Source organism: Sinohyriopsis cumingii, chromosome 3 (assembly GCF_028554795.1).
Source record: "Sinohyriopsis cumingii isolate HCF-2022 chromosome 3, ASM2855479v2, whole genome shotgun sequence".
Lineage (NCBI taxonomy): Eukaryota > Metazoa > Mollusca > Bivalvia > Unionida > Unionidae > Sinohyriopsis > Sinohyriopsis cumingii.
The window spans coordinates 71,290,730-71,362,818 of NC_142963.1; the positions used below are offsets into that span (position 1 = coordinate 71,290,730).

The following is a 72,089-nucleotide window of genomic DNA, read 5'->3' on the forward strand; positions in this document are numbered from 1 at the left end:
AACAATAGTCTGATGCACCAAGATGTTTGAATGCAATGTTCTGATGTACCACAATTACGCAATCCAAAATATCTTTGAATGACTTCGCAAACTAATTATGTTGGAATTGTATATAACTCAATTACAAACTCTGATCTTAGATTCAAAAGGACTAGTATGAAACAGGAATGAATATATTTTTTAAACCCAACCTCTGTACACACATATACCTATTGTTCGGGAAAACAAAAGATTACAATATCTCTTCGACTCAACATCTTCTTTACTATTCAAACTTGACAAAAGTCAGGTAGGTAAACTCCATTCACATCCCTCATTCACAAGCATGGCAAAAGTCAGGTAGGCAATACTTAACACACACTATCAATTAAAAGAAATTACAAATTTCAATGACAACATCAATGCCACGTCAATGTTCTCAGTCTGTTCTGCCTCCGATGTCAGTCATATTTTCAGTCATTTAGTATAGTGTTAGTTTGATAGTTATAGGTTACTGCATTTGTATGGGAAAATATGAACGAGTTTTCGGATGGATGCTGCACGAACTTGTGAGTGCAGTATATCCTTCCGACAAAACGAGTTCATATTTTCCCATACAAATGCAGTAACCTTTTTATTATATGCTCATTTTTTTAATTCTACCTAAGGTTTAAATATATAAACAAAATACACTACAAGAAACAACGTAAATGAATGAATGCCGTATTCCAAACTAAATACACAAACGCAGATTTGACATTACAAAATGACATCATTATTAATGCTCACAAAGCTCCGCCCAGATAAATTTGAACTTGGTCGGGCGGTCGACATAACTTTCGAAAGAAAATGGCGTGTCTAGTTAAAATTGAAATTTGTAGTCATATTGTGAATGAATGCGCATTGCAACGACTTTTCCATTTGATCTGGAGTGAATATAATTTGGCATTTTGTTTCGATTCGACGAAAGTTTGTGATTTTTGACTGGATTCATCTGTGCAAATTATACATGAAATGCATCGGATTGAAGTGGCGCGGGAGAAGCGTGTTTACGTCTGCAAATGTGTTTCTGTTTCTGTTATTGAATGTTTGAAATCATAACGTGGGAAAAATATGAAGTCTTTCAATTGCAATTTTCTAAAAGACGCTATGGAATTTAATGTGTATTTCATTTTGAGTGCAGTAAGGAGGATGCAATTGCACTTATCATCGAAATTACAGCACACTTTCGAAATGTGTAATCCAGATTGAAAACCTATGACATGGCTCATGTAATTCGGATTTGCAGAATTAAGAAAAAACATTTTGAGGAAATTCAGGATATAAAACTGTAAGTATATTTTATTTTGCCATTCTTATCACAAGATAAAGAAGACGGTATATGCCTTGTCACTTGTATGTTATTTGTAAGGACATAATCGTCCGTCTTTTATATAATGTAGCTAGCCTAAATCCGTAACATTGTATCAACGCGGAATGTGCCAAAACAGCTGGGGTTTTTTTTGCAGTCCACGAAACATGTTTTAGTTCATTCAGAAACAAATTTAAATAACCACAACGTAAAGAGCCTCTTACGCGAGTGTATATGATTTGTTTACAAATCAAAAGTGCTGGTGTCTGCGTCATTGTTTGTTTACAATAGAAAGTAGTTCCTTCATTCATGTGAATGCTATATGTGTATTGTCGCGCACGTTCAGTATCGTGGAATATTAAACGATTCGGACAATGTAAAGTTAACGGGGAAAAAATGACATATAATAAAAACCAGTTCTCGAATTCTTTGGTGAAAGTTTAACTAAGTAGTAATATTATTCATATTTGACAGTATTTTACATTTGCAACCACATACACAAACAATATAGAGAAAGCTACCCTGAAGCTTTCCATCAACAGATGTTAACAGTCAGTAGAGATTAAATCAGTTTGCTGATGAAGTCCTTAGCGTGAAAACGAAAGCTTCAGGTTAGCTTTGTCTATATTGTTTGTGTCTGTGTTTGAAAAGTTAAAAATGCTGTCAGATATGAACAATTCTCGAATTGTTTGAAATGATGATTCTTTTCAAATATGGTTTGGTGTCATTAAGAAATTAATACGAATACCGATTGTTGCTACCCTAAACACTATAATGGACGTTTTAGCTGAACGAATATGTTCCGTGTTATGATGAGTCTGATTAAATTATGGCTTTTTTATATTATTCATGCGGTGTGGTGCAATTTTTGCCAGTTGTTCGAGTATTATAAAATATAAGTATAGAAGTGTTCAGATACGGAGAGAAAAAAATATAGAAATATGATTTGTATTTATTGCAGTGGATTGTTCTTTTTTAGCAAAACAAAATCACTTAGCACAATTGTTCTCATTATATTTAGCCAAAACAGAATAACTTTCTATGGCATTTTAACTTATAATCTACATGTATTTTAATTTTCTATTACTGTTAATTTCAATAACATAGAACGATATCTTGGCTTTGTCATATTCAACAAATGTTTGTTTTACAATAATCAGCAAATAGGATTCTCTACTTGGCAAATGAACAAAAAGTAACTTATATTTTGTTTCAAGTTAAAATTTAAAAATAAAATCTCAATATTATATTGATATTCTCTTTATCCTGTATCATACTCTGATACAAACGAGTGACATACAGGGAGGTATCTACTAACACATATTAGAGAACGCACGGGATTTTATGATTTTCTTTTCGGGTTAACAGTTTATGTCAGTCAACTTTGCGGATGATAATTTTGATTTTTATTTCAGTATCGGAAAGGTGTTCTAAATTGACATCTTATATCTACACGAGAGACCTCATGCGGAACATTATGCTGAACTAGTGGGCTTGTAATGTTTTGTTTTCACTTTATTGTTTTGTATCCGGACACGAAAGTTTCGATGCAAAAATATACACATCACTAGGTGTTCGTATGCAAACACTCGTAACCAAAATATTTATCCATTTTAAACGCAAATCAGAATGATCGTACAATCCAAGAAGTTACCGACAGAACACATGGGGCTATGACACTCGTCATGTAACTGATAATTCAACAGTGAATTATTTTAAGGAATTCACAGAATGAAGAATTCCTTTTTTTAATGTAAAAACCAGAAATGTCCAAGGCCTATGTAAACAATAAAGTACTACGAAGCAAATAAAGCCCAGAAAAGCGAGCACAGAATCATTCACATGTCTTGGCTCAATATATTAACACATGGCGTCTATTAATTTGGCACTACAAAATATAGTGGAGGACGATGCGTTTCACCAGCAAGATGGTTCTCCGCCGCTTTTTTTTTTCCTTCTGACGTTTAGTGATCGTGGCTGGAGGCAACCGTGTAGCAGCAACTCTTACATTGATGTACAAAAGGAAGCATTTATATATTAAAAATAGCATTTATATATTAAAATCACAAACGATCATGGCTGACTACTTGACGTGATTGACTGAAAGTACAGAATGTGAACGAAACTATACTCCACTGCACGGTAATTTTTAAAATCTATTTAGTACGCACAAAAGAACATAAATCGAATTAAGTCCTAGTGGAGATTTTCTTAGTGTTTACAACACCCAATTTTGTCCATATTCCACAACTAATATCAGGTTGACGATTTTCTTTCAAAGCACACATCATGCAAAATCTATACATGGAAATACGCGTTTACAAGAGGGCTCGGGTATTACTTGCTTTGGACGCAATAGACTGAACATGACCATAAACCACAATGCAGTCTTGGTAAACTTTCAGTCAGTAAGATAATATTTACTCTTTGAACATCTATCCAAATTCATACTTACATCAAAAGTAGTGAATGGGGTCACCCTACGGACAATGGGAATTAGCATTAAAAACACCCCTGGGTCACTCTACGGACAAGGGAAATTTAACATGGAGAAAAATCGTGGGTCACTCTACGGACAAGGGGAATTTAACATGGCAATAAATCGTGGGTCACTCTACGGACAAGGGGAATTTAACATGGCAATAAATCGTGGGTCACTCTACGGACAAGGGGAATTTAACATGGGATTTTTTTTTTAAAAAAATAAAAAAAGGGGTAGGCAATTCAAAGACTATCTCTTTTCGAGAAATATGGCTGGCCCTGAAAAGGGCCTTTGGGTTTATGTTAATGTATTCATAAACATAAATGGCACCACATTGGTCTTCTTCTTCTCCTTAGGCTGCGTCTCACTGTTGGTCCGTACATCAGCACTCTTTTCAGGCATCCTTGCCTCTCCACGTAGATCCTACGTATCCACAGGCTGGTGTTGGTCCTGTGGACAACGGTCCACTTGGATCGGACATACATGAGCAAGTCTGTCCGAAACATCATGGAAGACACAAGGGTGGATGACTCAACTGTAGTCCACATCTTGAAGCGACGAGAACAGGTGAATCAATGCATTGAACGGCGCTTATTTATAGGGACAGGAAGGATTGAAACGGATTGAGTTCATTCACCAATCCGAACACGCGTTACAGAATTCAGTCAGCCCGCATCCAATCCGAAGAGAGCAGTCTGTGACGTCACGTAGTCAATATAGATTCGCTAGCGCTTGTGTGCAGTCAATCTATGCGACAGTGATTCAACATGACGGAAACTCAGAAAACGATCCATTGGGGTGCACCAGCAGGGGAGACTGCCCAAGGGAACTCGGACTTACTTTCAGAAGAAGTGAATTGGGATTTTGTGGATTTTCTCTCCTCGCAAGAATTTGTTCCGGAACCTTCGTTACCTTCTTCATTACCGCAAGTGGAGAATTTTAGACAGAGACAGAAAGAAGAATTGGAGAAATTTATGCAACGACAAAAGGAAGCGGAACAGGCTTTTCTCCTACAGCAACAGCAACAAGAAGAAGAAGTAAGAAAAAAACAACAGCAGCAACAGCAAGAAGAAGTAGCAGCAAAGAAACAAGAGGGTGAAAATCAAACGGCTACGGTACTGTTGGACATTTTAGCGGAGTTAAGAAGTCTTAAACAAATGTATCAGACTTCTTTATCACGACCGAAGAGAATACGACCTTCCCGAGCTAAACACGTCAACCCTGTGACTAAGCCTACCGTACCACCCTTAGTCATTTCAACCCAATCATCATCAACATTACGCAGTCCAGAAGTAGGCCTTGGCCGTGGCAAAGGCATAAGGCAGTTAAAGTTGATTGCTTAAACTCACCCCTGCACCATAAAGAAAAAAAGGCCCTTTTCAGGGCCACCCACATTTCTCGAAAAGAAATACAATTTCAATTTGCCAATAACTCAAAAAAACTCACCCATGTTACCCTTATAGTACGTGTCTGTGTATGAGTGCGTGAGTGTACGTTCTTATTTTAAAATCACAACTCAAAGACACTTACCTTATATCATTCATTTATTCTTTTCTCCATTTTTTACAATCCAATTCACAATTCACAACACAACACTTTAATGAAAAGTTCATTGACTTCTTCTTTCTCCTTGTTTAGTCTCTCTGTTTCTTGAATTTCTTCACTGTCTTTTCCTCATTTTCTTCCCTTCTTCTTTTCTTCTTCTCCTCTTTCTTTGCCTCTTGTAAATAGAATTGTCTTTTTTCTTCCTCTAAAGAATCCCTCTCTTCTTCTGAAGAATCCCTCTTTTCTTCTGACTCCTCTTGTTTCTTTTTTGGGCAATCTGGAGACCAATGTCCTTTTTCTTGACAATAATAACAGGTATCTTGACTTTTGTCTTTTTTAGTCCCTGTTTTTGTTCTTTTTTCACGGTCTGGACACTCTGAAGACCAATGCCCTTTCTTCTGACAGATATAGCAAGTATCTTGACTTTTATCTCTAAAGGAAGGAGAGTAGTCCGTAGGCTGGTCTGAAGAGAATTTTCTAATGACCCCTCGCAAAGCTCTGACGAAACGTTCCATCTGGTTAGTCTCTTCCATCGTTGTGCTCGGCTTGAGAGTGAAATGAATAGTGAAAGGACAAGACACACACCCTTTTATATACGCTGGTCTGCCATGACTATAAAGTAGTTTATGGTGTTTGAACTTGAGTCATTTGACTTTTTGCTTTCAAGATGAAACGATCCCATTCATTCGAGAAGAAAGAAGAAGAAGAAGAAGAAAGAAGTAAGAGGCAGAAACGTGATCTATCGCCTCGTACCAGGGCTGAAATCTTGGCACAAATTCATGCCAGTGATTTTGAAGAGGACATGAGTGAACCAGAATCCGAACCCTCTAAACCAAGTTCACCACCCTTAGTCAACCCTGAAAAGTACTATTCCATTCGAGAGACGGAAAAGCGCTCCTCTAGAAAATTTAGAACCACAGCCTACAAATACACGGTGAAGTTTAAAGATTTCAAGGCTGAAGTGCCGTTAGAGAAAGCAGAAGTGTTCATCACCGAGGTGTGGGATTCTTTGCTCACTGCACTCAAGCGACAATGTCAACCCAAAGAAGACGATCGCTTGAGACTTTCCATACAACACGACGGTTTGAAATCCCCTGTTTGGATCGAGTTTAGCACCCCTGCAGAATTGACTGCTTCCAAAGTCATGGACAAGATTCAACACGTGCAACAATCTAATGACCAGTTTGACATCACCGATGGTAAAGCCACGCTGGATATGACCCACGTCTCTCCTCCTCAAGGGACTGGACGCAAAAAGATGTTATTGGTGGACGACCTTCGCAACACCAAAACAAGTCTCGTCCGAATTAACAACCCTCATGACCAGATGTGTTTAGCCCGTGCCATCGTGGTGGGACGAACCTATGCCAACAAGAACGACACGGTAGAATGGAAAAGAACCTGGGACACTATTCAACGTTCCGACCGAGCCAAACAACGAAACGAAGCAGAACTCCTGTTACAACAAGCCGGACTGTCCAAAGACACACCCTGTGGCATTCCTGAGATGCAAAAATTGCAAGATGCCCTAGCTCCACGCTACACCTTGAAAGTGCACCCTCAAGAAGTGCGCGGACCTCTGTTGTTTCGAGGCCAACATTTTAAGGACGGAAAATACATTCACCTTTATCATCACGATGACCATTTCGATACCATTACCAGTATCACTGGATTCCTGAGATATGTTTATTATTGTGAGAAATGTGACTATGGTTATAATAATCGAGAGCAACACAAACATTGTGGATGGAAATGCTCAGGATGTTTGGCCTCTCCACCCTGTCTGAGCGAAGAACCAGTGCCTTGTTCCACTTGTCTGCGTACGTTTGTCAGCCCTACCTGTTACCAACAACATCTGAAAACGCAAGGTTCACAGAAGAAATGTGCTTGTCAACTGCTGAGATTGTGCCCTACGTGTGGACAAGGCATACGTACCAATAGTGTCAAGGCACACGTATGTTCAGGAAAAAAGAAATGTCACATTTGTCATCACATCGTGGACTTGGAACACCAATGTTACGTGCAAAAATACCAACCCCCACCAGAGAAAGAGGACGGTCACAAGAAGAAAGGCAATTTCATCTTTTTCGATTTCGAATGCATGCAAGAAACCGGCATTCACATTCCTAATTTCTGCGTGGCTCATCGAGCGTGCGAGAAGTGCATTCAAGAACCTATCTTCAGTCATTGCCCTCACTGCAGCAAGATACCCGGAGGGCGTGAAAAAATCTTTCGGGGACCAAACACGTTAGCCGATTTTGCCCAATGGGTCTTAGACCCCGTCGACAAGACGTGGAGCCAAGAGGACATCGAACGTTACGGAGATTGTCATCGTCATGCCACAGTGATGGCTCACAATTTCTCCGGATACGATGGACAGTTTCTTTTGAGGTACTATACGGAACATGGCACCGAACGTCCTAAAGTCACTTTGAACGGAGCCAAAATCATCTTCATGCAAGTGGGACAAGTGCAGTTTAAAGATTCGATGAGTTACTTGGCCATGCCTTTGAGTCGAATGCCTAAAACGTTTGGAATGACAGAAATGGCTAAAGGGTACTTTCCACACTTTTTCAATACGGAAGCCAATCAACACGCCGTTCTACCCCATTTACCTGAGGCTCACTATTACGACCCCGACAACATGCGCACCGAACAACGAGAAGCTTTCTACGCTTGGTACCAGATTCACGCCTCGGACCCTTTCGACTTTCAGGAAGAAATGCTAAAGTATTGTCGTTCCGACGTGGACATTTTACGGCGTTGCTGTGGAAAATTTCGAGAACTGTTCATGGAACACGGAGGGGTGGATCCTTTGAAAGAAGCTTGCACCATTGCCAAAGCGTGTTCCTTAGTGTATCGACAACGATTCATGCCTGAAAACACCGTGGCTGTCATCAGCCCTCAAACGACCCACTTTGTCAAGCGTCAATACTCGGTCAAAGCCCTACGTTGGTTACATTACTTGTGCGACAAGGAAGACAAGTGGATTCAGCATGCCCGCAACGGAGGGGGCGAAAAGACCATCGGAACGTATTCGGTCGATGGCTGGGACTTAGAAAACCCCAAGATCGTGTACGAGTTTAACGGTTGCTTATTTCACGGATGTCCCGTCTGTTACCCTGACCGTGGCACAAAAAATCAGTTTTTACAACGAACCATGGAAGACTTGTACCAGGACACTTGTCAGCGACGCCTAAAGTTAGAACAGGAAGGATACCAAGTGGTGGAAATGTGGGAACACGAGTACGATCACCGTATGAAAACCGATCCCGAGTTTAAACGCCTCGTGGAAAGTTACCAGTTCATGGACCCGCTGAACCCGAGGGATAGTTTGTACGGAGGAAGGACCAATGCCACCTGTTTGCTGTACCAAGCCGACGAAGAGAAAGGAGAAGAAATCAAATACTTGGACGTGTGTTCGCTGTATCCCTACGTGTGCAAATATTGTCGCTTTCCTGTAGGGCACCCGCAATTGCTGACGGAACACATCGACCTGAAAAACATTCGACAATACGAAGGCTTGATCAAGTGTAAAGTTTTGCCTCCCACGAACCTATACCATCCCGTGTTACCTCACCATTGTCAAGGCAAACTGATGTTTCCCTTGTGCCGTACTTGTGCCGAAACGTGCAACCAAGACCAACCTTGTCAGCACAGCCAGGAAGAACGGGTCTTGACGGGAACCTGGGTCAACGTAGAATTGTTCAAAGCTCTGGACATGGGATACCAACTGTTAGAAGTGTACGAAATTTGCCACTTTCCCAAGACACAACAATACCGCAAGGGTGATCCCAGTCAGAAAGGCATTTTCGCAGACTACGTGGATGCCTTTTTGAAACTGAAGCAAGAAGCCAGCGGCTATCCTTCCTGGTGTCACACTCCCGAAGACCAAATACAATTCAAAGAGAAATACTACGAACAAGAAGGCATCTCTTTAGACCACATCGAGAAAAACGAAGGCAGGCGATCGTTTGCCAAAGTGATGTTAAATTGCTTGTGGGGTAAAATGGCACAACGACCGTGTTTACCCAAGACGGAATATTTGACAGAACCTTCCCGCTACTTCCAGATGATTCACGACAAAACCAAATACATGAAACACGTGGACGTCGTTCGAGAGAATTTGATCTTGGTCAATTACGAAGAAGATCTGGACTTTGTACAAGACGACCCTTTTGGAAATGTCATCATTGCGGCTTACGTGACAGCTCATGCTCGCTTAAAATTGTACGAAGCTTTAGAACTGTTAGGGGAACGCGTCCTGTACTTTGACACGGACAGCTGCATTTACATCCATCACCCGATTCAACATCACCCTAACATCGAAGGAGACCGTTTAGGAGCCTGGACAGACGAGCATCCCGACGACAAGATTCTAAGTTTCGTCAGTGGAGGTCCCAAAAATTACGGTTACGAATACCGGGACAAACAAGGAGAAGTGCACACGACGTGCAAAGTGAAAGGACTGACTTTGAATTATCGTACCAGTCGAGTGGTCAACTTTGGGGTATTGAAAGAAGCCTTGCAATCGGGAGAGGATGGAAACTTTAAAGTGACCACCTACCAACCGAACAAAATTGTACGTTTACCCACTCACCACATCGTCAGTCGACCCTTGGAAAAAGTCTATCAAATCGTGTACCAGAAGCGAGTGCGACTTCCCAATCATTTCACCTTACCGTATGGACACGTTGGTATAAAACATTGGTTGTAAGAGGATAGCCACCCACCAGAAAGATGACTTCGCCACAGCAAGAATCGAGTGAGAAACCCGATGAGAACTCCAAGTTCAAACCCTACCATTTTCCAGTTTTCTTACCTAACTATTGTGATTGTGCCCGTCGATTGAACACGTTTCAGAAATGGCCTACGGATAGGGAAGGATTACCTTCTTCGCATGTTTTAGCTAGAACAGGATTTGTCTACTTGGGACCTGAGTCAGGATTGGGATACGAGGTACAGTGTTTCGCTTGCGGACTGAAGTTACGAATGGATCTATGTATCTATAAAGATTCAGCTATTCTGGAACATACTCGATGGTCTCCGCACTGCCCTTACCTTTCTATGGCCTATCCACCCATCACACTACGGTACAATGTTGACGGTACTTTAGAGACGGTACCTTCCAAAACAAGTCATAAAAAACGTAAAAAAGGAAAGATGTACAAGCTGGAGACTGCATTGCGACTAGTATAAAAAGGGGGCTATGGTCAAGATCGATAGTTCATTGTGACTACCAAGACCGAGCGAACAAGATGAATACTTTGAAAAAGACATCGTTCCAGTTTGGGGATTGTAAAAAAGTTTTATCTTCCTCTAGTGTGACTAATATTGGATGGATAAGACCCATGCATTGCGACGGAAAATGTCCGGAAGGAAACTGCGATTGTCCATGTGGTTACCATTGTAATTGCGTAACGGAGTTTGCAGACGAGTGCGATTGTGAGCCTTGCGATGGGACCGATGCTGTACGTTGTGACCTGAGCGATGCCGTAAAGCATCATGGGAACTTTAGTGCCCCTACCCCTATCATGGAAAGTGATGCTGTGCGTGTCAAACCTGTGGGATGCGAAAGTGATGCCTCTCGTCCTCTTGGACATTTTACTGGGTTTCGTTTTAAAGGGGAATGTTCACCTTCACGTCTACCCCCCTACGGATGTCATCCAGCCCTGAGCAAACTCCTACCCATGTCACTCAACCCTCATCGAAACGAACCTGTGAAAAACGAATATTCGTTTCCTGTGCGTTTGTCGGAATACTGCGACTTTGAAAATCGTCTTCAATCGTTCAAAGGAAAATGGCCTAAGTATCTGGGAGGACCGACCCCCGAAGAATTAGCCAGAGCCGGATTTTTCTACTTGGGCGAAGGAGATAAAGTCAAGTGCTTCAGTTGCGGTGTGTCACTTCACCACTGGGAACCGCAAGATTCGGCCTACGTAGAACATGCTCGATGGTCACCGAATTGTCATTACTTACCTTTAGTGGGACCGAGACATTGAAGTAACTTTTTACCATAATCATCTGTTCATGGATACTTTACAAGAGAACATTCGTGCTTTGCCTGTGGAGTTGAGAGAACGCATTTATCGAGAACTGGTCAAAATACAAGTGAAACGTAAAGAACAATTGCATCCGATACGTCACCGGTGTTTGAACCACTGGTACCTGAAGGCTATACAAGGATTGATTCAATTGAAAGTGTTCCATCGGACAGACATTGATCAACGATCCTCTAGTTTTAAAAAGGATTGGTTTGGTATGGACGATTGTAGTTACATCATTGTAAACGTACTGCATCGAATTCCAGAGGAAGAGTTAACGAATTACCAACATCTTGAACACAATGTCAACTTGGTGAAAGAGGAAACTTCTGAACGAATTGTAATGTGTAGATTAGTGACTCAACGATTTAAATTCGATACTGAAGTGAAACCATGTTTGTGCAAAGAGTACATTTCTTGTGTCAGACCAAAGAGGATTTAGTATGACCTATTCATGGATACTTTGCTAGAGAACATTCGTGCTTTGCCTGTGGAGTTGAGAGAACGCATTTACCGAGAGCTGGTGAAAATACAAGTCAAACGTAAAGAACAATTGCATCCGTTACGTCACCAGATCTTTAACCACTGGTACCTGAATGGTATAAGAGAACTGATTCGTCAGAAATTGTTTCAGTGGTCAGACCTTGTTCAACACTTTGAGTTAGTGAATGATCGAAACGTTCATTATTTTGGTTACTTCGAGATTCACCTACAGCAATACATTGAGGAAGACAAGTTAAAGGATTATCAACATATTTTACGTGGAATCTACTTAGAGGAAGAGGAAACTTCTAAACGAACTCTGAAGTTTCGGTTACAGTATGCAAGATTTAGATTCCCTACTGGAGAACGAAGATCTCTGGCTAGAAAGTACGTGTATTGTTTCCGAAACAAAGAGACTATAAAAACAGGCTGCCATGCCACGACTTATGTCACATGTCATCCAACAGATTCCGTGGAAGGAACTCAATGACCATATTCAAACCGTGGATCATTACCATCGATTATTACAAGAACTGTATCCATTCAATTTGGGACGACAAGTGGTGTGTGTCTTAGTGACTTGTTTTTTGGGATTTCGTTTACCAGCCGATTCTTTGTGGACTCTTTACGATCAGTACTTACCACCTCCATGGCCTTAAATGGTCACGAAAAACTCCTTTTGCTCAAAGCCTTGCGGTTTCATCTGGATACTTCTCGACCTCAACAGGAAAAAAAGATTCGTCAACTTTTAGCTACCCAAGACGTGTATGACGATGTGTGTGTAGCTTGTGACTTACACCCTCATTGGACAGATGTTCGTGACTGGAAAAAGGGGGGTTTTGAGGCTTGGACCCAAGAAGTGGCCCAGTATGCACAAGAGTTGTTCAAGGAAAAAAGTTACTTTTCAACCTGTGTTAGTGACGGTGCCAGAAGAACCCGTCACCGAGAACAACCACTCGCTTCAGGACAGAACTGTCATGGACAGGTCTGAAAGGTCATTCCGGGAGGACACTTGTGTGACAATACCTCATGTAGAGACTGTAAGAACATTACACACTGTCCCTAGGACATCTTGGTTAACCAAAACATGTTGTACAGACACTTGTTTATATTCCACTTTGATCGCTTTGCTGTGTTTTATATTCCTGTACATCACTATTTGGGTTGTATGTATTTTTGTCTTTCGTGTTCATATTTGAAACATTCAATAAACGTGTTCTGAAAAAGTATATAAACTCTTGTCTTGTTTGTTTTTCGTGTCACAAGTGACATTTCTCACACCATGGCTACCTCTGCTCTCTCTGCTCCCTCTTCCTCTACTGTCAAAGTCATCGACGAACACTTAGATCGTGCCAGTTGGGAGGCTTTGTATCTTCGCCATCCCTTTAATATGCTCATTGCTGGACCTAGCGGTTCAGGCAAAACCGAATTCGTCAAACGTTTGATCGAACATAAACATCATTTGATCGATCGGCCCCCTCAACGGATCGTGTGGTGTTACAAAGAGTGGCAATCGGCGTAGAGCCTCTTGCGTGAAAGTCAAGGCGATTCCATCGTGTTTGTGGAAGGCATTCCTAAAGAAGACGACAGCATCGTCTCTGACTCCCGTCTAACCCATTTGGTCATTTTCGACGACATGTTAGGAGAAGACGAAGAAGAAATTAAATTGTGGTTTACGCGCAAAGGGCATCACCGTAATGCCAGTGTCGTTTACATCACCCAAAATTTGTTTCAACAAAGTAAAGCCCATCGCACCATCAGTCTCAATGCGCATTACGTGGTCTTGTTTAAAAGCCCTCGAGATAAATCGCAAGTGCAAGTCTTAGCCAAACAGTTAGGAACGCCTTGGCTGACTCAGGCGTACGACGATGCCACTCAAACGCCACACGCCTATTTACTCGTCGATTTGAAACCTACGACCCCCGAGGATTTGCGATTTCGTACCCACTTGTTTCACCACTGGTGCCAAGACGGAGGGCCTGTCCTGTACACGTCTCCGTCCTCGACTTCATTTCACTCCTCCCATGAAAAAAATCTATAAAAACCTCAGACCCTTTTTCGTCTGTCTCACACAGTGTGAACATGACGTCCCTTCAGTCGCATCTTCCCGTCAAATTGATTCGTGCCTTGTATGGCATCAGTCGAGAAAAAGATCCACAAACACGAGCCCGTGTCTTAGAAGCTAGTCTCAAAGAAGTCTTACGATGGTTCACGGTGACGGCACGTCAATTACTCCAAGGAATCATTCAGATTCCTCATCAAACCCAACGCTTTTTCGATCGAAACAAAGTCGCTTTGGTCCAACTGGCCGATCCCCGCATCGACACTCAAACCAAAAAACAAATCATTTTGAAACCTGGAGGGAGCGGTACTCTAGGAGGGGTCATCATTCGCTCACTCTTAAGATGGGATCCAAATGCCCCCAAAGTTATCCCCAAGACAAAAGTCCAACGAAGCCCCAAGAAGAAAAAGAAAAAGACCAGGTCCCCAAGAAGAATAACTTCTCCAGTGGCAGGACCCTCCTCTTACCAGACACCACCACCATCACCCCGGAAAAAGAAAAGAAGCCCCCAGAAAAAGAAACAGAGAAAAAGTCCCCAGAAAAAGAAAAGTCCACAGAAGAAGAAGAAAACTAGTCGCAAGAGAGGCACTTCGGCCAGGACGCAACCTTACACTCGCAAGCCACGACCTGCCACAGCGTCTCCGGCAGCCTCACGTTTGTCCACTTCTCCGTTGATGTCACCAGGAACTGAAGAGTACTTGGAGACGTTGATCACACCAAGAACTTCTCCGTTGATGACCCCCAAAAGAACTTCCCCAGTGGCAGGACCTTCCAATTTAGCGGCAGTGGCTGCTGCTCACAAAGTACCTTCTCCCAAAATCAAAGTCCATGAAAGATCGGGCATGTTACAAAGTTTACTGGATTTGTCCAAGCAAGAACTGGCTCGATTTAGTCCGTTACGTACCCCTGCACGACGTGTCATGCCTGTCCTCAAACTGATAAAACGTAAAGACAATCAGTGGCGACGAGTTCCAGTATAAAAAGACCTGTGACCAAGTCGGGGGTATCAGTGAACTTGTAAAAGATGTCACCTCCAAGAAGCCACAAAAGAAAGAGACAAAGGCAGACGCGTCATCCGACAAAACGCTTAGCCAAGCATCGACGTTACCCTAAAAAAAGACACATTCGTTCCAAGAAAAAGAGGCGTCAACAAAGGGGAGGATTCCTTGGCGATTTTCGGAAAAACATTGTCACCTTTATGACAAAGCGATAGTCCCAGAAAAAAAAGATAAAAGGGTGTGCGTTAAGTCATCGACGTTAGTGTCTGTTCGGTGAATGTCCCGGAACCCACAAGCAAAAATGTCACCCTCCAGAAAACCCCAAGGAAAAAAAAGGAAAGGACTGCCACCACGTTTAGCCAAACATGGGGACCTGTTATCTGTCCTGTCCAAAGCTTCTCCACCCCTACGAAAAAAACTCATTCAAACGGCCTCCAAAGAGGTCATCGATACCGTGTGCGAATGTTGTTTGAACGTTTTGAAAGGCACGATCCCTTTGTCCAAACACCAGAAACAATGCTTAGGCAAACATCGTCACGTTCTTCGGAAAATGGTTCAAAAGAATATTCCCATTCGTCAAAAAAAGAAGATGTTGGTCCAACGTGGAGGCATTTTACCTCTCTTGTTAGGCCCCATACTAAAAGGAGTCTTGGGAACCATGTTGGGAGGACTGATGGGAGCAAGATAAAAAGGCCTTCGGAAGTCCCAAGATCTCAGAATTCATCCCTGACAACCCCATGGAAGGACGAAAACTAGCTTTAGTGCCTTACAAACGATGGATGGAATACCATCGGTGGCAAGAACAACGCACCCCGCATTTACCTCCCAATCCCAATTTGAGCGAAATGTCCCAGTTACAACACGAATTGCAGTCCTTGATGGATCACCAAGATTTGTCCGAAACAGAAAAATCGCAAAAGTACGGTCAACTCTTGCAACGATTGCAACTCTTTCACCAGAAAGCTTTAGACGAAACAGCTCTACCCACTCTGAAAGATTTTAAGACCTTGATGAAAAGTCCAGCACCATCACCAGTACCAGTACCAGTACCAGTGGTCAAGACAGAAAAAGGAGAAGAAGAAGAGGAAGGGTTTCTAACTCCACCAGAAAAAGTACGCAAGTTAACAACACCACCTACCTCCAGAATTGGATGGATTAAAAAGATGATGGCCACCCCTTCTTCATCACAAGAGAAAAAGAAAGTGAAGACAGAAGTGAAACAAGAACAGATATCCCCTGCACAGACATCCTCCTCCTCTTCGACACCTATTGCTGGTCGCACACGCAAAGCCTTGCAATCCAAGAAAATACCCCAAGAGAAAAAGAGTAGCCTCTTCCAAGAGTGGGTGCCTTATTAACACATCAACCAACACAAAAAATGGAAAAAGTCTTAGCCAGCATTTACTACGATCCCTCCCATCCTGCAGGTTACGCAGGAGTTCAAAAATTGTATCGTGCTGCCAAAACTCGACTGAAAAGTCTCCGTTTACCTCAAGTGCAACGATGGTTACAAGAACAAGCTACCTACACTTTACACAAACCCATTCGACGCAAGTTTGCCAGAAGTCGCACCCGAGTGGAAGGCATCGATCATCAATGGCAAGCCGATTTAGCCGATGTCTCTCATTTGGCCAGCTACAATCGCGGCTACAAATATTTGTTTTGTGTCATCGACGTCTTTTCCAAATTTGCCTGGGTCGTGCCCTTGACTTCCAAATCGAGCAGCGAGTTAGTGCGAGCCCTGCAACGGGTGTTGAAACAAAGCGGTCGTCACCCTCTTCGATGGCAAACGGACAAAGGCACCGAATTTCTGAACCAAGCTTTCCAAAAAGAATTAAAGAAACGTGACATTCATTTTTTTACCACCGAGAATCCCGAAACCAAAGCCAGCATCGTGGAACGTTTTCAACGCACTTTGAAAGAACGCATGTGGAAATATTTTACGCATCACCACACTCTGAAGTACATCGACATCTTACCGCACCTGGTGCAAGCGTACAACCAATCTTACCATCGAAGCATCGGACGTGCCCCGCAAGACGTGACTCCCGACAACGAAGTGCTGGTGTTCGAGCGCCTGTTCGGTACGTCCCCGACGAGGGCTGTCCCCAAGAAAAGTGGAGAGTTGGCCGTAGGAGATTGGGTGCGCATTGGCAAAACCAAACGCACTTTCGACAAAGGTTACTTACCTAACTGGACGACCGAATTGTTTCGCGTCACTGGACGAGTGCATGGCCGTCATCCTGCCGTCTATAAATTGGAAGACATGAACGGAGAAGTACTCAAAGGAACGTTTTATTTGCCCGAGTTACAACGTGTCACCAAAAAAGAAGACGACGTGTACGACATCGAAAGCATTCTCGAACGCAGAACCCGTAAAGTGGGCAAACGACGTGTCAAAGAAGTCAAAGTACGTTGGAAAGGATATCCACCCAGTTTCGATTCTTGGATCGACGCTTCGCAAGTCATCGACTATAAAAAGAAGAAGTGACCATCATGCCCTTTCACACAGCAGCAGACGCAGCTACGTCGACCACTCCTTCTTCCCCTAGTTCTTCTGTGCAAGATTTACAAAAACAACCCTTGTGGGTGTGGTGTGGAGAACGTGTGCCTAAAACGCAAATCGTCTTTTTCTGCCAAATCTTCGTGGTGTATTGTGTCATCGGGGCAGCCATCGCCAATTTGAGTTTGCAACAAGGAGACAAACAATTGTGGACCATTTTATTGAGCAGTTGCATCGGTTACCTGCTTCCCAATCCCTCCCTGAAATTCTCCTCGAACGGGAACGTTGTGTCCAGTGCCAGTGCCAGTCACCACTCCAACAACAACCACAACCAGAACCCCATTTTGGGCGGAGACACGCCTCTGACATCCACTAACCCCTCGGACAGCCACAGAACTCTGGAATTATGAGTCACCAAAACCAATTTTACTTAACTTTACCCAGTGACAGTTCCATGGAGGTGTTTCCCAACAACACGTTGTGCTGTTACACGGCCAAATTACCTCAAGCCATCCCCTTAGATCACGAAGCCCATTGGGAAGTGGCTTTAGTAGAAATGATTCACCCGACCCAAGTCCTCAATGTCGTTGCCAATCAAAATAAATTTGATGTGGAAGTTTATGACGAACAAATACAACAGTGGATGGATATCCATAGCAAATATAAGCATAAAACCCCTGGCACAAAAAATCGACATTACACCACCTATCACTTGTTCATTCCCCCAGGGTATTATTTTAGTGGTCAACATTTGGTCAACACCATAGCCACCAGGTTTAATGGCGTGTTTGGGGAAGCTTTTAAGAATGTCAAGAACAAAACTGTCACCCTGGAATACCACAAAACAGCTCGTCGCTTCCTGATAAAATTTCCTGAGGATAAAATCATGGGTTTCTATTTTTGTGATGAATTTTTGACATGTTGGGCGGTGACATGGAGATGAGGAAGAGAGTAGAACATCAAAAAAAAAACCCCGAATTATCCATCATTTACGACAACGAGACTTTTGGCCAGTATTTCGTACCCCGGTAGAACTGAACCAAGGACTGAATTTGATGTTTGTGTATTCCGATGTGGTGGAATACAACGTGGTGGGACACACCTCCGTGCCGTTACTGCGTGTCATTCCTTTCAAAGTGGATTCTGCCGCAAACGCTGACGAGGAAGGTGGAAACACTTACCACGTCCACCGAGAATTTGTCCATCCTCACTATTTGCCGGTCAGCAAGTCGTATTTGGACACGGTCAACATTACTATAAAAGGAGATCTGGGACAAAATATTCCATTCACCAAAGGAAAAGTCACGGTGAAACTCCATTTTCGAAAACGGTTCTCTCACGACTCGTAAGCAAGTCATGTATCCAGTGTACCGAGGGGTGGCTCGACAGCGAGGACACGGTTTAGGAGATATGTTAAAATCGGCCTTTCGTTCGGTGGCCCCGGTGTTGAAACCGATGGTGACACGCGGATTGCACGCCTTGAAAGATGCGGCACTGACGCAAGGCAAAGAATTTCTCCAAAATGTCATCATCGACAAACAAAACCCTAAAGAAGCCTTGATGAGGGCAGGCAAAAATGTCTTGCTGCAAACGGGTAAAGACATTTTAGGCCGACGAGACACACCTATAAATGCCCTGCACGCTACCGAATCAGGCATTCAGCAAGGACAAGGCAGAAAGAGACGACGAAGAAAACACCCTTTCACCAGACTTCAAGCGAGAAAGGCCAAGAAAAGAAGAACCGTTCGAGACTTAGACGTTTTCGATTATTGAGACACAGAACAAAAAAATGATGCACCGAGAGTCATGTGCTTGTTCCAAGACGGAACTGGATCTGTTTGCCATGCCCCCCACCATGATGACGATGCAAGAATCTCAGTGGGTGGAATTTCACCCCGTCTCCTCATTGACCGATTCCGCTCCCATCGAGTTTGAAATCAAAGGACAGCCCGAAGATTACATCGATCTGAATAGCAGTTACTTGTACCTGAAAGTCAAAGTTGTAGATAAGACAGGAGGTGATATAGACACTGAAGCAGTAGCTCCCGTCAACAATTTCATGCATTCCTTGTTCAGTGGAGTGGACTTGTACTTGAACAACAAACTGGTCAGCAGCAGCATGGATACTTACCCTTATCGGGCCTACCTGGAAAATCTCTTGACGTACGGAATAGATGCCAAGAACACTCATCTCAATGCCTGTGTGGTATGGGAAGCTGACGATGAAAAGCAGTTTGAATTATTAGAAATTGATACAACCAAAGAACACAATGCGGGATTTGTAGAACGAAGAGACAGAATCAAAGGAAACGAAAAAAGTTTAGAACTGATGGATCGTTTACATTTGGACATGTGGTTGCAAGAGAAATATTTGCTAAACGGAGTGAATGTTCGCCTGAGACTGAATCGGAGCAGTACCGCTTTCCATTTGATGGCTGATAGTGACGGTTACAAAACCAAAATCCAAGAAGCCAAACTCTACGTACGCCGCGTGGAAGTGTTACCCAAAGTAGGTAACGACATCAGTCAAACGTTGAGCAGAACGAGCGCCAAGTATCCCATACGACGCGTGGAAGTGAAAACCTTCACCATTCCCGTTGGACATCATTCCATGATCGAAGATCATCTGTTTCAAGGACAGTTACCGAAACGTTTGATCCTTGGTATGGTCTGGAATGAAGCCTTCAACGGAGCCTTCGATAAAAATCCTTTCAACTTTCAACACTTCAAGGTGAAGAAAATCGAAGTCAGTCGTGATGGCAAGACCTTGTGTACCCGACCTTTCGAACCTGACTTTGCCCAGAAGAATTACTTGAGATCGTACTTGTCCCTGTACGAAGCCACCGGACAGTTAGGAACCAACACCAGTCACGGCATTACGTACGAGGATTATGCAGGAGGTTATGCTTTGTGGGCTTTCGATTTCACTCCAGACCAAGGCAGCGACGAGGGACATTTCCACCCTATAAAATCCGGCCAAATTCGTGTGGAACTTCAGTTTGCAGATAAACTGACAGAGACAGTGAACGTCATCCTGTATGCAGAATTCGATAATACCATAGAAATCAACAGTTTGAGAGAAGTCATTCTAGATTACTAGAAGCCATGGAAGACTGTTATCCCTCTTTACCTAGTGAAGAAACTTTGGACATGGAATGTGAGGAGACCGTGGAAGGAGAATCCCAAGACAAAGACGAAGAAATTGTCATGATGAAGTCGAGATGGCCAGAACAAGAAGCCCATTTAGTCTCCTGTTTTGCCAAACACTTGGTCGACAAAATGACGGAATTGATCAAGAAAAATTGCTATGGATGTCAAAACGATCATCCCAGTCAAATTCAACACGATAAATGCCTGATGTTGAGTCAAGAAGAAAAATTGGACGAGTATCTGGACGAAGCTTGGAGTCTCATCTCAAACAAAGACGTGTTGCACCAGTGGTATAAAGACTTGCGTGAACATTCTTGTCCACCATTAACCACTCAAGAGATCCATCGTATCGAAGCTCTCCTGAATCAGAGTGAGGAAACAGAACGAATAACCGTTTATTCGTCAGACATTTTCAAGCAAAAAGTCAGGATCGAATTGACGACTTATTATTACCTGTGAAGAAGAAGAAAAAAACAACACAGAAAACAATGGATACCTGGGAACTTTATTACCTTTTGAACCACAGTTCTTATACAGCTTCTTGGAATCCTGTCGTCTGTGCTAAAGATGAACTCCCTCATCGCAAACCTAAAGACCATCAAGCTTACGTGATCAACACGGACGAGAGTCATCTCCCAGGAACCCACTGGGTAGCCGTCTACTTTCCTCAAGAAGGATGTGTGGAATATTTCGATTCGTACGGATTGCCCCCTTTGGAAGACGATATCATCGACTTTATGAGAAGAAATGCTCAAACCACCCGATTCAATAACGTGAAATTACAAGGCACAGATTCCTTGGTGTGTGGACAGTACTGTGTGTATTTTCTGCATCATCGCAGCCTGGGCTATTCCTTAGAACATTTAGTGACTCATTTCGATCCTCGTTCTTCTGCTAGAAACGATGTGAAAGTAGATCGATGGTTTTGTGACCAGTATGCTTATCTTTTGTCTCAAGCTAGGAAACGTAGTGTCCATCAATGGCCTAATGATTTCCAACAGTGGAAATCACAATTTCATTCACAACGTTGTCAGCCTTGTTTAAAGTAGATTGTATTTGAAGAAAAGAATGTTAGTGATTTGAAAAAAATTGTTTGATGTTATAATGTTAGATTATTGTTAAAAATGTTGTTCTTTAGTGTTAAGTGATTTTTTGAATAAAAAATGTTGTGTTTTGAAAAAAATGCCTTTGTGGTTTGTTTAGCTATAAGAATGTTGGATTGATGCTCTTTCATTTCTTACTATCCCTCTCATGAACGTTGCGGCTCGAAAACCGTGTGGGGATGTTTTCCTTCACGTCCGCGCTTTGACTTTAAGAACCGGGTTGTTCCCAGTCTAGCCATCCATTGTCGACTCATCCTCCTAAGAAGATGTGCTCCAAACTAGCTAAGCTCAACGAAGCCTACGTGAATTTGCATAGGGTCAGACACAGTCTGATACCGAAACCAGAAGAAATAGAGAATGTGAGAATGTTAAAAATCACTGAAGACCTGATAGAAGAGCTCTTCAGAGAAGAAATGAACAGGGAAAAAGAAGAATGGACAGAGAAGTACAGACTTCAGAGACAGCAGCAACAGCAGCAACAGCAGCAGCATCAGCAGCAGCAGCAACCTGAAGCTGACAGAGGCTTTGTCGATTGTCGTATCGACACCAAAGAGTTCTTCTTCTCTTTCCGAAGAAGCAGACCTATCGCCAGAAAGTCTATCCTCAGAGGACATCGCATTCTTAGAAACTAAAAAAGAATGCCATAGCAAACAAAAAAAACAGCCCTTTTCAGGGCTACCCAATACTCTAGAAAAGAAATAACGATAGATTTGCCAATGTGTGTAGATAGAGTAGTGTGAAAATAAACACTAACTCTTTTTCAAAATATGTGAGGGTATGTGTTTGTGTATAGGATTGTGTGTTTGTGTGTTTGTAAGTGATAATGTAGGTTGGTGTGGATAGTAGATTAAAATGATGTTTGTTTTTTTTGGCTGTTAGAGGTGTATATTTGGAGTTAGATTGGATTGCTTTGCGTATGTGAATAGTCTATTGAAGTGATTTATAAAAAATTTTACAATAGTGATGGGTAGCATAAAAAAGTGAGTGAGTGTTTCTTTTAGGTCCGCGCGTTGCTGTTTTTTTGGGTCACGATCTAGGTAAGATCAATTTTATGTTATTAGGGGATGTTTTCCTTCACGTCCGCGCTTTCAGTATAAATTGAAACTCGTTCGGCAGTCCAGCTACCCTTGTTGATTGATCAACACCAAAAATGAACACGAGACTGGAGAAACTGTTGGAACTTCATGTGCATCTGGAATATGCCAGGCGCATAATAAATGAACTGGCCGCGGAAGCCATTGTCGAGGAGGGAAGGATAAGAGAGGAGGAAAGAAGAAACAAAGAAGAAGAAGAAAGAAGATATAAAGAGGAAAGAAGAAACAAAGAAGAGGAGGAGGAAAAGGAGAGAAGAAATTTCAAAATCCCAGAGAGTGAAAATTGGGATTCTGAAGCGACATATCCTGCCTCTGCTCTCTCCCCCAAAAAGGTAAAAAGTAACTGGGGGATAAGATGTGTATGTGGCACCAGGCCTGGAAGGTGCCACCATTAACCAGGTGCCCATGAAGTTCCAAACAAAACAGCCCTTTTCAGGGCTACCCAATACTCTAGAAAAGAAATAACTATCGATTTGCCAATGTGTGTAGGTAGAGTAGTGTGAAAATAAACACTAACTCTTTATTAATAGTGGAAGTGTATGTGTTTGTGAGTTTGTGTTTGTAAATGATGAAGTAGGTTGGTGTGAATAGTAGATTATGGGTTTCTTTATTGTTTCTTAGAGTATGTGGAGAGTATAGTTTGGGTTTGATTATATGAAATGAGAAAAGTGGGGATGTTTTCCTTCACGTCCACGCGATGTTAGGTTATGATCTAGGTAAGATCCATTTTATGTTTTAGGGGATGTTTTCCATCACGTCCGCGCTTTTTGTATAAGAACCCACAGTATTCGTGGTTCAAACCATTCTGCAAAGAATAAAAAAGAAGATGGCTTCAAACCACCTTAACAAAATGGAAAAATTGCAAAACGTCATGGACAATTTAGGAATGTTTGAGCAAATGTTGGTTAACCTAAACGAGGATCACTACTCATATAGTCCCCATAGAGTGAAGATGGAGATAAACAATTTACGAAAAATGAAGGTAATCATCAGTGATCTGTTAAAAGAAATAAAGGAGGAAAAGGAGGATGAAGAGGAAAGGATAAGGATGAGAGAATGGAATGAAAAAATTGAAAAAGAAGAAGAAAATGAAAAGAGGAAGAAAGAAGAGGAGGAAGAGAAGAAGAAAGAAGAGGAGGAGAAGAAAAAAAAGAAAGAGAAGAAGAGTGTAGGAGATAAAATAAGAACTTGGTGGAGGAAAAGAAGAAATTAGAAGAAGAAGAAGAAAACCCAAAGGCCCTTTTCAGGGCCAGCCATATTTCTCGAAAAGAGATAGTCTTTGAATTGCCTACCCCTTTTTTTATTTTTTTAAAAAAAAAATCCCATGTTAAATTCCCCTTGTCCGTAGAGTGACCCACGATTTATTGCCATGTTAAATTCCCCTTGTCCGTAGAGTGACCCACGATTTATTGCCATGTTAAATTCCCCTTGTCCGTAGAGTGACCCACGATTTTTCTCCATGTTAAATTTCCCTTGTCCGTAGAGTGACCCAGGGGTGTTTTTAATGCTAATTCCCATTGTCCGTAGGGTGACCCCATTCACTACTATCAAAGATGATTTATGTGTAAATAATACAAATACTTGTTCTATCTTCTTGTTTAGGTTCATTAAGGAATTGTTTTGTTACGTAAGGCAATATTAGATATGTTTGGTTGAAAGGAAGTTTCTGTTACAAGGTGGTCAATACGACTAGTTTGCAGAAATGGCAGTTTTATATGTTTGTTTTCCGTCTGGATGCAGTAACGGAGAGGGGATAAATATAATAATGTCGATATTGGAAGTATTTACGACCCTGAATCATGGGCAATATACAACCTATAGCACATAAATTTTCTTTTCTGATTAACGGACGTCATAAAAGCTAAACATATAAAAGAGAAATATGCCTTTGTGTAATGACATAATTGGGTGGCTGCAGATCATGTATTGTTTATTTTATTCCAATGACATTTGCAGACATCTGCTAATTCGGTCTCTAATAGGGAACTTGAGATAAATATAAAATTACGGTCAAATATAAAATGAAGCGAGATAAAATCTTTGTCTTAATAATAATAATAATAATAATAATAATAATAATAATGATAATAATAATAATAATTTTATTTTCATTATTATTAGTAGTAGTAGTATTAACTAGGGATGAAAAAGATTGCAGTTTAATTTTCACACAGGTGGGTAACTGATGAAACTTCGCTTGATACATTTACGGTACAACGAAAAAAGCATGTTTATGTCAATAGCTAAAGAAAAATGAATTATATCCTGGTAAATCTAAAATAAGGAAAATACGAACTTGAATTGATGCACAAGTACATTTCGTGGCTATCATGAAAATGAATAAAATTGTGGTTTATTGCTATAAAAACACAGGTAGTATACATGTACAGAAAATGATTATGACTTCGCACGGATATGCAAAAAAAATGCAAGAGATCAACAATTTCACAAAATAATATTTCAGGTGATAAAAACGTTAAAAAGAATTCTTTTTGGGAGCGCTTAATGCACCAAATTGACTATATACCGCGGGGTACCAGTTGTAATGGATTTCATGGTTGATACAACCCAAGAATGTTAAGGTTCTAGGACCAAAGATCCTTCTGTGGAAGCAATGGAACTACCTTCCGTAGTCAGCGAATTTAAGGTTCATATAAACAATAATCCTTCTTTGGAAGCAATGTCAGACCCACACCCGGTCAACGAAATTAAGGGTCATAGGAACAACGATGCATCTGTGGAAGCTATGGGACTCCCTTCCGAAGTCAGCCATTTCAAAGGTTCTAGTAACAATGATCCATCTACGGAAGCAACGAGACTCCCTTCCGCGGTCAACGAATTTAAAGGTCCTAGGAACAATGATCCTTATATTGAAGCAAACGGACTCCCTTTCCAAGTCAATGAATACAGAAAAAGCGTAATATCTTTATCAAATAAAATAAGATCATTAAGGAAATATTATCATCACAAATTGGGCTAAATAATTGAAAAGCCTTTGAAGAAATACTTGTATTAAGTTTTGAAAAGTATATAGTTTTATTTTCAGTGGAAGTAAAGAACAAATAGTATGTGACTTAAACGCTAACCAAAGACTACCAAGAAGTCGGTTAGAATCCAAATATGGGTCTCCTACATTTCATTATTTCAAACCCGACAAGAGCCAGCATAGATTATCGGTTTTTCTGATGCAGCGAATGGTCTATTTCTCTCCCTAATCATTAAGTAATATAGGTGCTCCCCCATTTTAACACGTTTTCTATTTAAGCATACAAATTTCTAAGGCTCCCAACGGATTGTTGAATATGGTGCCCCGCTGTATTTCAGATAATTTATTATAGAATGCTGGGTTCAAATGGGCTACAGACGGAAGTGATGTACAATGAGAAAATGTTAGACATGATCAGAATGTAGCTGTTACGATTCTGTGGTCACAAACTTACGTAATAGAAAAGAAGCGAAACTAACAAGTTTTGATAAACATAACAAACAATTTTATTAAAGTGATAAATGAACAATGAGTGAGGAACATACAGTACACTGAAGTGAATACAAATTAGTCCTTATAAAGGTCAATGAAAATTCTAAAAGAATGAAAAGTAACTTATAATTTTCAATACCGGATATATACTGGTCCTCCAAGAACCGTGACGCTAGCAAGATGGCATTGTCCAGAATTCTTTTAATAATTTAGCAACAGTTTCAGAACAATATTATAATCCAAAGAAGGAGCACGTTCTATTTCCACTAAACAGTCCACACAAATGTTTTGCTCTTAAAGAATATCTAAGTACAATATAAAATACGTATGCAGAATATAAACTGAACGCTTAAATTGCTCTTTATATACACCGTATGTAGAGATTTAATTTCGCAATATACCCCACGTGAATTTTGACGAACTAAGTATATTCACGGGACCTCCTGCAACCATATCCCATCAGTCACTGAAAAAATACTCCACATGCGACATTTTAAGTATTATTATTAAGATTATTATTACTAATTGTCAACAAGCCCGTAACATCTAATTATAGATTCTACACAATCTGCGTTCTTAACATATTCAAATCACGTAGACAATTTATAACAAAAATATTCTGTACAGTTTACCACCATAAATAGAAGTTACGAAGATTAAAAAAATCATGTATCAGGAGTTGCAACCCACCCACCCCCCCAACAAAATAACCCTCCACACGTAACAGTAGCCTCCTCCAGCGCCCCACCCCTCGCATCAAGTCTGTTTTCCCTTGTTTTGTATATACATTGTAATCATTATGAAATATACATAGCCCCTCCCGCGATACGAAAACTGAAACTGACTACACGAGGAACTAGATTATTTGAAGTCAGTATGTTTATAAACAATCTACTGGGTAACTGGAAGTTAGAATAATTTAGGTTGTATTTTTATGTATTAAAATGTTTTGGATAATTCATGTTGGTACATCTGCACAACATATCTCGGATAATCAATGTTCTGAAAATCGAGTTTCTACGGTAAGACAACCACTTCAATAATGTCCTGTGTTAAAAAAGAAAGAGATGTCTCATTGAGAAGGCACTATGAGAATTCAGAAGGTAGAGATTTAGAAGCTCACAATTTTAGTATGTTATCCCCATGTAGAGTTGTATACATCATTCGCTCTTTTGCCTGTCAGAACATTCAGTTTCCTTTTTAAGAATAGCCTGTTATTTCCTTTGTAATCAAGACCTAATTTTTTCGACATAACAGTGCTCGTGTTTTTGAACTTCCTCGTCTAGTTATTATTCTAAAGAGGAAATATGATCCCCCTCCCAAGTGTTATTTAGTATAGGTCTCACGATACTAATTCAGTTCCCATAGTAAACCTATGCAAACACCGTGATATTAAAAATTAAATAACTTAAACTTTTTGAGTGCTCATGATCAAACCTATATTTGTTAGTATAGGTGAAACCTGGATGTCAGCTTCTGTGTTGAGGAGACGATATGAGCCGCGGCAGTTTCTGGACCTGCATGTGTTTGAAACACGTGCTTTCAATTCCGCACCAAAGAGTCATGTGCTAAATTTAGTAATGAGTGTTCCTAACTCAAGACTATTAAAGGAGTGAAATTCCATCAATAAAACAATGTCTCTATTTTTGTCACTTACAACTAGGATAAGCTCTCAAAAGATTCTTTGTCCTAAAATATAACTTACATTATTAACCAATCCTGGTCAGCCAAACCCATATATACTCTATGTTCACCCATTTCCAGGATGGTTCCCATTTTTTTATATCATTAGTACCGTGTGTCCTATAGGCACTTTGTCAATATAAAAGTGTATGATACACTAATCAGCAGTCCCATATTTCATAGAAATTCTCCTTAAATAATGTTCATCCGGTATGTTACATTACCCAGCATCAAGTTTCCTTTCATAGATTCTCTACCTCGAGTGTCATCCCAACGCTCTCCCTGTTAGCAGAGCACGTACAGTGAGCAGAACATTCTTTCCTGATACAACTGGTTTTGGTTGTAGATTCTTTTCTTCGAAGGAGTAAATTACCAAACAAGACACCAGTTTCGTTTAATTAGCAATCAGTTTAAAGGGCATAAATTATATCGTACAAACGATATCAATCACAATTAGCATCAAAATAGATTACACTGATATGCAGTAGTGAAACTCAGACATACCTCTTGTCTGTCGCTGGATAGCGCAAACATAATATAACAATTTCACAAATGTTCTCTGTTATGAAAAAGTGCTTATGCGCATAACAAAATAAAAACACTAACTTACAAAAATTACAGCGAACCCACATGCACATTATATAAAACTGTATCTAATGAGGAATTTATGGGTCCTGTTGCATTCATTAATGTTAATTACCGTGTCTTATATTTAGTGTTATTGTGTTGAAGCTGTTACACAAAGGCAATACGAGATCTCGGTTATGATGGTATGAGCTTATCACGTATCATATAGAATGTACCTTTTCGTTTTAAACAAAATTGTCTTGCACGTCTAAGAGTTTATACTATTGTAGAATGAATTGCAAAACATTCCAGATATTGAAGATATGATCCTTTGTAGAAATGTACTATTAATTCATATATATATATATATATATATATATATATATATATATATATATATATATATATATATATATATATATCCTGAACGATCAGGCAGTCTAAGACACAGAAAAATACAACAATTTCTTCAAATTTCCCGGTGGTCAGATGAATTTGATCTGTAAAACAAAGCAAATAAAAAATAAAGGAATTTTACACCCCACCCCCCACAAAAATGCAAGCTTTTAAAGTTGAGTTCTATGATTATATTACATTCAAATTCAATATAGTCACTAAACAATTTACAACATGGACAAGTCAATGACTTTTGGGTTTCGTCTCCTTTGCAATCTGCATCTCTGTTTGCAGCTGCATGTTTTACAGGTCATTCTTGATAGTACTTGAACGAATGACATGGAATGAATACTCTTTATTACAATTTCTACAGCATATATCACATTCTTTACACCAGAGGTTGCACCAGTCGATGACTAAATCCGGTGCATACTTTCTCCAAACCCGACCGGTAAAACCTGCACATACGAATCGGAAAGACAGAACTACCAAAACAAAGACAGACACTAAACCAATGACAATAGAGATGATTTCCCACGATCCAATCAATTCAGGTTCCGCATATTCTCCTTTGTCGATATTTAACGTACTCATTTTTTTAGCAGTATCAAGCAAAACAGAATCTTTTGGAATCATGTCCTTAAACGGATCATCCAATATTTTCTTCTTGAGCTCCACTGCATCTTCGTGTAAAACTGCAACGGAAAGCTTGTTGGCCACGTCAGTTCTTCCAATTTGCCTCAGACGAAGGTCAAGGTCTTCGAATGTCCTTCCTTTTCCGTCAGTTCTATCCCACATCAAAAGAAGGTAGATGCAAGTTTTGTTTGGTTCATGTGACCCCGTGATATTGTTCATCAGGAGGAATTCTTTCTGACGCAAGGCTTCTGATAGTTTTCTACATTCTGCCACAGAAAGGTGGTCGGCAACCATTTGAAGCTTACGAATGTTCAAATCCACAGTAGCTATTGTCTGGTGGAAACAAATCGCCAGCGCAAAGATGCAGATATTATGAAACATAGCTCATTTCTAACACTTCCGTTTGTGACAACACTTGCTTGAAAACCAGGTACAATGACGTCACCATCTGAAGCACAACAATGACGTCATGATTCCTAGCCATTGTTCACACACCAGTAGATGAAAGAGTCGCTTATAGCTTGGATCAAAGGAGGGGAGAAAGTCTGAAGAATTGGTAGCAAGTGATACGTTTTACGAAGAAAAGCAATAGTTTATATTGTAATAAGAAAATAATTAACAACAGAAGTGGTGGTAATGACAGTAACAGTAGTTTGAGAGGTAAAAGTAACTAGAATTATTACGATTGTTAGGACGTAGGAATATTTTACAACTTGTTTTGATTTGACCCAATTGCATAGGTGGCTAACACATTATTTACATTTTTTATTGTCCATTACTACAACTAGACTAAATTTGACTATGTACGGACTGACTTTCTTGGGAGTGCACAACATCCATGGCTGGCTTGCCGAGTTCCTTGCTCTCTTGCCTCTCTCGGACATCGTATAACGACGGAGATGCGGAACAATTTCCACCCGTCTAAAGCTAGGTGTCCCGATGTGACGTCATCGTTGCGACCAATCGCAACGGGCGTTTTATACTGCTTGGGTCGACACCTAGTACAGAAAATACGGGCTGAAATCAATTCATTGTTAACATGAGTGTGGGTTGGGCCCATTCCCACTTATGAAAGCCCTTCATTCAGGTCGTTAGAGATATATAGTCCTACGACCTGACGGCTAAATTAGCAGTGCTCCTTGAGCACGTAAACGCCTGGGGGATGTGGCACTAATTCCTTCCCCCAGGAACATTTAGCATCCCGCTGTGGGGCAATAAACCCGTCGCACATGCCCTTCTGGGCGTACGCGATGTAAATCCAATCAATAAATCAATCAGTAACAGAATAAGTAGTTGCCCGAGTAATTAGCTAATTGCTAGGGGCAAACGTAACAGAGTGCAGTGTTGATGAGGTTTAATGATGGCATGGTTTAGTTTCGTAGATGAATTCAGGTCTGAGCCGGACAAGTCGGCATGCAGACAGATAATCCAAAAACTAAAAAGTATTTAATTTCCACATATGCAAATCTCACACATTATTAATGATATTAATAATCTATATTATTATTATTATTATTATTATTATTATTATTATTATTATTATTGGTAGTAGTAGTAGTAGTAGATCCATACTTTCGGATATATTTTGATATGTCTGACCGTCCATCATTTCTTCCGAATGTCCGAGAAACTGTCGGCCTTCACTTGGTTCTTTTTATAACTTGAACTCTGCATCGACTGAGGAAGAGAAATCTTCTCAGTTATGTTGTTTTATAGCGGCCATAAAACCCCAAACAACAAAAACAAAAGAACAAACAACAGCAAAATACCACGAGCACCAAGTACTGTCAATTATGATTGCATCGATCACTAGTTATTATAATTATCATTATAATTTTATCGAAGATTGTGAATAGGAAGAGAAGACAGAAGAGATGTGATGAACTCATGGCAGATGGAAAAATATTCCTTTGGAGATGTATCTCTATTAAAAAAAGCTTAACACATTTTGTTTCATGAATCTCCTGTATCTTATTGAGTCGATGTTCTCCAGTTTCTCAGATATCTCCATTCTGAGTGGGGCCGCTTGTAGTGTTCCTAATCCAATACAATGCAAAGATTAAATTAGATTACACAAGTTCAAAAAAACAGCCATTGAAGGAAACACGCTACTTTAAGGTGGCAGGGTCCAGTTTCGTAAATTGGCCCCTGGCAAATTTCTTAACTTAAGGCTGTGGTGTGACTTTTTCAGCTAATATTGTTTACTGTTTAAAGATATGGGTATATTTGTGAACTAGGTGTTTGGGGCTTGTGTTGTTCTTGAAATTGATGTCAGGTATGTACACCTTCCATAGTTACTCTGCAGTATGTTGATAGTGAAATACCAATAGTCGTCTAGGAAGAAGAGCTAGCCTCCCATATCAGTAAACACATGGGTTTGAGGCAAGTAGAATATCTATAAAAAAAAACGGCTCGGATGACAATTATTTTCAGTTGCATCAGCCTGTTTATTACACAGTTTTGCAGAATAGTCATCTTGGAAAAGGGCTTGTGTTTGTACTGTATGCATCAAACTGTGTCAAAAATGACCTTCGTGCATGAAAATTGTAGGTAGAAATTTGTGATTTGGTGCATAAACTTCTTCTGCTATGACCTGCCATTGACTGTCTGGTCAAGTGGATAATATTCGTATGCTTTGTTTTAATATAGGTATCGAAAAAATGAACCGTTTTGACCTCACTTGTGTATTTGATTTTTTATGCTTTTTTATATTAGGTCGCTGATTGCGGCATGAAATCTGTACATAAAAATTGGCCCCTGCCCCCTTAGGTGGCAGGGTCCAGTTTCGTATATTGGCCCCTGGCAAATTTCTTAACTTAAGGCTATGGTGTGACTTTTTCAGCTATTATTGTCTAGTATTTACAGATATGGATATATTTGTGAACTAGGTGTTTTGGGCTTGTGTTGTTCTTGAAATTGATGTCAAGTATGTACACCTTCCATAGTTGCTCTGCAGTATGTTGATAGTGAAATACCAATAGCTGGATAGGAAGAAGAGCTAGCCTCCCATAGCAGTAGACATGTGGGTTCAAGGCAACTAGAGTATCTCAAAAACGGCTTGGATGACAACTATTCTGAATTGCATCAAACTATTTAGCAGACAATGTTTTTCAAAATTTTCATCCAGGGAAAGGGCTTGCGTTTGCACTGTGAGCACCACATGCTGACAAAAATGGCATTTGGATGTGAAAAATGCATGTATAAAATAGGGGTTGGGGTGCATAAACCTCTTCTGCCCTGAACTGCCATTGACTTCTCTGGTAAAGTGAATACTATTCTTATGCTTTGTTTTAATATAGGTATCTAAAAATATGGACCTTTTTGACCTCACTTGTGTATTTGATTTTTTATACTAGGTCGCTGATTGCGGCATTAAATTTGTACATAAAAACTGGACCCTGCCCCCTTAATCAACTACGTCGCGCGCGCTTAAAGGGAGGTAAATATCACATAATTCGGAGGGAGTTATTCTTTAATCGCTGTTACAGCGGCAACTGCTAAGGGAGTAATCGTTATGTGCACATTGCTAATATTACATTCCCTTCACTTTTTTAAAATAAAAAAATGACATACTCATGTGAACACAAATGAGACAAACGTTTCTAGCATTTCTAAAATAATTTTTTTGGTTCATGCACCTATTAACGCAAACACAAATCATCAAAATTGTATTACCGTATAATTTCTTTTGTGCTTTTTATTCGGAAACTGATACTTATTCTATATTATTTAACAGTTCTATATAATAAAAGATATTCTAAGTTCATCCACCGGAATATGCAGTTCACAAGAGATTAGTTCATTCAGGACTATAATTCCATCAAATGAATCCAATTATATAATCATCAAATCTTAATGGTAGTTTCAGAATGCGCATGGGACACAATTTTTTGTGCAGTAATGCACTTATTCGCATTTGTTTTCGCGAATGATTTTGCCACCGAATCTTGAGCCAATGTCGTTGCATGAAGACTTTGATCATTGTATCACTTACCTCTTGAAAAATTATAAACACGTGTAATATTCCGTATATACTGAACACCGTCGGATTCGACTTTCAATGGCAATTGATTGGATGGTATTGGTACTTTTCTTCTCCAAAGTCTGCATCAATAACATTTTGTCACGTTCATCAATGTCATTTACACGAACGTATATTTTTTCTTTTACTCACTGTCACGACCGTGAATCTCAAAAGTGACTCCTCTAGTTCTGGAAGCATCGTACGGATTATCCTCCTGAAGACTAATGTGAGTATGTGAGAAAGCTTGCCAGTAGCTTCTCGTGGGTCGGTGGTTCTTTCCGGGGTTTTCCTGGGTTCTTCCTCCACCATAATACCGGCCGCCATGTATAGCCTATCGTGTGCTGAAAAATGGCGTTAAACCCTACAACAACAAAATCCTCCTGGAGAGATGTTCACCGGTGAAGATCCAAGTTGTCGCATAGAGTGTACAATTTTGTTATCGCAGTTAAGGACGTTGTAATTAGAAGGTAATACAAATGCAGACCGTTTCGAACATGAAAGAAATTAATTTCCTCTGGCACGACAGGTAGTTCAAATTCAAAGACACGGGTATATGTCACTTGTTGAGAATATTTTGTAAGAATCTGATAGGTGTAAGACCTCTCAAAGTGTTACGTTGAAATTAACGTTGCAAGTTAGGTGGCAGAACTAGTTTGGGCTATATAGGTAAATAAGTTCAATGTCTTTGTACTCGCAACTCTCTTGAGAGAAGCTTTGTATTGTGGAAATAATGAAGATGTACATTTTGCTCGGCCATTGCTATGTCAGTATGTATATTAAACAGTCGACTAAGAATTACTTCATTTGGTTTCTTCGTTCATCGGTCATCAAAAATTAGCAAGAACATGTTAGGGTTTCCACAATTTACATGAATTATTTATTATTTATAAACAAATATAAGCCATTTGTAAATGGTCGTGTCTCCATAGCCTTGGAGATACAGAAAAAAGACACTAACAATAATACATCATTAATAAGACATAAAAGTAGTCCTTACAAAAATCATGTTCATTTTCTTTCTATTCTGTCTTTCATTTTTGTATTTTTAACACTATTTTTTTTTTCAAACTACATTTTATTCCATGAGGAGATGGAACTATTAGAAAAGGGCGAGATTAGAACACTTTGGTGATTGTTGTACGGATGTGATTAAAAGATTACATGTTGCAAATTATGATTAGATTTACTTTCCGTTACATATTTTCGTACAATGTTCACACAATACAGCTTTTTCGTAGCTTTTGCTTGTCTAGAAACATAACATGATAACGTGTATAAGACCACCAGCAATATGGTGGCGTATACGTCAGAGCTTTCAATGCTGACGTAATTATTACAAGTGCGGATACCCATCATTTGGAGATTGTTAAAGACGAATAAATTGGTTGTCAGGTGTAAAAACAGTTATATTGAGGATATTTTCTTTTCCTACGTTAATACCGGATATATTTCGTCTGGTACCAAAAGCATTATATTTTAACCGGAGGATGAAATTTATCCGGTTTTAAGGTACTTAAAGAAATTTTTCTTTTTATTCGTTATACACATCTATATTTTCTGTAACTTCTGATATATGATTTTATTTAATTTTCGTAATTTTCATTCATGGTCGTAAACTGTATAAAATGTTGTTTGTTATAAACTGTGTGCGTAATTTGGCTCGGTTGAAAACACAAATCACATAGGATCTATAAATAGTTGTTTACATATATGCTGACAATTGGCTTATTTTCTCAGTGACTGATGGGACGTCGAAGTTTCGAAAAGAATTATATAGCTTCCACGTTGGTTGCGTGAGGGCATGTGAAAATAGTGCGTTGTGATTTGGTACGTCGTAAATCAATAGTGTATGTTGTCATATGGGGTCCATTGAGGGGGGGGGGAGGAAATACAACCGCAACACACGGCATATATATATATATATATATATATATATATATATATATATATATATATATATATATATATATATATATATATATATATATATATAACGAGAAAGTCAACCATTTAGATTTATTCCGATTTTTGGAATCATTCACGCTGTTTGTATTCCTGATGTAAGTCTGCAGACGTAATTTATATTGTACTTCGATATTTTTTTAGAGGAAAACATTTGTTTGCACTGTTCAGTGGTGATAAAAGTGTTCATTATTTGGAAAATAATATTATTCTGGATATATTACCTTTCTGACACGAATTTAATCTTACGTCATAAACCTAATTTCATTTTTTGCAACAGCTTATATGCGTATGAATATCATTGTTTATGCATCAAGCCTGTTTAACTATATTAACTCATTGTCTCTACTGTTACCGCTAAAAAATAGAGTTCTACGAAGCATTGTGGCAGCAGACCCATACATATGATTTAGAGTTATTGTGCAGTTGTCAATTTAGCACCACGGATGACATCACCTGCTGACTAACCAAGAAAGTTTGTATCCGAAGCCAGGACAAAAAACTGTTTCTGGCGGAATAATAAGAGAGGTTCCAATGGGTACTTGGCATGAGCGTGACATCTTTTCTTTTGACAGTTATTTACAGCGGGATTTAACAAATTGATGAAGCGTGCTGATACAGATTTGTTTCAAGGAGAACGCTAATCATTTCCAGTTGTATGTCAAGCGAGATTACGGCATAGTTATTCACACAGGAAACAAAAATGAGTCCCAGCATCGTTTAAGAGTATATAAATACTGAATCAGGAATCGACAAAATCGTTTTATTACTTTGGGCATTTGACGGTAAAATTCTGTACCATTCTTGGGTCAGATATTAATAAGTATATAATACAAATTAGAGAGAGAGAGAGAGAGAGAGAGAGAGAGCAATCTCATTTTCATATGAGAAAGTGTGTGTGAGAGAGAGAGAGAGAGAGAGAGAGAGAGAGAGATGTTCCTTGTGCATGGCTGCCGAATACATTATCTTAACTCTTATTTTGACAGGAATTTCTTTAGTTACTTAACAAAAGTAAACATAACAAACTTCCCGCATGACGTAAATATCACCGATTACACCTACATGACTATATGAGCGGGTCGTAAAAATGGCTATACTGTTAAACAGGGTGTTTTATAGTATCTTTGTATATGGTTTAATGGCACGTAATCACAACCTTGGCAATATATTGCCGATTAAGTTTAGACATCTGAAATCTACAGTATCACAACATTCAATACCACATGGAAATTGTTTCCTTTTATAACAGCCGGTTTTCAGTTAGTGCCGGGAAAAGAGAAAAAGAGGGTTGGAGTGGGAACGTGACAGGGGTGGCAGGTAAATAAGACCTGCCTGCACGCCATTACAAGCAGAACAACTCTCTCAATATTTACAATAGTTAAAGAAGACAACTAAAAAAAATTACCAACAAAAGAACACAAAAACACAACTAACAAACCCACTGAATAGAACTAAACGTCTTGTACTTCGTGGTTTACAAACGCTCCCAAGGCCAGCTGAAGATAGTAGGAGGCCCTGGAGCAATTCTCTCTCTCCCCTCTCTCTCTCTCTTTATACATACATACACACACACACACACACACACAGACAGATATATATATATATATATATATATATATATATATATATATATATATATATATATATATATATATATATATATATATATATATATATATATATATATATATATATATATATATATATATATATATATATATATGTCACGTTTGCCTGCCCGCGAATACGTAAGTCAGGAACAAAGGAATACAGCTCCATGTGAATGTAGACCCTGCGTCTATCGTAGCGATTCGTGTTGTACAAGAGCCCACATCGTTAGGTGTCAAAACTAACATGTAGACGTTGGAAACTCTGCTCTAGAACAAAGGACCCTCGATGCTGTTGTAAATCTCCCCGCTTTGATAGATGGCCTGAGGCTCGTCTGTTAAGCTAAACCGACTGGGGTAGAATTGATATCCAATCGGAACTGAGGAAGGGTGGGGTCATCAATTCGAACCAGAATTTAACAGTCATTTGGGCTGGGAACGAATTAGTCATTGTGAAGCATCGTGCTGAGAAGTTGTAGCAATAACTCCAAGGAAGCCACTCGTGAATTGGCGGGAGGAGAAACCTTGGTACATTCAAGGACAGAAAGCTTCGTAAAGGTCAGTGACTTATTTGCTCGCTTGTTGCATAATGTTACGGCATTGTAATTGTAATTATGTGCAGTATGTATATTTACTTACTAGAATTATTAGCACGTAGAATTACTTTTGTATTGTTTAATTTACATGCGTACTTGAGAAATGAGCTATGATTATGCAGATTGCTAGCTCGTAGTCAGAATTAATATTGTAATTCGCTATATGGTTACTTCGTGGTAAACTAGTGTATTTATTTATGTGATGTTCTAGATTTTGTTGAATTAAATTGTAACTTTGGAAATGGTTGCAGTATGTAAGTTTAAATAATATGGATATTTGAATATTTGTGTACACTTGTGGGAGTGTAATGTACAGAAATGCGTCTTATTGTTGTGATATTGTTCAGAATAACGAGATTAAGAATATATTGATGTGAAGCAATTTAGTGATGTCTGTATGATAAGTAGGATACAGCTCTTTATTGCAACGTTGGTTTCTATAAGAACGTGGGTGGTTTTCGATGTGCACAAATTCGTGACCGAAGATGTAGATAGCCTCTGTCTGATGATTGATTGTTGATTTAGTGTGAGCGAGATGGCTAACGAAACATGCTAACGTCCTTGTGTTTTTCACAGGAAACTTTTGGGGACAGAACTACCGGGTAGTCAAGTCCCGCGTCTCAGAGAGACAGGATAGAACAATGGCAGTAGGCAGAGAACAAGCCCAGTTGCTAGAGAAAGAGAGAGAAGGAGGAGGAGAAAAGGAGACAAAAGGGGAAGAGGATAGGAAGAATCGGAGTACGGAGAACGCCGGAAGGAGGAAAGGAATTGGCAGAGTAGAGCACAGATGAGTAGAAACCAAGTACAGGGGAAAGCCATTTCACACTATAATCACGTGATGAAATAGGTTGTTACACGGTCGAGAGGAAGGAGATTGGTTGAGAAATTAATATCGTTTAAATTGTATTAAATTGTTATTCTTTTCAATTTCACCTTTGTGTTCTTAATAATTTAATTGTCGGCATTGCTGACTGGGGGCTCGGATCTGTATCTCTCTATCATTAATTTCACTTCCTACAAAAACGAGCCAGGGTGGGAATTCCATAGCAATTCAAATAAATATTGGGAGCGCCCCACCCCCAACTCATAACAGAACGTGCGCAGAACGCCACAATATATATACGTCGTAGAGAACCCGCAGAACAACTGCTGCATTTACTCGGTTTGTGCTCTGACTCTAAGCACGCCTAATATATTTTTCCGATTTAAAGTCGCCAGTCTTTATGGAAGCATTTATGTTTGCTGTAGATGGATGAACACAAATATATGGTTTCGATTTCTTCTGGTTTCTTTGTTTCTTTGGAATTTTTTTTTTTTTTTTTTGGTTCTTGTTTTCCACGTATTTGTTTTACTAAACCATGGATGCATTTCTCAATATGCAGGCATCTGTTTTATAGAGCCATTATAGGTTAAAGCAAGAAAAAAAAACCAAGAAGAAAAGCATCAAACAGATTACAATATGTGTGTGTCGGCTATACACGGGAATTTACAATATTGCTTTCTTATCTCCTCAGGCTATTGCTGTTTTGCCATGATCATATATACCGTTTGACACTGTTAACATCTCTCGTGTAAAGTGTACACGTACAAAACGTGGTACATAACATGATTTGCGTACATGTTATAAATATAGTTGGTTCATATCACACACAAATACATATACTTACTTTTCCAAAGGAGCTAAGATTGACTAGATTGACTAGTCTCCAAGAAGCTGTGTATTTGACTGATTAGGACAATTTGCTTCTTCAGCTATTGCAGTACAGTCTTGCTGGGAATTATTCAGTTTCTTATTTCTTCTTTTCTGAGCTAATTTTAATTTGATTAAATAGATAAATTATGTCAACTTTAATATTGGTGTTATATATAGGGGTTTAAACTTAAGTAACAAGACCAGATAAAACCAAACAGACATTCAAGTTTTCCAAAAATATAAATTTATTTGAATAACATATAAAATCCGTATAATGTAATCATAATAATCCTAAATTGTATTATCATTTATTTATTAATCCAGAAACTGTTGCAAGGCATTTCTGATGAAGGTTCTAAACTGCTTATGTGCTATCGTAAACATCGCTGAATTATCACAGTTATTAATCCAAATATTCTTACTTCTGTGGAATTTAGTGAACGTAGAATATCACTGAAAATATGGAATGTTTCACTTTATTCAATGAAATTAATTGAATATTCAAGTCCTTGAATATATTCACTATTCATAAAGTACTGACTGTTTAAATTAAAGATTACAAGCTGACTAGTGACATTTAAATTTGTAAACAACATAATACACAGTTAATCTTTCTTTATTACTATAGATTAAATGTTCCAAGCATTATCAATGGAAATAAACATGTTTTCTTCTTAGTGTAGAATATTAGCCTTCACTTGGAAATTCCTAAACTTGTTAACAACTTATAATGCTTTATAGAGGAGACTTACCTTCATCCAGGCACTTTGATTGTGTCTTCGTATTTTTGTTGTTTACTTGAAAAAATAATCATTCTTGCCTTAACATACAGTCTTACTTTGTTTCAGTTTTCTTATTTGGGTTTATTTATTTATTCAAGATATTATTCACTGGAATTACAAAGTACTCGATAATATTCTAGGACTAAATATTGATTTGGAATTATAGTACATTCATTTAAAGATATTTAGGATTTTACTACTGAGATACATCAAAAGACGGTTAACCTATCGCCACATTCCGGGCGATTGTGACATTTGCACGTTCGAGACTATAGGCACATCAGCACATTCAATATTTAAATTTACTTGGAACACCACGGGAAGTCATATGGAACCACACACATTTTGGACTTGTGATAGAACGTTTAGGATTATTTGGAATTTAATTTCCAATACTGTAAGTTTTTTATAAATTTTAATTTTGGATTGTAAGAAAAAAATTATTAATAAAAATTATATAAATAATTTGTTCCATTTTATATAAATTATAAGTCATTTGTTCATTTTCGCCAAATTTGTTTGTTTTTTCGCTCTTTTGTGTAGGTTTAAGGTCATAGAACCCTAACAATATTTAATTTAAGATGAGTAAATGCACATACATGATATGTATGACTTTTATTATAGTGTCATTTTCAACATCGGTCATTTTAGAAGACTTTTTCTCGCACATATAGCCGAACGTTTTCCAGAAATTTACCAGTTCAGAGAGTATCGTTAAGATTACCTTCGAATCTGTTTCCGAGAGACGAGGATGTTCCGAATGCCCTTTCTTATACCATTCCGAGCAGTGAAAGCGTGGTCATTCCATCACCGGCGAGTACAGTGAAACGAGTTGGGAACCGTCTGAGGGAAATGAAGGACCAATAAGAGGTAATTCAGACATTGCTATTGGCTATGCAATTGTTTCGTGCGTGTGTGTGTGCGCCTATATGTATGTTTTGCATTGTGTATTATCAAAGTTGGAGAAACCATACGTTACTAGGAGTGATTTCTTATTGTTATATTTGTTGTTGTTGTTTTTCGATTTTATAACAATTCCGTCAGGCACAGCAGGAGACAAAGTTCATCGGTTTCTTCTCTTTTAAAAGTAGTTCCTAGTGCGTGGACACCATACCTGAAAGGACCAGACTGAGATAACCAGACTGCGATAAGAAAAGTAAGAATAGCAAAAAAAGCTAGATTTCTCAGTCGCATGGGTGAGAAAGAGAGATCTGGATTAATTGTTGCAAAACGGACATCCTGACTGAGCAACCGACACCGACTGAGAAAGAGAGAGGGAGAGAGAACTCCAAACATTTTATTATATCAAATGATCTCTTTTAAGACCAATACTATTGGTAAAAAACAAAATAAAGCATCAAATAGATTACAGTATGTATAATCCAAAGAATCTGCAGTATGATCTTACTCTCCATTGGCCATTACAACTTGGTATCAATCATATCATGTAACACTGTAGAAAAATCCCATCGAAAATGTACACATAAGGTAATGTTTAATAAGTGGGAATTTGTCATTGATGTAGAGACTATATAATCAATGATGTTCGTCCATCGGTGTCGATGAAGACCATTTAATGTCATCGATTCACTGGGGTGGGTCCGGAGATGGCTGATCAGTCCCATCCGGGCCCGGAAGAGTCTGTTGCAGTGGGGACATTGATGTGCAGGTTGCTGTCCGGGAGTTGCTGAACTGCTGTTCCTGGATTTGCGCAAATCACGTTTTCCAGCTGCGTCCACCAGTCTTTTCTGCTCAAAAGCTTCCGCACCAGCGTTGACTTGACTGCGCCAAGCCGAACGGTTAACAGCGACACTATCCCAGCTATCAGGATCAATGCCTAGTTTCTTCAGCGAAGCCTTGAGGGTGTCCTTGTACCTCTTTTTTGACCACCGTGAGATCTTTTGCCTTGTTGTAGCTCTCCATAAAAGACCTTCTTAGGCAGGCGTTCTACCGGACAACATGGCCAGCCCATCGGAGTTGTGCCTTGTACAGCGTGGTGTGGATGCTTGTCATGCTGGCCTAAGTAAGCACCTCTGTGTTTGGTACTTTGTCCTGCCATCTGATTTTCAGTAGTTTCCTCAGGGAGCTTATATGGAAGTGGTTCAGTTTTTTAACATTGCGGCTATACACAGTCCATGTCTCGCAAGCGTAGAGGAGGGTGGGGAGAACAACCGCTGCGTAGACTTTGAGTTTGGTGGCAAGCTTGATGGCTCTCCTATCCCAGACATTTGAGCGGAGTCTACCAAATGCTATGCTGGATTTGGCAAACCTAGTGTTGACCTCATCGTCTATGTGGACTGCTTGTGAGGGGTGCTGCCGAGATATGTGAACCTGTCTACATTTTTGAGCTTATGGCCATTGACAGTGATGGATGGTTCCAGACAATCATCTTCAGGAGCTGGCTGATGCAGAACCTCGGTCTTGCTGGTAGAGATGGTGAGTCCGAAGTTGGAGCACGCTGTGGATAAAAGGTCCATGCTCTGTTGTATGCCTGCCTCCGTATTTGAGTTGAGGGCACAGTCATCTGCAAACAGCAGGTCGCGAATGTTCTCAACTTGGACTTTGGTTTTGGCTTGGAGACTCCTCAGGTTGAACAACTTCCCATCCAGACGGTATAGGAGACCTACTCCAACATCGCTGTCCTTAAAAGCATCCATTAACATTGCGGAGAACATGAGGCTGGAGAGAGTGGGGGCTAAGACGCACCTTGTTTCACACCATTCGTAAAGGGTTTGGAATAGTTACCTTGGTCCTGGACTCTGGCAAGCATGCCATCGCGAAACTGTCTCACCATTTCAATGAAGACTTCTGGACATCCAAATTTGGTGATGATCTTCCAAAGGCCTTCCCGGCTGACAGTGTCGAATGCCTTAGTCAGGTCCACGAAGGTGGTGTATAGCTGGACATTTTGTTCAAGACACTTTTCTTGCAACTGCCTGGCAGCAAAGATCATGCCGATGGTGCCTCTCTCCTTTCTGAAGCCACGCTGGCTTTCTGGCAGTAGACCATGATCAAGGTGTTCTGTGAGTCTGTTCAGCAGTAACCTGGCGAGGACCTTGCCAGCGATGCAGAGTAGAGAGATTCCTCTATGGTTGTCGCAGGATTGGCGATTGCCTTTGTGTTTGGAAAGGTGATTGATAGATTCATCTTTGAATTCCTGGGCGATGCGTTTCATCTTCCACATGCCACAGAACATCTCTGTTAGTCTTCCCAATAACTTAAGCCTACCAGACTTGTAGATCTCAGCTGCGATGGAGTCTGCTCCTGGAGCTTTTCCAATAGACAGGAACTCAGTGGCATTATGAGTTTCCAGCACTGTTGGAAGGCCAGCCAACCTATCGTTGATCTCCACCTGTGGTCGATGGTTGATCGCTTCATCGACGTTGGAAGAGGGTCTGTTGAGGATACCGTCAAAGCGTTCCGCCCAGCGATCTAGTATCTTCTACTTCTCGGTTATGATAGTGCTGCAATCGGAGCTCAAGAGTGGGGCTGTGCCTGATGTTACTGGGCCATAAACATCACGAAGAGCATTATAGAAATTCTTCATGTCGTGTCTGTCGGCAACGGACTGGATATCATCAGCCTTTCGGCTCAGGCATGTGTCCTGCATCTCGCGTAGTTTCTTCTGCACAGCTTGGCTACTCTGCTGAAGGCATCTTTCTTTTCAGCGGACATGTGGTCGATATTGTATGCACGATGGAGACGATGCTTCTCCTCGAGCAGGGACTGTATTTCTTCACAGTTCTTGTCAAACCAGTCTAGGTGCTTTCGCGCAGTGACGCCAAGGACTTTAGAGGCAGTGGAGTACACCAGATGTTTGAAGGCCATCCAGCATTTCTCTACGTCGTTGGTATTAGAGTCTGTGGTTTCTAGCTGGCTTGTCAGAGCTTCAGACAGAGCTTGCTCATTGTTGCAGACTTTCAGCCTGGAGACCTTGAGTCGTTTTGGGACTTTAGTTGTCTGTGGGCGTCTGAGAGGTTAAATTTTAAGATTCATCTTGGAAATCAGTAGGCCGTGGTCTGTCCAGCATTCAGCACTACACATGGCCTTGGTCACACGGACATCCTGCCTGTCATTCCTACGAACTAAGATGTAATCGATCTGATGCCAATGCTTAGACCCTTGGTGCATCCAAGTTGTTTTATTGCGGTTAGGCAGACGGAAGATGGTGTTTGTGACCAGGAGATCAAATGTTGCGCACATTCTCAAGAGTAGATGTCCAGTACTGTTGCAGTTGCCAGTTCCATGTCTACCAATAACTCCCTTCCAAGAGATGTGATCTGCGCCAACTCTGGCGTTAAAATCACCAAGAATGATCAGCTTGTCTGATTTTGGTACCGAAGCAATCAGAGTTTTCAGATCCTGATAAAACTTGTTTTTGGCTTCCTCCGAATAGGTCATGGTTGGTGTATCAGCACTAATGAGTGCGGCTTGCTTTTTTCCATGTAAGGGTAGCTTCAGCATTATAAACCGGTCATTAATTCCCTTTGGTAAGATGGAGAGCTTATTCATCAAACTCTAATGTTTTATAAGTGGGAATTTGTCATTGAGGTAGAAACTATATAATCAATAGCTTGCTACTGAAACCATAACAACGTATTGGTACATAGAACTCTTTTATACCAGCACTTAAAAGGCCATATTATGTCATGGACTTTCTTCAGGTAGATACATTATACTTTCGTATTAATGTTAAATATAGATTTTTGACGTCGCTTCTATTCTCATTATGACTTCCAGCAAACCTAGAGTTTGTAAATATGGGCATTAGCTTTAAACAAATAGGACATGATCATGCACTAATCTCTATTAGAGTGTTTTTCCAACATGGATTTAATTTTTGCTTAGATTGACTAAATTATAATGGTGCCGATTAGTGCCAGGCTGCCTGGAAATTACTTGGCGTTTTCTGATTGGTTGTATTCAAATTACGGGCTCTGATCACTATTTTTAATGTATGTATGCATGTGAAAATTGATTGTTAGAATCGGCATATTTAATAGGGTTTTTGTCCTATATATGTGTATACTTTGATTATAAGGAATGACCAACTAACTTTAGTTTTTCAAGTTCAGTGAAGCATGAATCGAGAACAAGATCTCGTGTAAACTGTGAACTACGATTATTCGGTTCATTCTGCACAAAACGTACACAGAAATGGTAAATCCTTTAGTTGTTGTTGTAGGGTTTAACGCCATTTTTCAGCACACGATAGGCTATACATGGCGGCCAGTATTAATGGTGGAGGAAAAACCCGGGAAAACCCCGGAAAGAACCACCAACCCACGAGAAGCTAGTGGCAAGCTTTCTCACATACCCACATTGGCTGAATCCGAGACTCGAACCCACGCAGACAGAGATGAGATGGCAGTGATCCATAACGGAGAGCGCTTTAGACCACTCGGCCACTCGGGGCCCCTAAATCCTTTAGTAAATTAGGTCATCGTTATTAGAGAGGACAAAATCTTTATAACTTTATACTAAAATGACCTACATAACCATTTAGCACCTCCCAAAGTCCGACACGGGAGTCAGCTACAGGTGAGGTGAAAACTATAGGTAACAGACGGGAGGGAGAAGGGGCCAGCTGTTCAACTGTCACAGGCACGAAATCCCAACTCTGTTCAGTGACAAATACTATTCATTTCACTTCGAACGATACCCTGTGCAGTTAAGAGGTTAAACAAAACAAATCGGAAAGAAATGCACTCATCACAATATGGACGTACAATCAATGCATTTTTATACAATATATAAAGTAGTCCATACAATTTAAAATAGTATATTTTTGGAAACTCACTCAATATATTTTTTACGATTACATCATAAAAATGTATAAGTATTATTACCCTTAAAGTACCCCTTCCCTTTGAGTTTTCATGAATCGGAATAAAGCGCTTGAAGGAGCAAAGTATAGAGAAAGAATATATCCTACAGGTTAGACTGGTTGTCGCCAGGGATTTTTTCGTGGAGGGTTGCACAACTCATCAAAATGTAGAAACGGGTTTGTGAAGCTCAGAAAGAAAATCATAGTTGAGGTTAAAAAAAGGTTGGGAACCACTGTTAGAGAATTATTGTTTAGTACTCCACTGCGATCGGAACCCTCGTCCGCGGGTTGCGACAGGCATCGCTTTGACTGCACGCATCAAAATACACGTCCAACATTAAAAGGATAGAAGAAAATGATAAATACATTTGTGTGTAGCAGACACTCATATACCGGCTATTTGAAAGATAATTCAGTTCAAGACCATTATTTCTGAATGCACACAAAGTATTATTGTTCTGGTTTTTTAAAAACCTGCTTTCATAATAATTGTAGGATTATTTTTGTGATTGATAAACACAGATACGTTTTGTGCAAGAAGAATTTGTGGGAATGACTTTTGTCAGTAACGGATGAGCAGACTGGCTTTGCCAGCTTTCAGGAATTGTAGTAACGAGCACTGTACTGTAAATATTTAGGTTTTCTGCGAGCAAGAACCACGTAGTCAGTCCCTTATTCATTACAAATGTTTGGTTTTCTTTCTTTGTGATTTACAATATTTATTATCATTGTTATTATTATTATTATTATTATTATTATTATTATTATTATTATTTGACAAATAATCGGAAGAGTATTATTCTTGACAGCCATTTTTGACCTTACACAGGTGTATACATATTGTGTTCTTTCTAGCCCTCACTTTAATCTGACCGGCATTGACGCCAAGTCGCCTAGGTCATGACCTTGGTAGTGAAACACATCGCTGTATTCACTCAAATTGCGAGGTGAATAGTTCACTATACGAGGTTTTAAATATTATTTTACACTTTGAAACCTTTCCTATAAATATAGGAATAACATGCAACATGCGGTCATTTCGATTGTCTTACCTACTGTCCGTGTGCCTGCCAATGCGAAATCGTCATTGACTTTTCAGATAAGTAGAAACGACCTACCTACGAAAATGATGAAAATTGCTAAGATGAGTAAAGAGAGCATTAAAACAATGTTTGTAATAAAAATCAGAAACATGCTGGCTAACTAAGTTTGCCTATAACAACCACTCAGGTAATTATGAAAGCTTACAAAACCAAGTGGATTTTTATTAAACTTGATAAACTAGGTACGCATTGAGAATCAAAAGGACTTGACGAGATGTGCATGCTACATTGTGACACACAGTACTAATGCATGGAAAAATGGGAACCAGTCTTTAAATGGCTGAAGATAAAATAGAGCATATATGGGTTTAGCTGGCCAGGATTGGTTGATAATGAAAGTTATATTTTAGGTAAAATACTCTTTTGAGAGTGTATCCTAGTTGTAACTGAAGAAAACAAATAACATTGTTTTATTGATGGAATATCAATTCCTTGCAGTCTTGAATGTGGAAGACTCATTACTTCAATTAGCACCTGTCTCCTTGGTGTATAATTGAAAGCTCATGTTTCCAGAAAATGCCTCGGTTCATATCCTGGTCTCTACGTAGAAGCTGTCATCCAGGTTTCATCTATACCAATAAATATAGGTTTGATCATGAAAGTTCAGACATTTAAAGTTATTGAATTTTTAATATCATTGGTGTTTGCATAGGTTTACTATGGAAACGGAATCAGCTCCTGAGTGCATCATCCCACATGCCTTGATGTCACGGCTATGGCCTAAGGGAGAGAATACTAGTACTATATTGAGGAATACTTATTTTCAGTGGGTAATCTCTCTTCAGGTAAATCAAAATCAAAGAAGTTCGAGTGGACGTAGAAAACGATAGTGTCTGGTGCATGAATTGACCCAAACTTATTTTATACTGTTGCCAGGATTTGCCTCCCAGTCGAATCCTTTTTCGGAAAAAGCCTTCTTATTTGTAATTCACGAAATTAAAAACAATCATTAACATGTGTGTGTGTGTGTGTGTGTGTGTGTGTGTGGTGCACACTGAAGTCAATATAAGCTTTTATAATATTATTCAATGTTTGCTATCGTACCTTCTTAACAAGAATATCAAATTCTATTTCGTTTTCATTGCTATTTACAACCCTGTACGGTAAACTTAAATATAGACACACATCGAAAGAAATATGTACCACACACACACACACACACACACACACGCGCGCGCGCGCGCACACACGCACACAGACCCCAAATCTCTTCTCCAAACTAAGAGAGAATGAGTGACATGATAAAGTGTAGCTTTAACACCAGAATAGGTCATAACGAAATGCAAACCGAAAGGATGGTAAGATAGATTTTACTGTGTGTGTGTGTGTGTGTGTGAGAGAGAGAGAGAGAGAGAGAGAGAGAGAGAGAGAGTCTTCATTAACCAGAAAACTATACATGATTACCACAGAAGAAACCTACACGTCTTGCATCTAGTTCTACACAAAATTACACGTGGCATAATTATTGTCTTTTAGAAGGTACTGTACAGATAATATCATTGCATTTTCTGTCTCCATATTCAAATTTCTCTATACTGAGTTATTTCTGCACTAGCTAGCGTCCGTCACAGCTTAGCATATAAGGCATCATAAGTGTAACTTTTATTACATGTTAAGGCTCGAATAAACAGTAACACAGAAAGAGTGAAATCAACACGCTTTCTAAAATTTAGCAAATAATTTATTTTCCTGCAAAATTCTGTAAAATTGAAAAAAGGAGAAGAACTTACGGTTTCAAGAATCAAATCCAAAAATAATCTAAGCATAATCCACAAATTAAATTGCAAAAGTCCTAGTAATAAATGTTCTAATAATTTCAAATTCGAATCCTGATGTAAAATCCAAGATGGATGACGATGACGTATGCTGTAGTCAGTACTGTGCTTATCTGCTGCTCCTTGTAGAAATACAAATAATGACACTCCGGTGTTGGAAATCCAAATTAAATTTGTAAGCAATGTCTTTCCAAAATTTCGGTGTGAACACTCATCAAAATATTTCCAGAGATTAAAGAATTAATCCTTTTGAAATCCAACCGATCTGAATAATTATTATAGCTCAAATCTGGCTACAACAAATTAACTTGACATCAGTATGAGAAGTCCAAATCTAAGAAATCTCTATCTACACATCTCTTTTAAAACTAACAAATGCGTAGTTAATGGAAAAACCAGAATTACGAAATCACGTACTCAGAATATGGCCTTGAGTAGTACTGTTCATGCTTATGCTGTGGTAAATAAGTGTGAGTGTGATTTGGATTTTCAACGTAACTTTAAAAAATATTGCAACGATCTCCGCAGTGTGGAAGTTTATAGTGATGTCTAGCACTAGTGCAACAAGCCGAGGAAATGTAGCATCATGCCCCACACAGTCACATCATCCTGACACCAGGCTGACAAGCCCTAAAACTAACCTCTTAAAGCTGAGCGCCAAGATAGTCAGCGGTTAGTACCATTTATGTAAGTCTTTGGCAGGACTCGGCCGGGGTTCCAACCCGCAACATCCGCATCAGAGGCGGACGATCTAGCCACCATATGTAAAATAAATAAACCAGACTTACATATAGTTATATACATCCCAGTAATTCAGTACTTTAGTCACGGTCGTAAACGACAGAACCACATCCATTCCCTCTCATTCATAACCTTTGAAGAAATTAAATATCAAAATTATCGCGTATGTCTAGGAATCTTCATCAGAAATGTCATATATGGCTGCATAAGTACCAAATAGACAAGCTAAAGTGTGAAAATTATATTTAGTATTAGAAAATTTGTTAGGAACTGTTTCCTAGAATGGGCCATAGAAAAACATAAAACGAATGCCATACCAATAGAAGCCAATGATCTTGACAAGAAAGATTCCATAAAATCTGATTAGCGATGAGGGAGAGAAAACGTTGAATTACAAAATTTGCAAAATATCTTTTTAAATTAATTTTTTTAAAAAAATCAACCAAGCGAGAGGAAAAACTTCAACCCTATGTTGCATTTACAGCAACCAAGTGTCTACCCAACAAAGTTTTATTAAACTCGTCAAAACAGAGAGAGAAGGTGAGCGATGGCAAACGTATTTCTCTCTATGCCCCTGTTTTCGGAAACATTTACAAATAATAAATATACAATTCTAAGCAGTGTGGGTCAAGAAAAGCCCTTTTTGACAATTTTCGGGAAATGTCCCCGAAACACAAAAGTAAAGCCTTGTTGTGTATCAACGTTTTCGACGAGACTAAAGAGTTACAGTAAAACCATCCAAACAATGTGGGAGACGAAAAACCTTTTGAGTATCTGTCCTAATCACACATGTAGCGAATAAAGCTTCATTGAAAGACCACTGCCGTGTTTTGCAGAGATCATTTGGTATTGGTTTCTAGACCAGAAGAAATTTGCTATTTTTGATGATTATGATGATAATGATAAAAATAATGATGAAACTATTAATAATAATGATAATGAGAGTGACGAGATTTATATATACAGATATGCCTATCCAGGTACTTCAGGCATATTCTTCTAAAAATGTGGGTTTTTTGTGGGTCGAGGTTATTATTTGTAAAAAAAAAATGGCAAATAGCTTATCTTTCTCCATTCTCTAGATCTTTGCAGCAAGGAAACATCGAAGCGTCTCCTACACGCCTGTAGATGTTCAACAGTACTATTATATAGAGTTTGATAAATAAATAAGACGTGTTTTCGAAATTCACCATTTCATCACGTTCTCAAAACATTTCCTTGAAATGGGGGTCGGATGAAAAAGGTAAAACCTTACTGTGCACGTTGTTACGAGTCTATGCTCTTAAAATAAGTAACAGAAACGAGTGAAAGACATCAAGGTCACACTTAGCATTTTCCCAAAAATACCCATAACCCAATGGAAAATAACCTTTTAGAATGATCTAATGAGTCTTCTGTACTTAAAACACAATAACCTGTAAAATTCACTTCAGAAATTCCAAAACCATCACCCAAATCAACATATTTACTCCACCTTGTTTACCTAAATAACAATCCTGATATTAAGCTCATACACATAAAGAATAATGAAGCTATTATTAGTTATTTACATAAAATGAAAAGAAAAAATTACAAAAAGTGAATCAGGTCAAGCAGAAATGTACTCAGTTTTGGACAAGGTCAAGTCCAGCATATAATGTTACATTACAATAGCACATAACGAAATAATTTTTTTTAAAAGCCAACAAACAAATAATCAAATTAAATATACATAACAACTGATTAAATATACATAACAATGTATATCAAACGCACTTCTAGTCTACAGAGAGTAAATACAATCACCAGATCAGTATCAGGTGATGAACTGAATTCTCCAGAGGCACAAAATGTAAAACCATATTGCTCAATTACACCTGCAATATCATATCTAGCCCTGAAAGGGTCGATAATATCTAACAAGCCGTGTGGAAGAAGAAGCGAAGACGAACTAAATTCCCCGAATATCCCCACTGTCACAATTTTCAAGAAATGTACCCATCAAAAAGCCCATAGGAACAAAAACCTTATTGAGGATCTGCGTTAACCATGCACTCCTTTTTCAACAAGTTTTCAAGAAATGTCCTCAGAGAACAAAAATGAATTATTGTTAAGCATCTACATCAGCATCATATCTAGCCTATGTATTTATATTAAAATCCTAAAAGCAGTGTATAATATGATTAAGGAATAATGATTTGCCATGGATGAAGATACTTGCAGATCGACACAATAATTACCAAATGGACAAACTGTCATGGATGGAGATACTTGTAGATCGACATATCGATTACCAGATGGACAAACTGTCTTGGATGGAAATATTGGAGTTCTACACATGGATTACCAGATGGACAAACTGTCATGCAGATACAGGCATAGCGACTCAACGATAACCAGATGGACAAACTGTCATGCAGATACAGGCATAGCGACTCAACGATAACCAGATGGACAAACTGTCATGCAGATACAGGCATAGCGACTCAATGATAACCAGATGGACAAACTGTCATGCAGATACAGGCATAGCGACTCAACGATAACCAGATGGACAAACTGTCATGCAGATACAGGCATAGCGACTCAACGATAACCAGATGGACAAACTGTCATGCAGATACAGGCATAGCGACTCAATGATAACCAGATGGGCAAACTGTCATGCAGATACAGGCATAGCGACTCAACGATAACCAGATGGACAAACTGTCATGCAGATACAGGCATAGCGACTCAACGATAACCAGATGGACAAACTGTCATGCAGATACAGGCATAGCGACTCAACGATAACCAGATGGACAAACTGTCATGCAGATACAGGCATAGCGACTCAACGATAACCAGATGGACAAACTGTCATGCAGATACAGGCATAGCGACTCAACGATAACCAGATGGACAAACTGTCAAGCAGATACAGGCATAGCGACTCAATGATAACCAGATGGACAAACTGTCATGCAGATACAGGCATAGCGACTCAACGATAACCAGATGGACAAACTGTCATGCAGATACAGGCATAGCGACTCAACGATAACCAGATGGACAAACTGTCATGCAGATACAGGCATAGCGACTCAACGATAGCCAGATGGACAAACTGTCATGCAGATAGAGGCATATCGACTCAATGATTACCAGATGATATATTTTATTTCTTCCTGTAGGAACATCTGGAAATAAGTGCTTTTATTCAAGTTGTAACTGTTTTCTTTCTTTCGTTTCTTTTTGCTGCAAATATGAAAGTTTCTGGTCGAGATTGTTCATAATTTCTGAATTTCAAAGATTTGTTTCTCCAAATTTAATACAATCCGACTGCATTCCATCGCCTAAATCCTCAATGTGTGGGACAAGTACAACTAAATTAATTGCATGATTAACCTGGCTATCTCACTCAAGATACTGGTATTCCATTAATACATGTACATCCCAGGAGTACTATTATTGTGGTTTAACTCTTTCATTTTCTTCTTAATTTTGTAACCGTTCCGGTGGCCAAGTGGTTAGAGCGTCCGCCTCGGATGCGGGAGGTCGTTGGTTCGATCCCCGGCCAAAACATACCAGAGACTTACAAAAACGGTACTAACAGCTGCCTCGCTTGGCGCTCAGCATTAAGAGGTTAGTGTTAGGACTGGTCGGCCCGGTGTCAGGATAATGTGACTGGGTGGGACATCATGCTACATGTCTGCGGCATGATGCCCCAGTGCTAGACATAACCGTAAACTGCCACATTGCAGACATCGTAGCGATATGACTGAAAAATTGTTAAAGCTACGTTAAAAATCCAAATCACATCACATCACATCACACATCTTAATTTTGTAAGTGCTATAATACCAAATCTGAAGAAAAGTCTAAATAATGAGCAAGAGACAAAACTCCAAAACCAGACTGATAAAGTTTCTCCATTTCAGCTCTATCAAACCATAATTTCACGTTTAACTTGAATTGCTGCAGGCCTAATTTAAGAATAGATTGCTGAAAAATTCCGAACATAACATTTGAGCCTTGATCAGATTGGACAGATTTGAGAAGGCCAAACTTTACCAAAGCTTTTAGTACGGTTTTAGTTTTAATATTCCTCAAAGGAATTGTCTGTGGGAATCTTGTTGACGCACACATTATGGTCAATAAGTATTGGTTACCTAACTTGGTTTTATTTAAGGGACCGACACAATCTTCCATTATTCCGCTAAATGGTTCGTCAAACGCAGGAATAGATTGCAGATAAGCCTTGGTACATTCTAATTGGGATTTCATACTTTTGACAAGTACGACAAGATCTGCAGTATTTAAAAACATAACTTTTAATTTTGGGCCAATATAAGTCTTATTGATCTCTACATTACCAGCCAAAGGAGTTTTATGGGCCAGACTAAGAAATTTCTGTCTGCATCATTTCAGAAATATAATTTGATATTTCACTGACCACTCGTCACCATCAGGTAACTCAGGTATTCTTCATTTTCTCATACAAATCCCATTTTTAACGAAATAACAAACATGTACTTCTGTGGCTTCAGCTTCACTGATGACCCTTTGAAACAAACAGGAGATCTCGTGATCTTTTTCCTGTTCGACGACATGAGATTGGCGTGTGTCACCCTGGTTAGAATTAAGAGAATGAGTAGTTAAAAGAGGATCACTATGATCAATACCCGTTGACTGATCCGAACGAGGAGTGAAAGTGACCTCATCAAAAGCCTGACTAATACATGTGTCAGCTAAAGGAATTCTTTCCTGATCAACATTATTCTCAAGAGCTTTCTTTGCCATAGTGCTAGTAACTGCACAAACTGTCTTTAAAATCAGGGAATTCTTGTTAAATAGGATGACTTTCTGATCCAAACAAGGCTTGTCAGACCAAATGGATTAACCACAACCTTATCCCTAGCTAGGTCATTGCCTAGTAATACATGAATGCCCGCAATGGGTAAAGAATCTACTGTTCCGACTGTCACAGGTTCTGAGACTAAGTGGGATGACAAATTTACACAGTAAAGAGGCACATTAACAATTCCACACTCTACTCCCTGCATAAGAACAATCTCATTAGAAGAAGACTTCTCAGAAAAAGGCAAGTACCTGACAATAAAAGACTACGAGAAGCTCCTGTGTCCATTAAAACTTTAATACGGATAGGATAGGCCGAATCACCCATGAGTGATATAGAACCCTTCGACATGAATGGTTCATAATTCACCATCATAAAATCAGACTATTTATTAGACCTAACAAATATATTGCGTTCAATACATGACCGTGACCTTGACCTCTTAGAAATAAAAGCATTTGTAAAAGGTCTGTCTTGATTCTGTTGCTTATTTTTCAGTTTGTAGCAATCAGAAATAACGTGACCTGTCTTCTTGCAATAGGTACACAAGGACTTCGGATCAATCTTATCAGAAACATGATTTCTAAACGTTGTGCCAGATTGAGATTAGGAAGGGTTCGTATTAGGGTGAAATACTATTTTAACATAAGACGCCTGAGTGGAAGACTTACTGACAAAATAAACATTATGAGCTAATGAATACTCGTCAGCAGTACGAGCAGCATTTTCTAAATTTTCGACCTTAGGCTTCTGCAGATAAGTCTTAACATCACTATGGACGTAATTCCTGAACTTTTCAACTAATATGAGTTGTCTGAGACTTTTGTAATCTTTATTAACCTTTTAAGAAGAGCATCACCTACCAAATTGTCGTGCTTTTTCCCATGCAAATTTGACATAGGTCTGGTTAGCGGATTTTTTGTATTCCTAAAACCTTGTCGATAAGCCTCAGGTACCAACGCATAACCCTCTGTCACAGTGAAATGTAAATAACACGAGCTTTGACAGTAAGTACACATTGTAATAACTGAGCCCAGTTCTTTCTTGGCCATTTAAAAATTTTATTAATTTTCTCAAAATGGACGAAATATTGATCTACTTCCCTTTCTAGAAAATGGGGTACTAACTTTATATTTTTAAAAACATCAAGATTTGGGGAGTGTTTTCCACTTGCCAGCTCTAATTTTTTATTCTGATTTGAAATTCCCATTCTTTCTTTCCTATTTGCATTTGTTTCTGTCTCTCTTCTCTTTTTTCAATTGCATTTTCCTCTCCTCTCTTTCATCGTTTTCTAATTGTATTTGTATTACTTCCCTCGCTCATTCCATTTGTATCATTTCTATTTGAAACTGATCCTGTTTTATCTCTACTCAGTTTTTTAACTGTACGTCCATTTTCAAAATTTCTAAATACTCCCGGGTAGAATTCAAAACAATGTCCTCTACTTTAGATGATATTGTAAAAAAGCTTGCTGATTTTACTAAAGATTTCTAAAATGTGAAATAATACATGGGATTAGAAAGTTCCAAAAACAAAGTGAATCAAAATTTCAAAGACAAAGTTTTCTGAAATATTTTAGCGTATTCGTATACTGGAGGAAGGATAAACTTTGGTCACCTTTAAGAAGTATGATCAGAGTATGTATTGTGTTTGTTTGATTATTCTTGTAACTAATCATCTGAGAAATGGATGCATACGTTTTAAGGGAGTTAACTTTGCTTGTTTTGAACTTCTATACGTAAACGTGTTACTTCCCATAGTGGTTCTTATTAATATGATGGAAATTGCATTGTCTATTTTTATGTCAACATAAATAAATAAAAAAAAAACAAATAAATAGATATAAAAAAATATAAAAATAAATAAACAAACGAACAGATGCATGATAATTTGTTTTCAGTACCAGTCCAGAAGGAAATTGGTAGAAAAAGTTCTCGCTGATTGATCTCAGCTTTAACAGCACCGACGCATTTTATATATGAAAACTTGTTCGCATTTCAGATTACCGCAAGCAGATTTATCTAGCATGGGATTTGAAGTTACCACGGATACCCCGCACAGTGGAAAAGGTTCTTTTGAATATATAGTTGGACACAATTTCCTGACATTTTACTTCTTTACCGATTCTTTATTATGTTTTGAAGATTACTTTTGTAAATGAATGGAAATCACCTCTGCATATTTCAACATTGAAAATAAGATAGTAGGGTGTGAAAGAAGTTTGATAGCTCAAAGAAAATCTGGAGCCATCTCATTAACTTTGAACACGTGGAAATGGAAGAACGCATCAGACCAACAGAGGTCCGTCATGCACTAGTAACACAGGGATTGCTGAAGATATAATATGGACCTTACAAATAGGGAACGGGGAGACAGCCACACTCCCCATTGGACCAACTGAAATTAGGGGAAGCAAAAAAATAGCGGTTGGACACACACACACACACACACACACAGATAACGAAGAGAGGATAATGGAAAAGAAAATGGTTGACGAGTATACTACGAGCTTACCATTAGAAATACAATCTGAGGAAGTAAAAGTCAAGTTAGACAAAATTTAAATGACACGTTAAAGGGATCCAAAGATGGCTACCTTCACAGGGTGCAGTAGAATCCAACCACGACTCAATAACCAGCTGTAGCGTACTCTACAGTAGCAACACACACACACCATCACCACCACCACCACCATTAACAACAACACCAACAACATATACCCCTAAAAGTGATACAACATTTTATCGAAACCCGTACATATGGGAACATGGAAATGCAAATTGGGAGGGAACGAAAAGAAGGGCATACTAACAACGTCCCTTTGCCAGTTGTCTCTGGACTTAAAGCCAGATTCTAAAATCATGTTTTTTGTCAACTGCCTTGTCATCACTACCGTTGACAGTCATCGCCTAGGAACTCAGTGGGTAGCATTCTATGTTCCCAGGGATTGTTGAATCATATGGCTCAATTCCTGTACAATGTGATATAAATCAAGAGGAGAAATGCTAAATCCACTCCAATAAACAGTGTGCAATTGCAAGGCATAGTGTGTTGACAGCATTATATTCTTACTGTTTCCATCAACAAAATTGTGGAATTCCATTAAAACATTTTCTGATTTATTTTGGAACGATGCCAAAATAAGAAATATTGTTTTGTGAACATTGTGGATCATATATATATATATATATATATATATATATATATATATATATATATATATATATATATATATATATATATATATATATATATATATATATATATATATATATATATAATATTCGTTAGCTCCGAAACGTACTGTACATCGATTGCAAAATGACACTACACTACCTACTACCCTAGACCATTGTAAGCGGTGTAGATGAAGAGGTAATTGGACAACTTGCCATAAGATGTGAAGTGAAGTCGACCTAGTCCAGCGTCAGAGATCGAGAAAAGAATCAACGTGGCAAGTTTCTAACAAGATAAATGAATTTCAGTCCCTATAGCTTGCCGGTAACCATCACTTCGAGCAAAGTACACAGTTTGATGGAAGAAGACACAGTATTGGTCGAGTAGGAGCAGCCAAGCTGCGAGGAACCTTGGATCATGGAGGTGTCAAGTTCCATCTCTAACCACTGCACATGATGAACCAACAGGAATCAGCTACTTCAAATATAGCTGACCAAAGATATTTTCAAATTCGCTCCGAAAGCCCTCTTGATCATAACTTTTTTGAACATTATACATTTGATATTTCCGAACCGACGTCTGAATAAACCTTTCATTTCAGCAGGAACTTTAAACAATCAGTAAGACCGCTAAATTGATGAGGGTGACTCATACACCGTTTTGGTTTACATTTATTTGAAAACAGTAAGTACATCGGTATACTATTTTCTAAATTAAAATAAAATAACAAATATTTAACTAGATAGATTATTACAATTAAAACATGTGGCTAAAACATGGCTTTCCCATATGACAGCTCGACTTAGAAAACGGGAGAATAATTTACAAAGAGATTGAATCTGGCGTTCCAATACATAATATCCCATGTCGCTTTGTACTTCAGGACATGCCTTCTTTTCTAACTTGACCTCTAACTGATATTGAGGTCAAATTAATTAGCACGATGAGCGTACATTTGATTTTAACCCGCCCTGCATGACTTAAAGACCGAACACGACATTTCTGGGCAATTCGTGAACAAATGAGAAGAAGGACTAGCCAGCTCTGCCGGACTGCCAAGCTATATGACGTCATAACCTTATTATTTTAGTAGCATAGTACGGTATGTCATCATTGTTCCATTTCTTCGCACAATATCTCGATAGACTTTGTCCAGATAGTTATGTTATGCTGGAAATTCATAACAGGTATTTCGTTCACTACATATCAATCACGTTCAATACCAGGTCACACTGTTGGTCTTGGATGTAATAATGTACTGACAAACTTTATAATATGTGACGACTGACTTTGGAAATTCTGTCTTTGCTATCTCTGTCTTCCATTCGACTCAGTCGATGTCGTAATGTGTTGTCTGGTGTATGTGAATTTATTTTTACACTCTCATCAAACACAGTAATACTACAGAATAATGTGCTTACATTCACTTTATTTCTTCTTGACATAACTTGTGACCCTTTACTATATGCGCACGAAAACACACACACACACACACACACACACACACACACACACACACATATATATATATATATACCATAAAGATGAAGCGAAAGTGCTAGAAGAATTTAGGCATGCATATTTTTCCGATCTTCTGTTACATAAATTAATTTTTCTATGTATTATCGGGCACATGCATAGATTAATTTTTCGTCTACTAAAGACACGGACAAGTCATGGCGGACATTGTAGTGTAAATACGACAAAACACAGACACTGTTGCTGCATCTGCATATATTTGCATCTGCATTTTCTAAGGGTTTTCTTTCAATTTTTGTTCGTCATCTTTATGAATGTATTTATTTATTTATTTATTTATTTATTACAGACTGCACGACTTTCGCATGCCAGATACCTTGCTGTTCACTGTGTGGATTATCGATGCCCGTGTATTTAGAATCATTTGAACTCATGTTTCTACAGACAATAACCATTAACAAATAGATATCTTAAAATTAATTATACCGAAATAGTAACATTGGAATAAACATAAAATGTTGTTAATCTATCTATATATCCCAACATCCATCAATCTCTCTTTTTATCTGTTTCTCTCTCTCTCTCTCTCTCTCTCTCTCTCTCTCTCTCTCTCGTACGATAATTAGTAATGAAACGTTTTTTCCCTTAGCATCGCGCCTGTCTGGAATCAGATCATAATTAATTTTATTATATATCCTCCATATTTGTTTCTCAGTATTGAACTTCCCTTTGTCTCCTAATGATACTAAATCATACCTCATTCTAAAGTACGGTCGAAGATGATTTCACGGTGAAGTTCTTGTCATAGGTTTACGGGCATATCTTTCAGAGGCTGGACTGCAAGCACAACAATGTTCAAAATAACACATATTTCACTTCCGGATCGTTACCAAGGTCTTATTACTCCCTGTGCACTTTCGCCGAAACACTAACAGACAACCACACCATAAGCTCATAGTATGAAGACTAAAGAATTACCTTTAAATCCATACCAAGAATGCCTAAATCAAACTCTTGTCTCACCACCAAAAAGAGACAGGAAAAAAACAATGCTATGCATTCGTGGTACTGAACATTAACTAATAAGTATGATCTAATTTCGTCTGGACGGAAAGTGACGCAATATTGGCCTATTGATGCAGATGGGATAACCAAGCCTATTCATCAGCAAAGCCCATCCTGTCACATTTGAATTACTATTAAAATTTTAATGAAAAATGGCTCATACATATTGAAGTTCTGACGATTTCAATTTTTTGTATATTTGATATACATGTAGTACCAATCGCTTAGTTGAAGGGCGTTAGGCCTAAATGTTCGACAGGCTTCAAGTGCGCTAATATAGCACACACACCTTTTTCAGACCTTTCCTGTGGACAGTGCTTACATAATTATCTCCTCCTCGCCGATAGGTGTCAGCAATAGCGTTAGTCATTAAAGTACTGAATAATACTGGTTACCGCGTATGCAAACTTTCTAAGTGTGACCATATAGGATAAAATATCTGTTAACCTTACGCATTCGATTTTACATTACTAATTCATTTCATGAAATTAACACTATGTATTGCTGTTTGTTCTTACTGAGAGATCACCTAACTTGCATTTGTCTGAATTTATTTCATATGTCCTTTTCTATCACATGTTTATTTTCCCGTATAAGCCGCATTACCTGAAAATAAAGACGTTGTACTAAAAGTTTCACTGCAATGCATGCAGGCAGCAATTGCATGTAAAAGCTGCTTGTGGATCTGGCTATGCCACCACCCTGATTAACCGGAATTTGTTGACCTAGAAATTACTGTACTCTCGTTGAACGTATAAGATGAGTTCAGTGAATGTGATCTGTTTTTCATAGTGAACTTATTTTCTCGTCTTGTATTTTAGTTTTAAAGTTCAAATTAAAACAACGAATATTTTCCGAATGGTTGAGGAGTATACAAAGTAAAGAATCATTCATTATTCTCTCAACGTAATGACTGATTTAGAGTTCATTTGCTTGTCGTAACAGGATGTCCACTTCAAGTATTTGCTACATTTATAAATATTTATCTCTTTTTGCATATTGGAAAATCGACACTGACAAAGTTTGCTGTATCGAAGGACAATGAGATAGAATAAAAATAACAATTTAGAGTGCAAAACCATTTAGTTCAAATTGGAATTCATCTGTTTTAAACGGATGAACGAAGTTAGTTTCCTTCCAACATTTGCCGAATTATCATAGGCTAAAATGCATAACGTGAAACGCATACATCATTCGGTTAACAAGAATTCCTTCAAGAATCACTTAACCTGACACAAGTGTGACAGGCCAAATTCACAGAAATTAAGGTAATATATAATAACGTCAGAAACATCTAGTTTCTCTGCCATGTATCCTTATATTACCTGGAACTGATTGGCGTCCTCTTCAGGTAAATATTATGTAACAAATGTCGTAAAGAGTAATTTTATGTTTCCGAAATAATATTTACAAAATCACATTAAATCGTATCAGGAGAAAGTAAACGCACTTCGTTACGTATTTACATATTTTCATCTATTTGTGTTTGAATTCAGGCTACATACGAGGCATAGGGATTGAGACTTAAAACCTTTGATACTTTAGCTAGTTTTATTTGTTGCTTTATTGGGGACACACACACACACACACACACACACACACACACACACAAAGAGACTGAAAACTGATAAACAGTTAGATGAAAGAAAAATTAAATAGATTTTTAGGGTTAACAACTGGCAAATATGGAACAAGTTAACATAAAAAGTGCATATTGCCTAAATTATCCATCATCGAGAGTGTGTGTGCGTGTGTATGTGTGTGTTTTGTTTGTGTGATTTGGATTTTTAACCAAGCTTTAAAAAAAATTGCAGTCGTATCGCTACGATGTCTACAGTGTGGGAGTTTATAATGATGTCAGCGCTGGGCATCATGCCGCAGACATATAGCCTGATGACCCACTCAGTCACATTATCCTGACACCAGGCCGATCAGTCCTAACACTAACCTCTTAATGCGGAGCGCCTAGCGAGGCAGCTGTTAGTAATATTTTTATAAGTCTTTGGTATGACTCAGCTGGGATTCGAACCCGCAACTTTCCGCAATCAATGCGGACGTTCTAACTACTAGGCTACCGGAGCGGTATTTTCTAGGGAGATATATTCTCCCGAGAATACATCTCCTCATCCTCGGGAGATATATTTCGTGACACTTCAATTACTGCAGTATTAGTATTTCTGAGTAACTACCTTTGAGTAACGTTATGTGGAATACCTACATCGTAAACAGACTGATGACTTAGGGCACACATGTTGAAAGAACAGACCGTGAGAAGACGCTCTCTATAGTTGCTAAGAGAGGTACATGAAAAACAAAAGTTGGTAAAAGTTGACTTTCTAAACTTTACTTTAAATTCATAGGTTAACCTTGGGGCTGTCACGCTTTCATGTCATATCAATATCAGCGTTCACGAAGTGTTTGCTAACGGAGCCTGATAAGACAAAAATCGCCCAGAGTCTGGTCTGGTTTAAGGCCGCCATATTGACAAGACAGTCTTTATTTCCAGCAAGTAGAAGCCCTTCTCATAGGAATTGTAGTGACTCGTCAAAAAAGGTTACATTGTCTTGCACATCTGAGAAATTATTAGTTCAAAAAAATAAATGTTCTTGATTTGGAAGCAACTTTTATTCAGTTGTAGAGGAAAGTTAGAATTCCATGGCTAAATAAATTGTTGGATATTTTGATGAAAATTCTGCTTGCATATACTAGTAGCTAATATTTTCATACAGCAAACATCTCTCTGTCTTTCTTTCTGTCTCCGTATATATATATATATATATATATATATATATATATATATATATATATATATATATATATATATATACACACACATATTTATACATGTATGCAAAGGATCAGAAACTATGTTAAACTAGAAAATATAAAAAAAAATATTTTCCAATATCTATATGCCCTGATTTACGTATGTTATCTTTTTCGTACAGCCCGCTCTGCATGTATAGGAGAGTGTGATGTCACGTATGAGCGTGCTATTGAAAACCTATTACTGAAACAATTCGACATTTCAAAATAATTTGAAATGTTTGAGACAACAAAACGAATGTCACGTCATTATATTGTGATAAACTATTCAATGTTTAGAACACTAATACAAATATATCACGTATTTCACATAAAAACAACAGGTTTTGTATCAAAATATAGTTTTTGTTTACAGATTTGGATGGGATAAATGTATGATGAAACTAATAGTAATAAAAATCACTCAGCTGAATACAAATATTGACTTCTCAGCTTCAAACGAAAAACCCCCCAAAAATATTGCACTTTTCGTAGTGTGCTGATATACAGACTTTGAAGATCTGGTTTTCAGGTATCCTGCAGCATTTGAAATCGATTTACTAAATTCGATGAAACAAGCAAATGTAAATTGTTGTAAACGTCGCAGAGGGAACACAGAATAGGAAAGAAACAAAACAAAATAGCCGAAACGGAAAATGCAATTTTGCGCACAATAGCAACTTGATAATTCTTTCACTCTGTTACTGCATTATGAAAACAATGTATTTGCACAAGAAAAGACAATTAATCAATTTTTTAGAAATACTTTATATTTTAACTTTTGACGTTAATGGGTCTCTGAAAGAATGAAAATCACAATGTCAAATGAAATTTTGCTGGAAGTAATTAAACTGGAAACCGGATGGTACGATGTGCTTGCTGGATTTCCGTACTAATGTATATTATACTCAAAAGCATGCAAGAGTTAGTCAAATCAGTGTACAAATTCCATGTACATTGCCAGATTAGAAAGTTGCTGTCTAAATGAAAATACCTTTAACAGCCGATAACACATCCCCCCCCCAAAAAAAAAAAAGATCACCAAAAACAAAAAACAAATTGCATCAATCATTATGGAACAATTTGAATCGATTCCAAAATGTTAGAATTCCATGACGATATGGCATAAAATACCTCAAGGGGAAATAATCCAGTCAAATACTTGAGTGATACTTGAGAAAAACAAAACATAAAATGGTTTCATGATCCTAGATCAGTTGATTTACTGTTTACAAACGTGATTATCTAATGGAGCACAATGTCAGCTAATGAAAGTATTGCAAAGAATAAACTAAAATTTGGACATTCCTTCTGCATTTGCATATCAAAGTTATATCGAAGATAAAAGTCATACTTATTCAGTATTTTAGGCATTCGGGTTCAAAAAAAGAACATCTATTAAGCAGACTATTTTAACAGAATCAGACACTGTTACAAGCAAACAGAGCTGAGAATCTTAGGATCGCAAAATTGTGACACAGAAGCTGTAGAGGACCAAAAAAAGACCAAGTGAAGAAACATTTTACGGGGAAGAATGACTATGAAGACGATATTTCTATGCAGCAAAGAGTCTCTAGTTTCGATGTTATTCCTTCGGAACATCTTGCCTATGATAAGCGAGTCTACAACATATCACCAGAACAACGATGTTGATGCTGTTAGATCTGCTAATTATATTGTACCTCCAGCATACTTTATATCCGACATGATGCTACATGGCAATCATGAAGTGGTGAAACCACAACGCAAATCGTCCGAGCTGACAAAGTCCAATTTAGAAAGCACAGAACCAATATCGAAGATGACATGAAAAACTATCGTTTAGTTTGCTTCTAACAATTTTGGGAACTGCACTGGGTACTCTTTGAAATAGGTTGGAAATTTATAACTCTTCTGGCTGCTCTAAGTTTTATCTGGACCACCATGCTGGTAAAAAAAAAAAAAACCCTGTAATGTTAATAATAGTAAGAAATTATGTATAGCAAAGAAAGAATCTACTTTTCGAGCACTTGGGAATTTCCAACGTTTCACGCCATGAATAATTCCATGCAGTGCTGATTAAGTTTTCTTGGATAAACAAAACAAGTTTAAGTTCTGTTCTAAAATACTTTTAATTCTGAACCTGCAATAACAGCAGATTAATACTAACCTTTCATCTCTCTTTCTTCAAATTTGGTAGATCTTTGGACTTAAGCTCCTCTTTAGATCCGGCTTTCCCATTTGAATTCAAAGTATTTCATGATTTATTTCAGTCCATTTTGTATTTCTTTCTGTAGCCACCATATTTAATATGTTCGCGTTATTTAAAAGTGTCTTGAGTAATGTATACCATTATTATTTTTTAATCGTTATCTTTGTACAAGAACAGCGGATTAAATCGGCTATTTAGACTACCTTTGATTTTTGCTTCTGTCTAATTAAACTATCATGAGATTGATCACTAATACTTGCTGTACAATTAATATCTGAATTGTTTGATGAAGCGTCGCCATTGGATGCATTCATATATTATAATCATCAGACTTGCCTCCTTATCAAACCAGCCGTTATAGATTTAGTATAACTAGTTTTCATAATCCATACATTAACCACTGAAGCCTTGGTGAAGAAGTTTCACATTTACAGTCTTCAGCGGGATACCATAAAAGTGGTTTCTTTTTCAAGAGGAAGTCACGGTGAAGGTCGTCAAAGACCTTTCCAAGGTCTACTCAGTTACCATAGATGATATTGTTCCACTTATTTGTCTCCACCAATATATGTCGGAAGGTGAAAATCTTATCAAGGCAGGAATTTCCTTTCCTAAAACGAGCTTGTTCGTTCTAACGGGACCGTCAGCTGCAATGGAGATTCTCTTGAGAATGATGAAGACGATGTTGGTGAGGAATAATAGGGTAATACCTCTCCAATGCTACAGTCATAAACGTTACCCTTTATTTGTAACCCATCGTCGGGGATTTCTTTGCTCACCAGCATCTTTGAAATATTTGTCTGAGGATCTTTATGACTTTTGTCCTCGACTATAGCATTTCTGGACAGATGCCGACCCAGCCAGAAGCTTTCCTATTCTTGAGGACTTTATGGTTTCTTTAATTTTGGTGTTGTTTATGTCCTCCATATTAATGCCATGGGCCTCTTATGCATCTGGGATCAAGTATGTAATAGGATAGTCTGATCTGGTCTGGTCTGCTCAGTACCTTTTGAAATGTTCAGCAATAATCCATCGTGTATGTTTAGGTTCTGTCAGATAATTTTATCGACCGACTTATTATTGGACACGGAAAGCACAACGGCAGGATTTCAAGTACCGCATTTTTTCTTCTTCTGTATTTCCTGCCACGTACCAGGATATAGAGTTATAAAGTTTCAGTATGTTGTCACGTGCATGATAATTTTCTTTCTTCTGTGGACGAAATAAATTACGTTCGTCTACTCTTTCAGTACTCTGCATTTGATAGACCGAGCACTTCGTTAATTTAGATAAATCTGCACTTTTCCTTAAATGTTCATTAAGCCTGAACCATTCCAAACATGTGAAAATGTTATCAGATTTATTATGATAGGTTTGATATTAGAGATTTGTAAGTTTCGAAGAATTGACAAGTTTGGTTGAATTGTGCGATTGATATCGTAAACGATGCGCATGGTTCTGGATTTTATAGTGCCGTGTGATTAATCTTCTTGTGCATAGATTCATGCATGTACCTGGATATCATGGAATCTCTTGTCGTCATTCATCGTCAATAACATTATTAATACAGCATGTTCCTCAAAAACGATAGACGGGGAATCCCTTGTCAAATATAGTTCAAGAGATCGACTTGTCTATGAACAGTCTAGCAGAAGATATTGTTTATGGAAATGATGATATGACGATTCATGGTTCAGTAAGTTTACAGCTTATATCGTTCTGCGTACGCCTTGTATGCCTACCTTTTTCTTTGAAGAAAAACCCCGCTTTTGAGATATGTCGGTTAAGTAGTAGTTTTGCGTATCATGTGATATATATATATATATATATATATATATATATATATATATATATATATATATATATATATATATATATATATATATATAGTAATTAAAATCGAAATCTCCGACAAGACATAATGGAGATTTGATGGACGCAAATAGATGCTAATGTTTTCTTGACCTTTAGCAAACTGTTTTTATATGTTCATTGACAGCCAACAAATTTCACACAATTTACAAAGAGCGATCTCAGTACGATGATGTCGTAAAGTGTTTCTTGGTGTGTGTGTGTGTGTGTGTGTGTGTGTGTGCGTGGACGAAGCCAGATAACCAAGAACAATTAACGACCTTGGGATGGCAACGTTCTCTTGAACACGTATTGTAAGGTACTTGCACCTTTCATGGTGTTTAGTTTGGCGTATTCCAGCTCAAGTTTCGTACAATCGTCTATCTTAAATTTTATTTACAAAAGCATAACTATATTTAAGATCATCCAAATATATTTGTTTACCTTTGAGAGAGATAAAGAACAACAATTTGGATTTCAGAATTTTGTTTGTTTATGTGATTTACAAATCAAAATTCGTATTTAGCACAAACAAACATTATGCAAAATTATTTATCATTAAGTGCACGATAGTTATCTCCCTTAGCAGATCACCAGGTATTGTACCTATAAAGTTGGACTGATATTCAGTTGACGTTTAATATTGTTTTAGTTTTAGTATACAGTTATATATATATATATATATATATATATATATATATATATATATATATATATATATATATATATATATATGTATGTATGTATACTATTGTTGTAGTAGCAGCAAAGGTCGTAGCAATAGTAAAATGACATGAAAAATCCGTATTGTACGAGACCATATTTGTTTCGCTTTTTTCATTGTGTGACTCGTGCGCAAAAGGGAACATAACTATTAATGTGAAAACATGCTACTAAAGTTCAGATTGAATTTTAAAGTGACAACATTCCAGTGATGCACTGATTAAATTGTAAAGTGACCACATCCTGTAATGCACAGATTTAATTCATAAGTGACAATATGCAAGTGATGTAAATATTGAATTTTAAAGTGATGACATGCCAGTGATATCAAGACTAAATTTTAAATTGGCAGCATACCAACGATGTACAGAATGATTATTAAAGAAACTACATACCAATGATGTAAAGCACGAATTTTAAAGTGACCACATGACAGTGATGTACACACTTAATTTTAACGTGACTACATACCAATAATGAACAGATTGAATTTTAAAGAGACTACATGTCAATGATGTATTGATACCACTTATGGGATCTTGCCAACATTTCATAATTAGCACATTTCTAAAATGTCTCGGAATCAACGCTACTCAGTTGTTTACTGCCCACTGTAGCAAAAAGTTTCCAACAGTTAAATAAGTTAATAAAATAACTACTGATTAGCATCTTATATTTATGACTGCACTGAAAATAAAGCTTATGTTTCGAAATTCTCATTGGACTGCTGGTAATGCATTCTTTATTGTAAAGTAATTGAATTTGCTTCTTTTGTAATTTTAGATTAAGTGTCACTTACTAATTCAATGAATGAAAGCGCTGTGTGTAATAAACACATGAGGTCGTTAGAGATTTGATGCATTGATTGTATAAAACTGAACATAATATAACGGATCAAATTAAATTTAAAGGCCCTTCGGTTTTTATTACATTTTTGTAGGAAAGGTTAATGTTTTCGGATGGAATATTAATTAAAAGACTAAAGTTAATCAATCAAAAGTAAATTAAAATAAGCAGTCATTACAATTGTGTGCCATTTTCTGCGGATACGCACTCGGTGCCGTAGTCGCTAAATAAGCGACTCTGCTATCTGGCGATTTACTATCCAGTTCTGGATATTATCCCTACGCCGACCAACTGTGAGGACAAGTCTGTATCTTTAAGAGTTACAAGGTAGTTCCAAACACTTAACCCCACTACTTTGCTAAGTTTATTCTAATATATGCCTTGATTATAATTAAACTAAGTAAAATGATTCGTCAAAATGTGATAATAGGTGTCTCGCAAAGCGTAATATTGCTCAGGCTTTTTTGGAGTACGTCAGTTTTCAGATCCTTAGTCTCCGAGGTGCATAGATGGACATGTTGTCCATCTATTCAATTAAGGAAGCAAGTAAATCATTTATGCAGCCCGCAATCCCATAATGCCAATATAGAAGTTATAGGCTTCTGAGAACACACCGGGACTTGTGAAGTTTGGCGGCTGTGTAGAAGGCATCTGGTCCAAATATGTTGGATTATAAACTGTGTTTTAAGATACCAATTATCTTCAAATATAAGTATATAAGTCTGGCTGTCCAATGACTTTATAGAGTACATAAATCACTTTTATGCAGGAACTGTATATTAAACGAAAATCTAAAAAAGAAAACCCCTAACCCCTTGTGCCTTTTTCGTGAAACAACTGTAGTATTTAGCAAGGATAATATATTGGGTTTCCTTATTTTCCTTCCAAAAACATTGCTTAAAATTTGAAAATCTAGTCTGTACGTTATGTGTTTCCTATAACAGTTTGGGAGGTTCGAGTGTATTTTGAACGTAAAACACCGCTGCTCGAAAGATTTCGCATAGTACGTGCTACATTCTTTTTGAGATATACCTCATCAGTACTACAAAACATGGTTTCATTTCCTTTTTGACGTCAGTATAGGTTATCCAACTCGGCGTAAGTACTTAGACACAAAACAACAATAAAACTGAGTGCCTGTCATAAAATGAATCATTGCAACTATATGGATTTATTCAGGCTTATAAGTGAATGTTAATCAGGACGTTTAATGACGTACCTTTCTAGCAAAAGATTGTTAATTTACGACAAACTGCTTACTGGGACCAGCGGAAAATTTAGTTTATTAGTTGCTGTTGTTTTCTTCAAGCAGGTCAGTTATTTACTTTAACAGCGTTAATAGGTAGTCAACGTTTGATGCTATTCCAACTGCTAATTGATGACCATTGCTAATCGATTAGCATTGCTAATCGATGACCATTTGTCAAGGAGACTCAGAATGAAGGTAATTTAGGAATCCATGTGAATCGTTGAAAACGTGCTTTTAACTTATCCAAGAAATACGTACTGCAATTTCCAAAATTCACTAATATGTTTTAATTACATACGTTTACTGCCTACGTGTTCAAAGGCATTAATAGCCCTGTTACTGAGGAACACATAAAGTTTCTCATCTATCTAACATGACACATATAACCAAACATAGAATATATATATATACATATACATATACATATATATGTATATATATATATATATATATATATATATATATATATATATATATATATATATATATATATATATATATATATATATATATATATATATATATATATATATATATATATATATATATATATATATATATATATATATATATATATATATATATATATATATATATATATATATATATATATATATATATATATATATATATATATATATATATATATATATATAGGTGTGTGTGTGCGGTCAGTAAAGCCTTTTGAAGTAGAATCCTCATAAAAAGAAATAAAATACTTTTAGAATCGACTCGTGCTACTCTTACATTTGTTGCTATGCCAACAATAGAAGACAATTATTAAATATCTGTCCGATTAAAATGATGAACTCTGTTGCTGAAGAATATTTACTCTTCTTGCAGCAACATTTATACTAGTGTTGGTTAAGCTTTATAGGCAAAGTGGTGTTTTTTCTTTTTTCTTTATATTTTACTGAATCTAACGACAGGCAAATAGTCCTATGGAAAATATAATTTAAGGAGAGACGTGTAGGGAATTATCACTAATACTCAATTTTATCCACCACCGCATTGTCTCGCTCTCCTTAATTATATTTACAATTATTCTCGGTCCTTTTGTAATTTTGGAACAAATGAATGAGACAAACAAATGGTGAAGTATGTACTCGTTTGCCCCTTATACATTCTATCTTTGTCATAAAACCATCAGTGAATCCCGAGGGACCAATGATTACTGTTTAAACTTTGCCTGGTCATCGCTCGATCGTCTGATGTTTGAGTTCATACGCAAGATCGTGGAAGTGTTAATGTTACTGGCAACGTGTTTATGTCATATGATAAGGGAAATATATCAGATGGTATTTGTTTGTATTTGGTATTCTTTCATTCAATACGTTAACCAAGATTTAAATAATAGTTAGAAATATAGCGTTCAGAAAGTTATGTTAGTTTTTTTTAGATTTAGATTCACAATAATGTACTCAGTTTCTTACTACTGCGGGAATTTCTAACACACACACACACACACACACACACACACACACATGGAATACAACACCTTGGATTCTTTCCGTTAGCATTGCAGACTTACAGTTTGTTTTAGAAAATTCAAGGTAACAATGTCACTTCACTTGGCAGTGATATTAATATTAAGTAAACTAAACCGATTTATTTTGTTTTAAAAATAGCAAAAGTTCAAGATTTTATCAATGTAATCAGCCATTAAGTTGAATATATAACAATGAATAGGAATTGATGTATTATCTTCGACTCGTTTATTGAATAAAAGATACTGAAAAGATAAATTTACCTGATCAGCATTAATTTTTCTAACCGCCAAAACTTTATCAAAGCTAGAATAATTTCCTCTATTCCGCCTATATTGAAAACTATTTCTGGAAAGTTTCATTTCATGACATTATTTCCAAATAGTACATATTATATCTGGATTGTCTCAACTTTGTCGTGTTCTTCTAATTGACCCTATGTTTCCTACCATCTCTATGGGATGTTATCCTAGCGGACCCTAATTAAAATTCAATCATGTCCTCAGACAAAGCATATCCCATCCGTCGCAGGCAGCAATTTGTGCACAGCCCATACGTCAATTGTAATGGTTACCTGTCATGCTGACAACGCCAAAAATGTGCACCATGACACCCTAGTACTAGACATCACTATGAACTTCCACACTGCAGATGTCGTACAGATATGACTGAATTTTTTTAAAGTTACGATACACACACATATAACTTTAAACGTTCCTAAAGTATATAATAT

General features: G+C 38.1%; 1 protein-coding gene across 1 annotated transcript; it reads right to left on the reverse strand.

Annotated features, from left to right (window-relative positions):
* Window positions 1-44,196: 44,196 nt before the first annotated feature.
* LOC149803079 (protein CFDP2-like) lies at window positions 44,197-44,682 on the reverse strand. Its single transcript, XM_089953881.1, has one exon. It carries the CDS (start codon window positions 44,680-44,682, stop codon window positions 44,197-44,199), a length of 486 nt encoding a protein of 161 aa, XP_089810007.1.
* Window positions 44,683-72,089: the final 27,407 nt, after the last annotated feature.

What these genes read in the sequence shown, in the direction of transcription:
- LOC149803079 (XM_089953881.1), bottom strand. Translation starts at nt 44,682, where the DNA reads ATGCTGAAGCTACCCTTACATGGAAAAAAGCAAGCCGCACTCATTAGT.